The 72,089-nt window shown below is 37.5% G+C and overlaps 3 protein-coding genes across 5 annotated transcripts in view; all 3 read left to right on the top strand.

The window, feature by feature from the left end:
• The window catches only part of LOC112318424 (olfactory receptor 6C1), an 8,983-nt gene extending 8,218 nt beyond the window's left edge, over nt 1–765 (top strand). The window contains exon 2 of the mRNA XM_024575673.3: nt 1–765. This exon is cut by the window's left edge and continues 2,315 nt beyond it. The gene's annotated coding sequence lies outside the window, so the exon portion shown is untranslated.
• A 17,068-nt stretch (nt 766–17,833) lies between these two features.
• LOC112318423 (olfactory receptor 6C1) lies at nt 17,834–23,196 on the top strand. Its single transcript, XM_024575672.4, has 2 exons — nt 17,834–17,922; nt 21,409–23,196. Exon 2 carries the CDS (start codon nt 21,445–21,447, stop codon nt 22,384–22,386), a length of 942 nt encoding a protein of 313 aa, XP_024431440.2. The 5' UTR covers nt 17,834–17,922; nt 21,409–21,444; the 3' UTR covers nt 22,387–23,196.
• LOC112318230 (olfactory receptor 6C1) lies at nt 17,834–56,847 on the top strand. 3 transcript variants are annotated; one of them, XM_053921407.1, is made up of 2 exons: nt 17,834–17,922; nt 54,934–56,847. In XM_053921407.1, the coding sequence occupies exon 2, from the start codon at nt 54,969–54,971 to the stop codon at nt 55,908–55,910; it is 942 nt and encodes a 313-aa protein (XP_053777382.1). In that variant the 5' UTR covers nt 17,834–17,922; nt 54,934–54,968; the 3' UTR covers nt 55,911–56,847. The 3 variants fall into 3 exon arrangements, with proteins under 3 accessions (XP_053777382.1, XP_053777383.1, XP_053777384.1); XM_053921408.1 differs by lacking the exon at nt 17,834–17,922 and adding an exon at nt 51,890–52,138; XM_053921409.1 differs by lacking the exon at nt 17,834–17,922 and adding an exon at nt 52,692–52,769.
• The last annotated feature ends 15,242 nt before the right edge of the window (nt 56,848–72,089 follow it).

Below are 72,089 nucleotides of genomic sequence, written 5' to 3'. Positions count from 1 at the left end.
CTATGAATGACCAGCATTATAACTCAGAGTCCAATTATACTCACTCCAATTATAGCAAGCTCAAATCTAATTGTCAACTGATGACGTCCTATGGTCTGACCAGTAGTCTCTACCAGGTTGCAATAGTAAGCCAGGAAGTGATCTTCAAAAGGAAAATGTACATCTGCAATACATTGCTCCATAAGCACACACTGTGTTATGAAGCCTCCCACTGTGGCAAAACAGAAGAGCCATATAGCATCCCTATTTGTCACTGACACTTTAAATAACATTAGAATTTCTTGATCATTTGACCCAAATGGAGGAACACTAATTCTAAAATCAATCCTAAATTTTATGTGGTAAATCAAACATCAGTAATAATTAAGAAATCTTGGGAAACAAGCCAATATGAGAGGGCTAATCATGGAAATATTTAAGTATAATATAAAGTTTCTATCATTGAAACATGCTTGGGGCATGAAGGCAGAAAGATTAATGTAGTAAAACTATAAGTGATACATTTTGAATATACCTATTTGAATAGTTCTAACTTTTAAAATATTCTTATTGTTTAACATATGCCCAGGACAAAATTAAATGAGCAAGAATGGGGGAAACCCTATACAAGTGAACATAAGTGTGAAATAAATCAACAACCATGGGATGGGAAGAATAAAGAATTGATACAAGTAATTTTTCAAGATAGTATTTTGACAACTGGCCGTCAGTAAGACAGACACTGCAAAATTTTTGAACTTTATTTAGATTTTAATAAAATAATAGAAGTATAACAATTCAGAAACTGTTGTATGTGTCTTTGTAGAATGGAGTAATTGGGAAGCAGATGGTTGGAGCTAGGTTTCTCACTGTGGATGAAAAGAGATACAAATGTAGCATAAGAACAGTAGAAAAATTCTATGCTGATGGACTGGAATAAGAAATGTCAGTGTGAGGCTATCATTTCTCTAAATGTATTTTCTTTCTGTGTCCTATGAAAGTTCCAAAGAATGACACTGGAATAGTGAAGAGCCAACAAAGCATCCACTTCCTGGGCTGTGGGTAACATTTCTTGCTAAAAATAACCTCTGAGAACTAGAGAAATGACCAATAGACATATGAAAAGATGCTGAACACCACTAATCATCAGGGAAATGTAAATTGAAAACCTAATGAGATACCACCTCCCATAGTCAGAATGGCTATTATCAAAAAGTCAAGAAAGAGTGTGTTGTTGAGGATGTAGAGAAAAAGGAACCTTGTGCACTGTTGGTGGGATTGACAATTGGTGCAGCCACCATGGAAAACAGTATGGAGATTCCTCAAAAAACTAAACATAGATATACCATATAACCCTGGAACCTCACTTCTGGGTATTTATCCAAAGAAAACAAAAACACTAATTTGAGAAGATATATGCACCCTCCATGTGGATTGCACCATTATTTACAACAGCCAATAAATATGTAAAAGCAACCTAGGTGTCCATTGATAGATGAATGGATAAAGACCGTGTGTGTGTGTGTAATGGAATATTAGTGAGCCACACAAAAAATGAAATGTTGCCATTTGTAACTACAGATATGAAACTAGAGGGTGCTATGCTAAGTGAAATAAGTACAGAAAGACAAATACTGCATGGTTTTACTAATACATAGAATTTAAAAAACAAAACAAGTGAAAAAACAAAACAATAGAAAAACACATTCACAGAAACAGAGGCCAAAGGGGACGTTTATGAGAGAAGTGGGGGTGGAGGATGAGTGGAAAAGGTGAAGGGGCTTTATACATGTTCCTTGGTGACTCTTCCCCTTCCTTCTCCTGTTACTCCCCTCGCCTCTCCCCTCTGGTTACTGTCAGTTTGTTCTTTATTTCAATTCCTCTGGTTATGTTTTCCTTGCTTGTTTGTTTTGTTGATTAGGTTCCATTTATAGGTGAGATCATATGGTATTTGTCTTTCACTGCCCAGATTATTTCACTTAATACTCTTCAGTTCCATCTATGCTGTTGTAAAGAGTAGGAGTTCCTTCTTTTTTCCTGCTGCATAGTAACTCATTGTGTAAATGTACCACTGTTGTTTGGTGCAGTCATTTACTGATGGGCACTTAGGTTGCTTCCAGCATTTGGCTATTGCAAATTGTGCTGCTATGAATATTGGTGTACATAGGTTCTTTTGATTGGTGCCTTGGGATTCTTAGGGTATAATCCTAGCAGTGTAATTGCTGGGTCAAAAGGCAGTTTCATTTTTCATTTTTTGAGGAAATTCTATACTGTTTTCCATAGTGGTTGCATCAGTCTGCATTCCCACCAATAGTGTAATAGGGTTTCCTTTTCTCTACAACCTTGTCATCACTTGTTGTTCGTTGTTTTTGTTGATGGCCATTCTGACTGGTGTGAAGTGGTATCTCATTGTGGTTTTAATTTGCATCTCTCTGATGGCTAGTGATGCTGAGCATCCTTTCATATGTCTCTGGGCCCTCTGTATGTCCTCTTTGGAGAAGACCCATGGACAAAGCCAAAGGTCAGTGTAGGATAGAGGGTGGGAGGTAGGAGTGGGTCAGGTAAGGTAGAGTGGTAAGGGGAAAATGGGGACAACTATAGTTGAACAACAATAAAAATATTTTTTAAAGATAAAGAGATTGTCTCTTATCTTTAAAAAAAATAGCATAGGATACAATGCATCTCAACTATTACGTCACACATATTTAACTATAAAACTCCAAACATTTTATTCTTTGACAAAGCTAAAGTGGATAAATAGGTTATACTCTCACATATCATACATGTATCTCAGTGCTTCCTAATTTGTGAGAATAAGCTTTTAGACAATATATGTGATGACTTAAGGAAGCAAAGTTGCTGATAGATGGGTAACATGTCCCTTAAAGATGATACCTAGTTTGTGAACACTGTGTACAGCCTTTATAATTAAAAGATGCCATGTTAATTAAAACTAAAGAAAAGGTGAAGGTGCATATATAGTCAATAATATGGTGACAAATTTGCATATTTTCCAGAGAAGTCTAAAACTATCTGGATCCTTTAACCACTCTGATATGATAAATTTTATTTTTGGAGTTTCAACATGTTACGGCAAAATATTATTTGTACATCAATTTCTTCCTGCATTCTCTGTAGAGAGAGAAACCTGGTAGTAGATCTATGTATTTCCTTGCCTTGAAACCTAGTCACTGTTCCACCCCATAATTCCTTGGACATGATTGGGTACAATAGTTAAAAGCAGAAGTCCTACTTGCTTGTGGATAGGAGTGTAAGAGGTATAAATCAGTCTAAAGTAAAAGTAATGTATTAGGAGGCCTAGATAAAGACAGAAAGCAATTAGGGACTATGAAGAAAAAATAAAGGGAGAAAGAGAGTGAAAGAGTGATCAAGGAAGACAGACAGGGAAGTTAGCACCTAGGTTTCTGAGAAAAGACATAATGGAAAGGAAACATTTCTAATAGAATTTTCAAATAAAAGGCAATGCTTCATGAGCTAGAAACTCCCTGTCAGTGCAACTAAGGAAATCAATAAAGACTGCATTGCTCACAAATATACGAATGGTGAAGACAAGATACATAACTAACTCCTTTCTGTGTCATATTTTTAAATGAATATTAAATATACATACCTGAAAGGGTTTTTCAGTTGTTTGGGGGGAAATGAGGTAATTTAAGTGTAGAGTCAATGCCTTATAATCATTAAAATATCAAAAAATTATCACTCATGGGACTCATTGCCAGGATGGAGGTGTAGGTAGACACGCTTCACCTTCTTGCACAGCCATAAGAAGGATCACAACTAATCTTAAAATAAAATACAACCAGAACTGCCAGAAAAATTTAACTGTATGGAAGTCCCACAACCAAGATTTAAAGAAGCAATATTCATCCCAATGGATACAGGGAGCTGGGGTCTGGAGGACACAGTGTGGTAGTGGCAACAAGGCAGTGATAGCAGCAGCTGGCAGAACAGGCAGTCCCACATTCACCTGTGGCAGATGGAAACTGGGAGGATACCTGGGGAGCAAGCCCTTCCAGCTCCAGGCTAGTCCATGCAGCCCAGGTTCCTGTGCTGGGAATATAAAACCTCATAACTTCTGGCTGTAAAAACCAGTGGAGGATGGCATGGTGAAAGAAACTGCCAGTCTCTCAGGAGACTGTTAAAAGGACCCACATGGCCCTAGAATGTACAGAAACCCTCCTACTCAGGGATTCAGCACCAGAGAAGCAGCTAGAAGGGTGCCAGCAGCATACAGGAATTGGGGGAAGTGCCTGGAAATAGGCCAAGACCCCAGCAAATGGCAGTGTTCCCTCTCTGACCCCTGCATCACATACAGTGCTACAAAGCAGGTTGTCACACCCTGCTGAATACTTAAGGCTTGGCCTTTCACACCAAAACAGGTTGTATTGGCATAAAAGGTGGAGTCAAAGCCACTTTACCCAATACACAGGTAGAAGCACAGAGAGGCTGCCAAACTGAAGACACAAGGAAATATGGCCCAAGTGCAAGAACAGATCAAAACTCCAGAAAAAAAGTAAGTGAAATGCAGATAGCCAATCTATCAGACTCAGAGTTCAAAACACTGGTGGTAAGGATGCTTAGAGATTTCACTGAGTATGGCAAATGCATAAGGGAAGAAATGAAGGCTACGCTAAGTGAGATAAAGAAAAATCCGAAGGGAACCAACAGTGAAGAGAAGGAAGCCAGGGTTCAAATCAGCGATTTGGCACATAAGGAAGAAAATAGTCAACCACACCAGAATGAAGAAACAAGAATTCAATGAAACAAGGAGGGAATAAGAAGACTCTGGGACATCTCGAAACGTGCCAATGTCAGAATCATAGGGATGCCAGAAGGAGGAGAAGAAGAGCAAGATACTGAAAAGTTATTTGAAAAAATAATGAAACTTCTTTAATTCTCTATTTCTTTTACTTCTTTATTTCTTTTTCTTGTCTGATCACTGTGGCTAGGACTTCCAATACTATGCCGAATAGAAATGGTGAAAGTGGACATCCTTGTCTTGTTCCTGATCTTAGTGGGAAAGCTTTTAGTGTTTGCCTGTTGAGTATGATGTAGGCCATAGTTTTTTCATATATTGCCTTATTATGTTGAGATATGCTCCCTCTACTCCCACTTTGCTGAGTGTTTTTATCATAAATGAGTGCTGTACCTTATCACATGTTTTTTCCGCATCTACTGATATGATCATGTGGTTTTGTCTTTTCTTTTGTTTATATGATGTATTATATTTATTGATTTGTGAAAATTATGCCACCTTTGCATCCCTGGAATGAATCCCACTTGATCATGGTGTATGATCTTTTTAATGTATTGCTGGGTACAGTTTGCCAATATTTTGTCAAGGATTTAACATCTATGTTCATCAGTGGTATTGCTCTGTAGTTTTTTTCTGTTGTGTCTTTTTCTGTTTTTGTGATTAGGATGATGCTGGCTTCATGAAAAGGATGTGGGAGTATTCCATCTCCTTGGATTTTTTTGAATTTTTTTAGAAGGAAAGGGCTTAGCTCTCCCTTAAATGTTTTGTCAAATTCTCCTATGTCCAGTCCAGGGCTTTTGTATGCCAGAGGTTTGATTACTGCTTGAATTTCACCAGCTGTTTTGGTCTGTTTAGGCTGTCTCCTTCTTCTTCATTCATTTTCGAGAGATTACATTTTTCTAGAAATTTCTCCACTTCACCTAGGTTTTCAAATTTCTTCGCATATAGTTGTTTGTAGTAATTTCTTACACTCCTATGTATTTCTGTAGTATCAGTTGTAATCGCTCCTCTTCCTTCCTTCTGATTTTATTTATTTTGTTCCCCTCTCTCTCTCTCTTTTTTTCTTGTGAAGTCTGTTTAAAGGGTTGTCAATTTTGTATATCTTTTCAAAGAACAAGATCCTGGGTTTTTGATCCTTTGAATTTTTCTTTTAGTCTCTATGTTATTTGATTCTGCTCTGATCTTGATTATTTCCTTCTTTCTACTCACTCTGGGGTTTGTTTGTTGTTTTTCCTCCAGTGCTTGTAAATGTAGGGTTAGGTTGTTTATTTGAAATGTTTCTATCTTTTTAAGGTAGGCTTGTATCGCTATGAACTTCCCTCTCAGGATTGCCTTCACTGTGTCCCATTAGTTTTGGACTGTTGTGTGTTCATTTTCATTTGTTTACAGAAACTTTTTGATTTCTTCTTTGATCTCATTAGTAACCCATTCGTTGTTTAATAGTATGCTATTCAATCTCTGTGACTTTGAGTGTTTCTGAATATGTTCCTTCAGGTTGGTTTGTAGTGTCAGGCCCTTGGGGTATGAAAATATGCCTGATGTGATTTCAATTTTCTTGAATTTGTTGAGGCTTGTTTTGTGTCCTATGATGTGGTGTATCTTTGAAAATGTTTCACATGCAATGGAAAAGAATGTTTATTTTGCTTCTTTGGGATAAAAATTTTTATATATATAATCAGTTAATTCCACTTAACCTTTTAGCATAATGCACCTTTTTCCTTCCTACTGTTCTTTATGATTAGCATTCCTTTCTGTGCTAGAGTGGGAGGCCTCTCTTCAGGTTATCAACACAAATATTGTATTTTATTTACTCTACAGGACCTAGTGGTGACTTCCTCAAAACTACTTTAATTTTGTATTAATCATGACATTTTGTAGACAGCTATATATATATTTATATAAGTATTCATGAAACAGGAAAAAAAACAAGATGGAGGCATAGATAGACACACTGCATCTCCTTGAATAACCAAAAACAGGACAACAACAATTTAAAAACAAAAACCAAAAGAACTGACAGGAAATCCAACCTCACGGAAGTCCAACATCCAAGTAGATAAAGAAGACATTCGTCCAGACAGGTAGGAAGGGTGGAGACGGGCAGACAGGGTTGATGGGACTCGTGGCAACACAGCCAGACCCAGAGACTGGGGTATTCTGGAAGGAATGGGGCAGGCAGTGCGACTGCTAGCAGACCCCACGGCCCCACATTGGCACATAGGTAAACCAGGAGGAATGGCGGGGGAGTGAAGCAGATGGCACAACCCAGGGCTCTGGTGCGGGGAAATAAAGCCTCAAACCTCTGATTGAGGACGCCCGTGGGGGTTGGTTCAGCGGCAAGGGGGACTCCCAGCCTCACAGGGAGATTGTTGGGGAGACCCACCAGGTGCTTGGAGTGTGCACAGGCCCACCCACTCAGCAGCCAGCGCCAGGGGAGCCCAGTTTGATTGTGGGAAGCAGAGGGAGTGGCTGGAACCCTGCAGGGGGTGGAGCAGGTGTCATTGCTCCCTCTCGGCCCCTCCCCCATGTACAGCATCACAGCGCAGAGACCACCGTTACCCCACCCAGGGAACACCTAAGGCTCCGCCCCTTTAAGTAATAGACACGCCAAGACAAAAAAAAAAAAAAATGGCCCAAATGACAGAACACTTCAAAGCTCCAGAAAAAATACAACTAAGCGAGGAAGAGATAGCCAACCTATCGGATGCACAGTTCAAAACACTGGTTATCAAGATGCTCACAGAATTGGTTGAATTTGTTCAAAAACCAGATGAAAAAATGAAGCCTATGCTAAGAGAAACAAAGGAAAATGTACAGAGAACCAATAGGGATGCAAAGGAAACTGGGACTCAAATCAACGGTGTGGACCAGAAGGAAGAAACAAACATCCAACCAGAAAAGAATGAAGAAACAAGAATTCGGAAAAATGAGGAGAGGCTTAGGAACCTCCAGGACATCTTGAAACGTTCCAACATCCGAATTATAGGGGTGCCAGAAGGAGAAGAGGAAGAGCAAAAAATTGAAAACTTACTTGAACAAATAATGAAGGAGAACTTCCCCAGTCTGGCAAAGGAAATACACTTCCAGGAAGTCCAGGAAGCTCAGAGAGTCCCAAAGAAGCTGGACCCAAGGAGGAACACACCAAGGCACATCATAATTACATTACCTAAGATTAAACAGGAGAGAATCTTAGAAGCAGCAAGAGAAAAGGAGACAGTTACCTACAAAGGACGTCCCATAAGACTGTCAGCTGATTTCTCCAAAGAGACCTTACAGGCAAGAAGGGACTGGCAAGAAGTATTCCAAGTCATGAAAGGCAAGGGCCTACATCCAAGATTACTGTATCCAGCAAAGCTATCATTTAGAATGGAAGGGCAGATAAAGTGCTTTTCAGATAAGGTCAAGTTAAAGGAGTTCATCGTCAACAAGCCATTATTATATGAAATGTTAAAGGGACTTACCTAAGAAAAAGAAGATAAAAATAGGAACAGTAAAAATGACAGCAAACTTACAGTTATAAACAACCACACCTAAAACCAAAACAAAAGAAAACTAAGCAAACAACTAGAACAGAAACAGAACCACAGAAATGGAGATCACATGGAGGGTTATCAATAGGGGATTGGGAGGGGGAGAGAAGGGGGAAAGGTACAGAGAATAAATAGCATAAATGATAGGTGGAAAATAGACAGGGGGAGGGTAAGAATAGTGTAGGAAATGTAGAAGCCGAAGAACTTATAAGTATGACCCATGGACATGAACTCTAGGGGGGGAATGTGGGAGGGAGGGGTTGGGCAGGATGGAGTTGAGTGAAGGGGTGGAAAAGGGACAACTGTAATAGCATAATCAATAAATATATAAAAAAAAAAGAAAAGAAAAAAGAAACAGGCGTGCCGAGACAAAAAAAAAAAAAAAAGGCCCAAATGAAAGAACAGATCAAAGCCCCAGAAATAATTCAACTAAGCAGTGAACAGATAGCCAACCTATCAGATGCACAGTTCAAAACACTGGTAATTAGGATGCTCACAGAATTGGTTGAATTTGGTCATAAACTAGATGAAAAAATGAAGGCCATCGATCAGTGGGAAGATGGAGGGCAGATAGGTGGGAGCGGAGTCCACTTCCCCTCAATACCAGTGAAATACCTAGCTGATCTGAGGAACAGAGTGAACAGCCAATGTTATTCCAGCATATATGAAGATTGGAGACTAAGATAGAGGACATTGAAAGATCTGACGTTAAGAAGAGTGCTTAAGGACAATAAGGTCCCCGGGACCACCTGCGTGGGGACCAGGGCGGCTGAAGCCCTGGCCCAGGCACAGGGTCTGCTGCAGAATTTTTGGGAGAGAGCCAGGCTGAGCTGTGTGAGCAGCCAGGTACATGTTTGGACCCGGGGGGCTTGAATAGGAAGAATTTCTCGAAAAGAAAAAGAAAATAAGAGGCACCCAGTGGCTAATTAGAGAACTCTCCACAGCAGCCACGGCCTCTGGCGCCCCTGCCCCCTCAGCCCCTGGACCGTGAACGTGGGTCAAGCAGCCCTGGCGCTCACCTGAAGCCCGGTTGATCGCACCCAGATTAGCAGAGTGGGGGGCCACACCTGAAACCTCGGGTGGGTGTGCACTGGGAGCAGAGGCTAGCTGCACCACCCACAGGCCCAAAGCAGCGGGCCTGCCCGCTGACTCAGGCCCACAGCGGCTGGATAGGCGGACTGGTTCTCTAGGACAAAGGCAGAACACCCAGCAGAGGGGATCTGCAGGGCTAGGGGAGACTGCATGTCCCGGAAAGACTCAACCCAGTAGGGGCCTGAACTACCCCATAGCAGCACTGAGAGCCCCTAGCATCTAAAACAGCAAAGAGCAAGAAGGGGCAGTGTGAGTTGCCCCTAACTGGTGCAACTTAAGGACAGCACAACTAGTGAACTAAAGGCCTAGTGGGCAGCAGAAGGACCCTGAGGAACTGGACTGGAGGCTGAACAAGAGCCAAGAGTGTGGCTCAGGAAGGGAGAAAAGTGAAAACAATCCTTCCAACTACCCCCTCCCGTTTCACAGACAGGAAGACCAGCAGAACTAACCTGACCAGTTTAAAGCCAGCAGAAGACTGTTTTTTGTTTTTCTTTCCTCCTTTCCCCCTGAATTCCTTATTCCTTTCTATACTTCTTTCTTTTTTTTATTCCTTCTTCCTTCCATCCTTTACCTTTTTATTCTTTCTTCCTGCCTTCTTTTATTTATTCTTTTGTCTTAATTTTTGTTAAAATTCCTTCTTATCCTTCCTCCAATCTTTTTCATTCCTTCTTCCTTCCTTCCTTTCCTTTTCTATTCCCCTTTTCCCTCCTTCCCTTCTTTTTATTTTCACTCCCCCCCTTTCTCTTTTTCCCACAGGTGAGACAATAAAACCTGGAGTGCTAAAAGATCAGAGTTAGACTGTGTTACACCCATAAACGTCAGCTCAAGACCAGTGAGCACAGGAGATTAAGGAGACAGCACCACTGAATCCCATTGGCATTCTACCATAAAATTTCATACCATAAACCCAGGGAGTTAGAATAGATCAATTTAAGAAGCAGAGGCTAACAAGAAGAGTCTCACGAACAATGGGAAGACAAAGAAACAATCCCCAAATGAAAGGAAAGGAGGAAGCCTCAGAAAGAATGCTAACTGAAAAAGAGGCAAGTCAACTATCAGATACTGAGTTCAAAGCAATGGTCATCAGGAAGCTCACTGAGCTCTCTGAGTGCAAAGAGAACTACCAGAAACTACAGGGAAACTACAATGAACTAACTGCAAACTATATTAACATGAAAAAGGAAATAGAAACTATCAACAAGGGCCAAGAGGAAATGAAGAATAGAATTTCTGAACTGAAGAACACAGTAGAAGGAATGAAAAGCAGACTTGATGAAGCAGAGTATCGGATCAGCAAGCTGGAGGACAAAGTAGAAAAAAACACCCAGAAAGAGCAAGAAAAGGAAAAGAGGTCCAGAAAGAATGAAGAGGGATTAAGGGAAATGCAGGAAGACATGAAACGTAATAATATCCACATATTAGGCATACCAGAAGGAGAAGAAGAGTAAAGGATAGAAAACCTGTTTGAAAAAGTAATGATGGAAAATTTCCCTAATCTGAGGAGAGAAAAAGTCACCCAAATCCAGGAAACACAGCAAGTCCCAAACAAGAGGAACCCAAAGAGGCCTACTGCAAGACACATCATAATTAAAAAGGCAAATTTCCAAGACAAAGAGAGGATCTTAAAGGCAGCAAGGGAGAAACAGGAATTAAAATACAAGGGAGCCCCAATAAGGTTAGCAACTGACTTCTCAATGGAAACGCTCCAAGCCTGAAGAGAATGGCAAAAAATATTCCAAGTAATGAGAACCAGAGGACTGCAACCAAAACTACTTTACCCAGCAAGGCTCTCAATCAAGATAGAAGGCCAAATACAGAGTTTCCCAGACAAAAGAAGTCTAAAAGAATACACTTCCACCAAACTAGCTCTGCAAGAGATGCTAAAGGGACTGCTTTAAGGAAAGGAAGGAAAAGAGAAAGAGAGAGGAACACAGGTAGGAAAAACTGGCAATGAATAACTACCTATCGATAATAACCTTAAACGTAAATGGATTAAATGCTCCAATCAAAAGACATAGAATAGCTGAATGGATACGAAAACATGACCCACACATACGCTGCCTACAAGAGACCCATCTCAGGACAAAAGACCTACACAGATTGAAAGTGAAGGGCTAGAAACAAATTTTCCAAGCAAACTGACAGGAAAAAAAAAGCAGGGGTAGCAATACTCATATCAGACAAAATAGACTTCCAAAGAAGGGCCATAAAGAGAGACCCAGAAAGTCACTTCATAATACTCAAAGGAAGAATCCACCAAGAAGACATAAACATTATAAATATATATGCACCCAACATAGGAGCACCCAAATACATAAAGAAAATCTTGGAGGACTTCAAGAAAGATATTGACAGCAACACAATTATAGTAGGGGACTTTAACACCCCACTGTCAAAAATGGACAGGTCTTCCAAACAAAATATCAACAAGGATATTGTGTCACTTAACAATACCTTAGAGGAAATGGACTTAACTGATATATATAGAGCTTTTCATCCCAAAGAAGCAAAATACACATTCTTTTCAAGTGTCCATGGAACTTTTTCAAAGATAGGCCACATGATAGGACACAAAGCAAGCCTCAAAAAATTCAAGAAAATGGAAATCATATCAAGCATTTTCTCTGACCACAAGGGACTGAAACTAGAAAGCAACCCCAAAGGAAAAAACCCCAAACACTCAAAATCATGGAGACTGAATAGCATGCTATTAAACAATGAATGGGTCAAGAATGAGATTAGGGAAGAAATCAAAAAGTTTCTGGAAACAAATGAAAATGAACTCACAACAACCCAAAACCTAAGGGACACAGCAAAGGCAGTCCTGAGAGGGAAGTTCATAGCAATACAGGCCTACCTTAAGAAGATAGAAACATTTCAACAAACTACCTAACCCTACACCTACAAGAACTTGAGGAACAACAACCAAGACAGCCCAGAGCAAGCAGAAGGAAGGAAATAACCAAGATCAGAGCAGAGTTAAATGACACAGAGACTAAAAGCACAATCCTAAGGATCAATGAATCCAGGAGCTGGTTCTTTGAAAAGATAAACAAAATTGACAAGCCTTTAAGTAGGCTCCTCAAGAAAAAAAGAGAGAGGATCCAAATAAACACAATTAGAAATGAAAGAGGAGAGATTACAACTGATACCACAGAAATACAAAGGATTGTAAGAAATTAGTACAAAGAACTATACTCCAAAAAATTTGAAAACCTAGGTGAAATGGACACATTTCTATAAAAATATAATCTTCCAAAACTGAATGAAGAAGAAGCAGAAAGCCTGAACAGACCAATAACAGCAGACGAAATTCAAGCAGTCATCAAAAACTCCCAACACACAAAAGCCCTGGACCAGATGGTTTCCCAGGAGAATTCTACAAAGCATTTCAGGAAGAGCTAACCCCTATCCTTCACAGACTATTTGAAAAAATCCAAACTGATGGAAGACTCCCAAACTCTTTTTATGAAGCCAGCATCATCCTAATCCCAAAACCAGATAAAGAACACAACGAAGAAAGAAAACTTCAGGCCAATATTGCTGATGAACATAGACGCGAAAATTCTCAACAAAATATTGGCAAACCGCACCCAGCAATACATTAAAAAGATCATCCACCATGACCAAGTGGGATTCATCCCAGGGATGCAAGGATGGTACAATATTCGCAAATCAATAAACATAATACATCACATCAACAACAGCAAAGACAAAAATCACATGATCATATCAATAGATGCGGAAAAAGCATTTGAAAAGTTACAGCACCCATTTCTGATAAAAACACTCAGCAAAGTGGGAATAGAGGGAGCATTCCTCCACATCATAAAGGCCATATATGAGAGACCTACAGCCAACATCATACTCAATGGACAAAAACTTAGAGCTTTCCCACTAAGATCAGGAACAAGACAAGGATGCCCTCTCTCACCACTCCTATTCAACATAGTATTGGAAGTCCTAGCCACAGCAATCAGACAAGAAAAAGAAATAAAAGGTATCCAAATTGGAAAGGAGGAAACGAAACTGTCACTGTTTGCAGATGACATGATAGTGTACATGGAAAATCCCATAGACTCCACCAAAAAACTACTCGACCTAATAAATGAATTTGGCAAAACAGCTGGATACAAAGTCAATACTCAGAAATCAAAGGCATTCCTGTATACCAACAACGAAACTGCAGAAAGAGAAATGAGGAAAAAAATCCCATTTGATATAGCAACAAGAAAAATAAAGTACCTAGGAATAAACCTAACCAAGGAAGTAAAAGACCTGTACTCAGAAAACTACACAACACTGAAGAAAGAAATTAAGGAAGACACAAACAAATGGAAGCATGTACCATGTTCATGGATTAGAAGAATTAACATCATCCAAATGGCCATACTACCCAAAGCAATTTATAGATTCAATGCAATCCCTATTAGAGTACCCATTACATATTTCACAGATGTAGAACAAACATTTCAGAAATTTATATGGAACCATAAATAACCCCAAATAGCTGCAGCAATTTTGAGGAAGAAGAACAAAGCAGGAGGGATCACAATACCTGATATCAAACTGTATTACAAGGCCACAGTAATCAAAACAGCCTGGTACTGGCATAAAAACAGGCACATAGACCAATGGAACAGAACAGAGAGGCCAGAAATAAACCCAAGTCTTTATGGTCAATTAATATTTGACAAAGGAGGCAGGAGCATAAAATGGAGCAAAAACAGCCTCTTCAACAGATGGTGTTGGGAGATCTGGACAGCTACGTGCAAAAAAATGAAACTCGATCACCAACTTATGCCATACACAAAAATAAACTCAAGATGGATAAAAGACTTAAATATAAGTTGTAACACCATAAAAGTCCTAGAGGAAAACATTGGCAGGAAAATCTCAGACATTCCACGCAGCAACATCCTCACAGACATGTCCTCTAAAGCAAGGGACATAAAGGAAAGAATAAACAAATGGGATCTCATCAAAATAAAAAGCTTCTGCATGGCTAAAGAAAACAGCACTAAATTACAAAGAGAACCAACAGTATGGGAAAACATATTTGCCAAGGATACCTCAGACAAGGGTCTGATCTCCAAAATATATAAAGAACTCACAAGACTGCACTCCAGGAAGACAAACAACCCAATTAAAAAATGGGCAAAGGACTTGAACAGACACTTCTCCAAGGAAGACATACAGAGGGCCCAGAGACATATGAAAAGATGCTTGGCATCACTAGCCATCAAAGAGATGCAAATTAAAACCACAATGAGGTACCATCTCACACCAGTCAGAGTGGCCAACTTAAACAAATCCAGAAACAAATGTTGGAGAGGATGCAGAGAAAAGGGAACCCTAGTGCACTGTTGGTGGGAATGCAGACTGGTGAGGCCACTGTGGACAACACTATGGAATTTCCTCAGAAAACTAAAAATGGAACTGCCCTTTGACCCAGCAATTCCACTGCTGGGATTATACCCTAAGAACCCTGAAACAACAATCCAAAAGAACCTGTGCACCCCAATGTTCATAGCAGCACAATTTACAATAGCCACGTACTGGAAGCAACCGAAGTGCCCATCAGCAAAGGAGTGGATCCGAAAACTATGGTATATTTACACAATGGAATTGTACGCAGCAGAGAAAAAGAAGGAGCTTATACCCTTTGCAACAGCATGGATGGAACTGGAGAGCATTATGCTAAGTGAAATAAGCCAGGCGGTGAGGGACAAATACCATATGATCTAACCTTTAACTGGAACATAATAAATAGAAAAAAAAAAAAGGAAACAAAATATAACCAGAGACTTTGAAGTTAAGAACAATCTAACAATGGACACGGGGGAGTAGGGGGGGGACAGTGAGGACAGGGGATTACAGGAACTACATAAAGGACACATGGACAAAATGAAGGGGAAGGGTGGAGGTGGGAGTGGGAGGGGGGTTCAGCTGGGAGCTGGGGTGGGGTGGAGGGATGGGGAGAAAAGGTACACAACTGTAATTGAATAACAATATGAAATTAAAATATTAAAAAAGAAATTAATTTTTAGAAAATGACCATTTACTGTAACGATGGTTTAGCCCAGTCGTTTTCCTTCATCTTCGTGGGTGTGCCTAATTTTTTTCTTCGAACTGCCATGTCTTTTGACTGTTATGTTGCCATCTTCAAGCAGCTTCATTATTACACCATCCAGATCAAAAAACGTTGTTTGATCATGAAAACAGGGATGAAAAATCCTGCACCCTCTTTGTCTTTAGTTCATGGCTAAGAGGATTTCTTTCCATATTCTGACATTCACACTTATCCTCCAGTGAGATTCCTGCGCTTCCAATGTCATTGATATCTTCTCTTTGGACTATTTTCCCATTTTACACCTCTCATGCTCAGATAAATGGTTTTTGGAAAGAATTGGTTCTTACTTTACTTTTGTCACTCTACTCTTCACATTGGCATTAATGATCTGTCCTACACGTGCAGCATTAGCACCATTCTAAGAATCCTGTCTGCTGGTCAGAGGAAATAGTCCATATATTCATGTATGTCAGGCTTTTGACCAAAGGAATAGCATTGTTGGCCATATTCACACTTCCATTGCACCCATGTTGAACTCTTTAATTTATACCCTGAGTAACCAGCACCCAAAACAACCTTTCCCAACTTAGGTCATAAAGTAGTGTATTCTAGAAACAAGTGAAATGAAAGTATGTGTTAGCAAGAATGAATGTCATTGTGAAGATTCAAGAAAGGAAAAATGAAATTGTAACTTCTGCAATGTCCCCCTATATCCCTCTCACAGGCACCTGCAATGTTGACCTCATTTGCTCAAGTTTTGTTTTTAACCTGAAAATGACTTTGTTGTGTTTTTCTTTCATGCTGTCTGGTAGATTCCATGTAATCACTGATTTACATCTGGATAGTAAACCAGTGGCTCTAAAATATAAGTGATTTTATTGATTTTTCTGAATAATGAAAATCTTTTATATTAAAATAGCTAAATAAGTATACACTGTTTGAATCAACTTATTCTTTAATTTTCTCTTCTGGTACTAAGATCACAGTTTCTTTCATGAAAGTATATGAAAAATGAAATTAATCAAATATCTGCAACAACCATTTACCCTATAATATCTGTAGTATCTGTTTAATTATTCCCACTCACCTGATGGACTTGGATGTTTATTTTTTGACTTACAAATAATTTTAATTTCATTATATCATATATTTCTTAGTCATGCTGAAGGCATGTATGTCTTATTTTATAACCTCTCCTTGTTTATCTGTATTATTCTTAAAATATATAAAAAAAGAGTAGGCAGCCATCATTACTCTCATGTCCACTAGGAGTTTGATAGGAATTTCATAAATAATACTATCTATCTCTTCTATATAGAACACTTATTTTGTATCATATGTTGAGCCAGATATATTTTATACCATATATTATTTAATCTTTACAGCTCTCTGTAAGGTTAGACAACATGATGATGATGAGGAGGAGGAGGAGGAGGATGACTTTACAAACTGTAAATTGATGCTCAGAAGAGCTGAATAACTTGTTGGAGGTCTTGAGCTGTAACAGCCAATAAGAGAGCCTGATTTCAAAAACAAAACCCCAAATTCTTAAGAACCTACAAATTGTACATAGCTTTTACTAATGACCTGCACAATTTTACTGTCTTTTTAAACTCAACTTATCTCATTAGGTCGTGATTTATTATTATTAGTCTATCACAGAAGGTAGTAACTCCTAATATTATACTTAGCATATAAATTACACCATGAATCAATCAAAACAAGAAATTCTTCAACTGACATTCCTGGAGAGCCAGACAGAACAGGAAAAGAAAAGGTATAAAATATTAGCAGTATTATAGCACCAAAATTTTTTATTAGAAGCCAGATTAAAAATAATAGAGTTAATAAATGTACTTAGTACAATATGATAGATTACCAGATTTTTTAACTGGCATAGAGTATTACATAGAAATTTATATTGGAAACTAATATATTAGGTTGCTAATCTTTGTCTGAAAAGTAATTTAGAGAAAAACAAACTTCACATTTTGTGTTTCAGTTTGCTTGTTGCAATGTTTTCTCTTTCCCTGGACACTGACCCCCCAGATTCCTTTCAAATTTTAATACTAGTGTGTATTATCCTTTATATTCCTTGGTGTGTTGTGTGTATTCCTGTTCTGACTGAATTAGTCCCCTTGAGCCAGGGTCACAGAGACTGGATAAAGCAGAAGTAGCTTGTGTGAGTAAAGTCTATATAGAAAACACCAGAGAGTTTTGAAACATTTGATATTTTTTTCTCTTTTATGTATTTCTTCCTTTCTCCATCTCTTTGTCAGAGAAATATATTCCCTCTGGATAAAATGGGAAATTTAATATAAAAACATTGGCAATGGAAAGCTAATTTGTTAAATGAGAGAAAATGTTTTCAGAAATGTTGGACTCCTTGGAATACAACAGTGACAGCTGCCAATGTTTTTCATATTCCAGATATTCTGACTGTTAGTGAGCCTTTCTGAAAATCAGAGGTAAGTTGGGCATAAGGAAGACAGTGGGGCAAATTAGGAACACTGTAATAGCACAAACAGTAAAATTTAGTTTATAAACAAACAAATAAATAAAAGTATTAGTCACGAAAAAATTTCCTTTGAGCTCTTAGCAGGAAATATAACCATATTATAATGTGAGATATTACTTTTATTACAAGTCAACTAAAAGCAAATGCCTTGATATTTGACTAGGGAGACAGCTTAAATCTCTAGTTGTCATATCCTGACTAAAAACATCATACACTCAAGTTATATAGTCAATAGTGTACCTAATGATGCCTTTATAAAAATGAACCATCTTTCAATGGAAATCTTGTAACTACATGTCTTCTTTACTGTCTCAGTTCAACTAGAACCAACAATTTCCCAGTATTATAGCTACTTACAAAAACAAAACAAAACCAAAGACCCTCATTTTTGTCTGAAGAACCTATATAGGTTAAAAAAAATAAAAAGAAACAATGTTACTTTTGTAAGTGGTTTGAAACACACAGTGGAATTTTCCCATTCTCCTAAGAATGGCTGTGACCTGAGATCATGAATCTGGGAATGTCTCTGGAGCTGGCCTGCACAGCCCTTTCTGCTTCCACGTAAGTGATGGTGACAATGCCCTCCTCACTGCTCTTGGCTAAAAAATAACCAGACTCCTCCACAAGTATCCTCAATATTTCCTATGCAAAAATCAATATTCCATTCCCTTTGGTTTATAAATAATTTAAAGAAAATAATTTCTATCTACTAAGAAACTAGAGTATGTGATTTAAAAATTAATGTCAATAAGCCAAAACCAAAATATGATTATTAAAGTATAACTTGTCAACAATGTGGTGATTGTGAGGGAGAGGGATGTAAGGGAAATAAATGGTAAGTGAAATAATTTTGAGAAAAATGTCAGTTATAAGGATAGTATAGCTACTTATTATACATGCATATATATATCTTTGATTTTACACACATAAGTGAGAAGGCCTGGCCAGGAAGCTCATTTGGTGAGTGTTGTTCCCATATACCAAGGTTACAGGTTCGATCTCTGGTCCAGGCACATTCAACAAGCAACCAATGTATGCATAAATAAGTAGAACAACAAATCAATATCTCTGTCTCTCTCAAATCAATAAATAAAGGAGACAATGAAAGTCTCCCCAATCTTATCATTGATTCATCACTTACTAGCTCAAGTGTTTTTTATTGTTGTTCAGGTACAGTTGTTTCCATTATCCTCCATCACTCTCTCTCGCCCAACACACCGCCACCTCCAACCCTCTCTGTGTCCTTTGCACATGTTCCTTGATGACCCTTTCCCTTCTTTCCCCTGTTATCTCCCTCCCCATCCCCTCTGGTTATTGTCATTTTGTTCTTTATTTGAATGTCTCTCATTATATTTTCCTTGCTTCTTTGTTTTGTTGATTAGGGAAATTTTAATTAAATTAAATAAGACATATTTGGAGTTAAATTTTATACCTGTATATATTAAAAAGTGCAAAAAGAGCTAAGTGCATTTTGTTTTATTATATCAATTTAGTCATTATTAAATAAAGGCAGGAAATTATTATCACTGTGTCTATGTGTTTCTATTTGACTATGAAGTACTTTATTTAAGAGAACATATTTTAATTTAAGATAGTCTATGGTTATACTTGACTTTTACCAGTTATATGAATACATCAAAGGTACATAACTCTACGAGCCTCAATTCTTTATCTGCGAATAAAAATAGTTTCATGGGTGTGTTGTAAGGGCTAACTGAGAGAATATCTAAAAGTCCTTAGCATTTCACTAAGATAAAAAGTGCTTTTGCTAAATAACAACTACTATAAATATCTTTCACAAAGTTGGGAATTAACACCAACTAAAAGAAAACTAAAGTAAATAAAAGAGCTCTATGCAAAGCATACTAAGTACCACATGATTTGTAGAGCACTTTCATTTACATTATTTAAATTATTGAGCAAAAAATAAAAAGAGAAACAGCTTATGGGCACGGACAACAATGTGGTGACTGTGGGGAGGATGGAGGCTGGTTGCAGGTGAAAGAGGAAGGGAGGGGGTTAAACAGTAATGAAAAAATATAAGTAAGAAAAAGCACCCTTGAAATTTTAACTTCATTTTTAAAAAAAATTAAACATGGGGTAACATTCATTGATAAAATCATATAAATTTCAATTGCTGGTAGGGATGTAAATTGGTACAGCCACTATGGAAAACAGTATGGAAGTTTCTCAAAGCATTACAAATAGAGCTGTCATATGGCTCAACAATCCCTCTTGTTAATATCTATGCAGAAAATTTGAAAACATTTACTCATGAAGGTAAATGCACTCCTATGTTTATTACAGGGTTATTCATTATAGTCACCTTCATTTTGAACACAGAAAGCTGAAGCTTCAAGAAATTAAGTAATTCATCTAAAGTCAGAAATCCATCAAGCAGCCCATTTGTATTTAATACAGATTTCTGTAACTGCTTAATCCATATACTTTCTATAATAATAATTTGCCTTATAAAACCATGAATAATAAACTAAAACACTTTGTATAATTTTTTTTAATTTTTGTATTCAATTACAGTTGTATGCCTTTTCTCCCCATCCCTCCACCCCACTCCAGCTGGACCCACATCCTTCCCACACCTCCACCCTCCCCCTTGATTTTGTCAATGTGTCCTTTATAGTAGTTCCTGTAATCCCCTCTTCCCACTGTCCCCCCCCACCCAGCTATTTTTTATTAATTTATTTTTTTCTTTCTTGTTGAAATTGTAGATGGTAGCTAAGGAATTAAAAGTGTGAGGTTATTAGTTGATATTCATCATAAACCCCTGCAGATATGTGTTACTATTTCTAAAATTATTATTAAATGTGATTGACAATATGCACTTTCACTTTATTTATTTCTACGAACACTAGTATGAATGCTGGGAATTGAATTTGTTCATCATTATTGAAATGATGAAATATCGATTATGCAGACTTCACCAGGAAAGTAGTCACCTAAAATAATTGTAGAAAAACATAAACAGCATCTAGGTAAAATAATACTTCCTAAAACTTGATGGGTCTTCCTGAGGACACTTTGTGTCATTCAAGACAAGAAAGTTACTTTTTAATTAATTAAATTTGTTGGGGGCTCACATTGGGTCATAAGATAATATAGGTTTCAAGTGTACATTTCCCCAATACATGAATCTGTACCTTGCATTGTGTGTCCAATACCCAAAGTCAAACCATCCTCTGTTGCCATATATTTAAGCTCCTTTATTACCCCTTCCAATTCCCTTCCTTCCCTAGTTACCACCATACTGTTTTCTGTATATAAGAGAGAAGAAATCAAAGGACCATTGCTATTATAGGTTCCCTTTAAGTTTCCCCTGATGCTAAAGTAACATACTCTTTCAGCCAAATTCTGGATCCACACTTGGATAGTTCTTAATCCACAACTCATGATGTGTTCCTTGTGTTTTCTCCTATAGATCTTGCAGGAGGAAAACAAAGAAAGCAACTGAAGAATGAGAAACCATACAGAAGTAACAGAATTTATCCTCCTGGGACTGTCAGATGACCCAAAGCTTCAGGTGGTGATCTTTGTCTTTCTGCTCATACCCTACATGCTCAGCATCACTGGAAACCTGACCATCATAACCCTTACCCTGCTGGATTCCCATCTCCAGTCCCCTATGTATTTCTTCCTCAGAAATTTCTCCTTGTTAGAGGTTTCATTCACAACTGTCAGTATACCTAAGTTCTTGGGCACCATTATTTCAGGGGATAAAACCATTTCCTTTAATGATTGCATTGCTCAGTTGTTTTTTTACATTCTCATGGCAGTCACTGAATTTTACCTTCTGGCTGCCATGTCCTATGATCGCTATATTGCCATCTGCAAACCTCTGCATTACATGACCATCATGAATCGAAGAATCTGTATACTCCTTGTGTTCTCTTCCTGGCTAGTTTCATTCTTAATTGTATTCCCTGCACTCATGTTGGTCTTGAATCTCGATTACTGCAGATCAAATATTATTGACCATTTTACCTGTGATTATTTCCCCCTGCTGCAACTTTCTTGTTCAGACACAAAATTTCTAGAGACACTTGGTTTCTCCACTGCTGTATTTACCTTGATGTTCACTTTGGCATTGATATTTCTGTCCTATCTCTATATCATCAGAACGATTTTAAGAATTCCTTCTACTAGTCAGAGGACAAAGGCCTTTTCTACGTGTTCCTCTCACATGATTGTCATCTCCATCTCTTATGGTAGCTGCATTTTTATGTATATTAAACCTTCAGCGAAAGATAGGGTGTCCTTGAGCAAAGGAGTTGCTGTTCTGAACACCTCAGTAGCACCCATGCTGAACCCCTTTATTTACAGCTTAAGGAATGAGCAAGTCAAGAAAGCCTTTGTGAACATGGTGAGGAAGACTCTTTCTCACAAGCAAATTAAATAATGTGGCATAATGAAGTAGAGACACATTGCAGGAAAATTAAAAGTATAAGCATGAAATTTCAGGAGCTTCTTCCAATCACAGTAAACTCCCTGTCAATCTTGTTTATTCTTTTTGTGTTTTCTGTTTGTTTTCTATACTTTATATACATATTTTATATATTTTAATTTAAATTACTTTTTTCTGTTTTTCTCTCATTCTTCTGAACATGTCAACTTTTTTAATTTAATTTTTAATTTATGTATAGTTGGTATAGATCTTATGTTGATAATGTTAAATTCAGGTATACTATAACATAACTTCTTAAACAATAATTATGTTTAAAAGTGAATTTATATGTTGAATGTTGTTTAGGAAAAAAATAACCACCAGGATCCCACCCAGCTCTTTTGGTTCTCAGCAGCTTTCAGGCATCAACAGTATGTTAATTCCCATCAGGGCTCTAAGATCATCCAGGGGTGTCCAAACCTTAGGCATCTCTGTGCCACACTGGAAGAAGAATAGCTGTCCTCGGCCACACATTAAATACATTGCGATGTGTACTCACAAAAAGATCTCATAATGTTTCAAGTAAATTTATGATTTTGTGTTGGGCCACATTCACAGCCATGCTGAGCTGCATGCGACCCACAGTTGCAGGTTGGACACCCTGGCAGACACCAGTGCTTGGACAGCCCCTAAAAAGCCCAACTGTTGTACATGTGTTCTACTCTTCTCCTTTCCTCCAGAGGGAGGGGCTGCTGAGCAGTATTGGCCTCAATGTACTGCTGTAAATAGGTGAACTATAAATTATCCAGAAAATCCATTTATAATGTCATACATTCTTTTCATGAAATCCTTCTAAATTAGGTGACTCTCACTATGGTCTAGAATATACTTATCACCTTTGTAGTCATTGCCTGACCATTTGAAAATTATGTATAATGACAGTTGAGTGCAGTGTTCTATATGAGTCAACTAGGTCAAGTTTGTTAATCACATGATTTAAATCTGTACTTTTACTGTTAGTGTTATTACTGAGCTATTTAAATCTCTTTATACAACTATGGGGTGGTTTCTTTCTCTTTGTAGTTATATCAATTGCCCCTTTATTAAAAATATTAACACTGTGTTTTATAGAGACGCAAATTTGAAACTGTCGTATCTTCTCAGGAAGATGACTTTTCTTATCATAAAGAAAAACAGCAATTCCTCTTTTTATGCAGTACACTTTTTCAGTAACATCTACATTGACTAATATTGATGCAGCTATACACCAGCATTATTTAAAGATATTGCTTATATAACATATTTTATTTATCAGTCATTTCCTTTTGAGTGGATGCTAGCATATTGTGCAGAACATCTGTGACTCAGTACATATTTTCATTCTTGGTTACCTAGGTTAGGTACTCCCAACAAGGCTATATACATGTGGATACAGGAAGAGAATGTAAATACAGGAGAAATTTGCTTCATAGGAGTCTGAGTCATCTGTTCATAAGCCTTACTTGTGCCTTCTCACCTGCTCAACTTTGTCCTCCTAAGTATATCTCCCTTTGATGATAGATTGTTGCTGTGAATGACCAGCATTGTAACTCAGATTCCAATTACACTCATTTCACTTCAATTATAGCAAGCTCAAATCTAACTGTCAACTGATGACGTCCTATGGTTTGACTTAGAGTCTCTACCAGGTCACAGTAGTAAGTCACGAAGTGATATTCAAAAGGAAAATGTGCATCTGCACTACATTGCTCCATAAGCACACACTGTGCTTAATATCCTCCAGTTGTGGCAAACCAGTAGTGCCATATAGCATCCCTATTTGTCACTGACACTTTAAATAACATTAGAATTTCTTGATCATTTGACCCAAATGGAAGAACACTAATTCTAAAATCAATCCTAAATTTTATCTGGAAAATGAAACATGCAATAATATTTAAGAAATCTTGGGAAACAAGCAATATGAGAGGACTGATCATGGAAATATTTAAGTATAACATAAAGTTTCTATCATCGAAACATGCACTGGGGCATGAAGGCAGAAAGATTAATGTAGTAAAAATATAAGTGATACATTAAGAATATACCTATTTGAATAGTTCTAACTTTTAAAATATTATTGTTTCACATATGCCCAAGACAAAATTAAATGAGCAAGAATGGGGCAAACCCTATACAAGTGAACATAACTGTGAAAAAAATCAACAACCATGGGATGGGAAGAATAAAGAATTGATACAAGTAATTTTTCAAGATAGTATTTTGACAACTGGCCATCAGTGAGACAGACACTGCAAAATTTTGAACTTTATTTAGATTTAAAAAAAACAATAGAAGTATAACAATTCAGAAACTGTTGTATGTGTGTTTGTAGAATGGAGTAATTGGGAAGCAGATTGTTGGAGCTAGGTTTCTCAATGTGGAGGAAAAGAGATACAAATGTGGCATAAGAAAAGTAGAAAAATTCTATGCTGGTGGACTGGAATAGGACATGTCAGTATGAGGCTATTATTTCTGTAAATGTATTTTCTTTCTGTGTCCTATGAAAGTTCCAAAGAATGACAACAGAATAGTGAAGAGCCAACAAAGCATCCACTTCCTGGGCTCTAGGTGACATTTCTTGCTAAATGAGAACTAGAGAAATGACCAATAGACATATGAAAAGATGCTGAACACCACTGATCATCAGGAAAATGTAAATTGAAACCTAATGAGATACCACCTCATAGAGTCAGAATGGCTATTATCAAAAAGTCAACAAAGAGTGTGTTGGTGAGGATGTAGAGAAAAGGAACCTGTGCACTGTTGGTGGGATTAACAATTGGTGCAGCCACCATGGAAAACAGTATGGAGATTCCTCAAAAAACTAAACATAGATGTACCATATATCTCACAGGAACCTCAATTCTGGGTATTTATCCAAAGAAAACAAAAACAGTAATTTGAGAAGATACATGGAAACTCTATGTTGATTGCAGCATTATTTACAATAGCCAATAAACATGTAAAAGCAATCTCAGTATCCATGGATGAATGGATAAAGAACATATATGTTTATGTGTGTGTTTGTGTGTATATACATATATGTAATGGACTATCACTGAACCACACAAAAAACGAAACGTTCCCATTTGAAACAACAGATATGGAACTAGAGGGTCCTATGCTAAGTGAAATAAGTCATAGAAAGACAAATACTGCTTGGTTTTACTAATATGTAGAATTTAATTAAAAAAAGTGAACAAACAAAGCAAAACTAAAACACACTCACACAAACACAGACCAAAGGGGATGTTTATGAGAGTGGTGGGGGTGGAGGATGACTGGAAAAGGTGAAGGGGCATAGAGTCAATAATATGGTGACAAGTTTGCATATTTTTCAGAGAAGTCTAAAACTATCTGGATCCTTTAACCACTCTGATATGATAAATTTATTTTTCAATTTTCAACATGTTGTGGCAAAATATTGTTTGTACCTGAATTTCTTCCTGCATTCTCTGAAGAGAGTTAAACCTGGTAGTAGATCCCTGTACTTCATTGCTTTGAAACCTAGTCTCTGTTCAACCCCATAACTCCTTGGACATGATTGGTTCAATAGTTAAAAGCAGAAGTGCTACTTTCTAGTGGATATAAGTGTAAGAGGTATAAATCAGTCTAAAGTAATAGTAAGTTATTAGAAGGCCTAGATAAAGATAGAAAGCTATTAGGGACTAGGAATAAAAAATAAAGGGAGAAAGAGAGTGAAAGAGTGATCAAGGAAGACAGACAGGGAAGTCAGCACCTAGGTTTCTGAGAAAAGACATAATGGAAAAGAAACATATCTAATAGAATTTTCAAATAAAAAGCAATGCTTCATGAGCTAGAAATTCACTGCCATTTCAACTAAGGAAATCAATAAAGACTGCATTGCTCACAGATACATGCGTGATGAAGACAAGATACATAACTAAATTCTTTCTGTCACATTCTTTATGTGAATAATAAAAATACATACCTCAGAGGGTTGTTTGTTTGTTAAAGAGAAAATTTAAGTGGAGTCTGTGCCTGGTAATCAAGAAAATATCAAAAGTTAACACTACATGGGACTCCTGGCCAGGATGGAGGTGTAGGTAGACACGCTTCACCTTCTTGCACAGCCATAAGAAGGATCACAACTAATCTTAAAATAAAATACAACCAGAACTGCCAGAAAATTTAACTCCATGGAAGTCCCACAACCAAGATTTTAAGAAGCAATATTCATCCTGATGGATACAGGGAGGTTGGGTGAGGAGGACACAGTGTGGTAGTGGTAACAGCAGCTGGCAGAACAGGCAGTCCCACATTCACCTGTGGCAGATAGAAACCTGGAGTATATCTGGGGAGCAAGCCATTCATCCCCAGGCTAGTACATGCAGCCCAGGTTCCAGTGCTGGAAAAATAAAACTTCATAACTTGTGGTTGTAAAAATCAGTGGAGGATGGCATGGTGGAAGAAACTGCCAGTCACTCAGGAGAGTCTGTTTAAAGGACCCACATGGCCCTAGAATATACACAAACACACCTACTCTGGGATTCAGCACCAGAGCAGCAGCTAGAAGGGTGCCAGTAGCATACATGAATTGGGGGAAGTGCCTGGAAATAGGGCAAGAGCCCAGCAAATGGCAATGTTCTCTCTCAGACCCCTCCCTCACATACAGTCCTACAAAGCAGGTTGTCACACCCTGCTGAATATGTAAGGCTCTTTCCTTTACACTATAACAGGTTGTATTGGCATAAAAGGTGGAGTCAAAGCAGCTCTACCCAATACACAGAAAGAAACACAGGGAGGCTGCCAAATTGAAGACACAAAGAAATATGGACCAAAAGAAAGAACAGATCAAAACTCTAGAAGAAGAACTAAGAGAAACAGAGATAGCCAACCTATCAGATGCAGAGTTCAAAACAATGGTGATAAGGATGCTTAGAAATTTCACTGAGTATGGCAAAGGTATGAGGGAAGAAATGAAGGCTACACTAAGTAAAAAATAGAAAAATCCAAAGGGAACCAACAGTGAAGAGAAGGAAGCCAAGGTTCAAATCAGCCACTTGGAGTATAAGGAAGAAATAGTCAACCAGACCAGAATGAAGAAACAATTATTCAAAGAAACAAGGAGAGAATAAGAAGACTCTGGACATCTCTAAATGTGCCAACATCAGAATCACAGGGATGCCAGGAGAAGAAGAAGAGGAGCAACATATTGAAAAGTTATTTCAAAAAATAATGAAACTTCTTTTATTTGGCAAAGGAAATACACATACAAGTCCAGGAGGCACAGAGAGTCCTAAATAAGTTTGACCCAAAGAAGGCAACATCAAGATACATCATAATTAGAATACCAAAGGTTAAAAATAGAGAATCTTAAAAGCAGCAAGAGAAAAGAAGAGGATTACCTACAAAGGAGTACCCATGAGACTAACAGCAGATTTCTCAAAGGAAACTTGGCAGGCAAGAAGGGTCTGGCAAGAAGTATTCAAAGTGATGAAAAGCAAGGACCTATAACCAAGATTGCTCTTGCCAGCAAAGCTATCATTCAGAATGGAAGACAGGTAAAGTGCTTCCCAGGCAAGGTTAAGATGAAGGAGTTCATCATCACCAAACCCTTATTATATGCAATGTTAAAGAGACTTATTTTAGAGATCAGAAGGCTAATACCAAAAACTCAGACAGAATTCACTCTTCTACAGAACTTGCATTTTATTTTTTAGTTTTTATTTTTGTTTTTTGTTATTATTATTTTATACTTATTATTTATCTTTTTTGTTTGATTTCATTGTTTGACTGGTTTTCTTTGTTCTTCTCCCTTTCATATTGCATTTTAAATCTCTTCCTTCACTTCACTAGTATTCCAATAACACACTACTCTTGGTCTTTTACTTTTTATTCTTTTTATTCACAGCATATATGTCTGTCATATTAGGGTTGTCCTAATTCCTACACAGTACCCTTCACAGGTCTTGCTGTATTTTACTATCTTCCTGAGCTTTATTACTGTTATGGTTTACTTTATTTTCTCACACACTACACCAATTTTGTAGGTGTTACTCTCACTAAATCTCACTGTCTAACTTCGCATAAGCATTCTGTTTCTAAAGTCAGCTCACATTCTTTTCCTCTCTAATAAGAGTCTTATCTCTTTTTCACCTTTTATAAAAAGTGCTAGTTGGGTGAAATATCACAGTTATTGGTGTACTTTTCCAAAGGATATCATCTCTGTTTTATACTTGTTGGTACTTTACATCTCATAAAATACTCTCCCACTTCTTAATCCATTTGGCCTTCACCAGCCCCTGATCACACACAAGGTGAGGTGGGAGTTGTGCATACCACTAAACACACTGGAGGACAGAACCTACCAACAAAGGACCCACCAACAGGTAAAACCCAAGTACAACAAGAGAGCCTGCACAAAGGGAAGAAAGGGAATATGTTCCTTGATGACCCTTCCCCTTTTTCCTCCATTATCCCATCTTACCTCCCCTCAGGTTACTGTCAGTTTGTTCTTTATTTCAATGAGTCTGCTTACATTTTGCTTGCTTCCTTGTTTTGTTGATTGGGGCCACTTATGAGTGAGATTATATGGTATTTGTCTTTCACCACCTGGCTTATTTCACTTAGCATAATGTTCTCCAGCTCCATCCATGCTGTTAGAAAAGGTAGCAGCTCCTTCTTTCTTTCTACTGCACAGAATTCCATTGTTAAATGTATCATAGCTTTTTGTCCCACTCATTCCATGATGTGCACTTAGGTTGCTTCTAGCCCTTAGCCCTTGTAAATTGTGCTGCTATAGACATTGGGGTGCATAGGTTCTTTTGAAATGGTGTTTCAGGAATCTTAGGGTATAATCCCAGCAGTGGAGTTGCTGGGTAAGAGGCAGTTCCATTTTTAGTTTTCTGAAAAGATTCCATACTCTTTTCCACAGTAGTTGCAACAGTCTGCATTCCCACAAACATTGTACTTGGGTTCCCTTTTATCCACATCCTCTCCAACACTTGTTTGTTGACCTATTTATGATGGCCATTCTGACTGGTGTGAAGTGGTATCTCGTTGTGGTTCTAATCTGCATCTCTCTGATGGCTAGTGATGCTGAGCATCCTTTCATATGTCTCTGGGCCCTCTGTATGTCCTCCTTGGAGAAGGGTCTGTTCAGGTCCTTTGCCATTTTTTAATTGGATTGTTTGTCTTCCTGGAGAGGAGTTGTGTGAGTTCTTTATATATTATGGAGTTTAGACCCTCGTCTGGGGCATCATTTGCAAATATATTTCCCCATATGGTGGGTTCCCTTTTCACTTTGTTTATGTTTTCTTTAGCTGTGCAGAAGGTTTTTATTTTGATGAAGACCAATTTCTTTATTCTCTCCTTTATGTCCCTTGCTCTAGAAGACAAATCAGTGACAGTATAGCTGTGTGGAATATCTGAGATTTTCCTGCCTATGTTCTCCTCTAGAACTTTTAGGGTATCATGACTTATGTCTTTTTCCATCCTGAGTTTATTTTTGTGTATGGTGTAAGTTGGTGGTCAAGTTTCACTTTTTGCATGTAGCTGTCCAGATATCCAAACACTGTTTGCTGAAGAGGCTACCTTTACTGCATTTTATGTTCCTGTACCCTTTGTTGAATATTAATTGACCATAGAGACAGGGGTTTATTTCTGGGCTCTCTGTTCCATTCCATTGATCTATGTGTCTGTTTTTATGCCAGTATCAGACTGATTTGATCTCACCTTCTTTATTCTTGTTTCTCAAATTTGCTGAGGCTGTTCCCAGTTGTTTATGGTTCCATATAAGTGTTTGAAATGTTTGTTCTATGTGTGTGAAATATGTGATTGGTATTTTGATAGGGATTTCGTTGAATCTCTAAATTGCTTTGGGTCCACTCCTTTCTTTTTTTTCAAGTGAACTCAAATTTCAAATTAAAATAAATGATATATGGCATCTACAGCCTCTTGGGGGAATTATTGTTTTTTGGGTTTCACAAGGAATAGTGATTGCATTATATTTCATGGTAGTGATTTTAAATTGCACATTTTGGGAAGTTGAGAAGAGTTAAAAGAGGATATCTGATCTGGATATCTAGTTGATAAGAAGTGGGCTATGTAGGTATCATGTTATGTTTGCTTAGATAATTTGGAAATACATTTCCCAGGATTATTCCCTTCATGGTTCTGGGAATAATAGGAAAAATAAAAGCAGGCTTAAGAGAAATTATCAAAAGATGATGAAGTACTGCAAAGTATCATAAAAGTACTAAATCACTGTTACTCCTGGGACTGAACACTGCTGAATATAAAATTCTTCTTCAGTAAAGTGTATTTCAAGTGAAAAAATATTGCTTTGGATAGTATGGGCATTTTGATGATGTTAATTCTTCCAATCCATGGATGTGGTATATGCTTCATTTATTTGTGTCTTCCTTAATTTCTTTCTTCAGTGTTGTGTAGTTTTCTGAGTACACGTCTATTATATCCTTGGTTAGATTTATTCTTAGATAATTTATTTTTTGTTGTTGCCGGAGCAAATGGGATTTCCCCCCCTGATTTCTGTTTCTCATATTTCATTGTTGGTGTACAAAAATACACTCCATTTCTGAATATTTTCTTTGTATCCAGCTCTTTTGCCAAATTCACTTATTATGTGAAGTAGCTTTTTGGTGGAGTTTTAGGGTTTTCTGCATACACTATCATGTCATCTGGAAACAGTGACAGTTTCACTTCCTCCTTTCCAATTTGGATTCCTTTTATTTCTCTTTCTTGTCTGATTGCTGTGGCTAGGACTTCCAATACTGTGTTGAATAGAAATGGTGAAAGTGGACATCCTTTTCTTGTTCCTGATCTTAGTGGTATAGTTTTTAGTCTTTGCCTGCTGAGTATGATATAGGCCTTAGGTTTTTCATATATTGCCTTTATTATGTTGAGATATGCTCCCTCTACTCCCACTTTGCTAAGCGTTTTTATCAGAAATGAGTTCTGTACCTTACCACATGTTTTTTCTGAATCCACTGATATGATCATGCGGTTTTGTCTTTTCTTTTATTTATAGATGTATTATACCTACTGATTTGTGGAAACTATACCACCTTTGCATCCCTGTGTTGAATCCCACCTGATCGTGGTGTATGATCTTTTTAATGTATTGCAGGGTACAGTTTGCCAATGTTTTGTTGAGGACTTTGGCATCTATGTTCATCAGTGATATTGGTCTATAGTTTTTGTCTGTTCTGTCTCATCTGGTTTTGGGATTAGGATGATGCTGGCTTCATAAAAAGAATGTGGCAGTCCTCCGTCTTCTTGGATTTTTTGGAATTTTTTTTTAGAGGGATAGGGGTTAGCTCTCCCTTAAATGTTTTGTCAAATTCTCCTATGTCCAGTCCAGGGCTTTTGTATGCCAGAGGTTTGACTACTCCTTGAATTTCACCAGCTGTTTTGGTCTATTCAGGATGTCTGCTTCTTTCTCATTCATTTTCGAGAGATTACATTTTTCTAGAAATTTGTCCATTCACCTAGGTTTTCAAATTTCTTGGCACATAGTTGTTTGTAGTAATTTCTTACACTCCTGTGTATTTCTGGAGTATCAGTTGTAATCTCTCCTCTCCCACTACTGATTTTATTTATTTTGATCCTCTCTCTCTCTCTGTCTCTCTCTCTCTTTTCTTGTGGAGTGTGTTAAAGGCTTGTCGATTTTGTATATCTTTTCAAAGAACAAGATCCTGGATTTATTGATCCTTTGAATTTTTCTTTTAGTCTCTATGTTATTTAATTCTGCTCTGATGTTGATTATTTCCTTCCTTCTACTCTGGGCTTGATTTGTTGTTTTTCCTCCAGTGCTTGTAAATGTAGGTTTAGGTTGTTTATTTGAAATGTTTCTATCTTTTTAAGGTAGGCTTGTATCGCTATGAACTTCCCTCTCAGGATTGCCTTCACTGTGTCCCATTAGTTTTGGACTGCTGAGTGTTCATTTTCATTTGTTTACAGATACTTTTTGATTTCTTCCTTGATCTTATTATTAACCCATTTGTTGTTTAATAGTATGCTATTCAATCCCTATGAATTTAAGTGTTTCTGAGTGTTTTCCTTGAGATTGGCTTGTAGTGCCAGGCTCTCAGGGTATGAGAAAATGCCTGATGTGCTTTCAATTTTCTTAAATTTCTTGAGGCTTGTTTTGTGTCCTATGATGTGGTCTATCTTTTAAAATGTTTCACGTGCTTGGAAAAGAATGTTTATTTTGCTTCTTTGGGATAAAATGTTCTCTATATATATCAGTTAAGTCTATTTAACCATTTAGGATAATGCTCCTTGTCCTTCCTACTGTTCTTTATGATTAGCATTCCTTTCTGTGCTAGAGTGAGAGTCCTGTCTTCAGGTTATCAACACAAATATTATATTTTATATTCTCTATAGGACATAGTGGTGACTTCTTCAAAACTTCTTTAATTATGTATTAATTATTAGATTTTATAAACAGACATAGGTGCATACGTATATGTGTGTGTGTGTACATATATGTATGTATATAAAAATTAGTGAAAGTTTGGCAGTTCCTCAAAAAGATAAATATAAAGTTTCCATATGACTCAACAAATCTATTTCTAAGACGTCAAAACATATGTTCACACAAACAGTTCCACATAAATGTTCACATGAGCATTATGCATAATAGCCAAAAGTAGAAACAACCCAAATATCCTTCAAGTGATGAATGGAGAAAGAAAATGTGGCATATCAATGCAATGGAGCTTTATTTGGCCCTAAAAAGGAAGGAAGTACTGATACACACTACAGCATGGATGAACCTTGTGAACATTATGTTAGTGAAGAAAGTCACACCCAGGGTACCAAGATGGCGGCGTAGGTAGACACACTGCGCCTCTTCACACAACCAGAACTGACAGAAAATCAAACGGCAGGGAATTCCGACACCAAGAAGATAAGGGAGAGGCATTCATCCAGACCCGTAGGAGGGGTGGAGACGGGCGCTGGGAAGGAGAGGACTCGCGTGGCCGTGGTGGGACCAGGACTGGCGGAGTGTGGGACGAAGGGCGCAGGCAGTCTGACCACTAGCAGACCCTGTGGCCCCACATTGGCGCACAGATAAACCAAGAGGGCCCGACTCAGAGTGGTGGAGAACAGGGCAGGCAGAGCGGCAGATAGTACCCTGGGGCTCCATACTCGCACACAGATAAACCTGGACAAATGGAGGGGAGCAAGGCAGACCGCGTAACCCAGGGCTCCAGCGCAAGGAAATAAAGCCTCGGACCTCTGATTTAAAGAGCCCGTGGGGGTTGGGGCAGCAGCAGGAGAGACTCCCAGCCTCACAGGAGAGGTCATTGGAGAGACCCACAGGGGCCTAGAGCATGCACAGACCCACCCACTCGGGAACCAGCACCAGAGGGGCCCAATTTGACTGTGGGTAGCAGAGTAAAAGACTGAGATCCAGTGGAGAGTGGAGCGGGCGCCATTGCTCCCTCTCGGCCCCTCCCCCAAGTACAGCATCACAGCACAGAGCCCAGCGTTACCCCACCCAGGTGAAAACCTAAGGCTCCGCCCCTTGAAGTAACAGAGGGCGCCAAGAGAAAAAAAAAATGGCCCAAATGACAGAACAATTGAAAGCTCCAGAAAAAAATACAACTAAGTGAGGAAGAGATAGCCAACCTATCGGATACACAGTTCAAAACACTGGTTATTAAGACGCTCACAGAATTGGTTGAATCTGTTCGAAAACCAGATGAAAAAATGAAGCCTATGCTAAGAGAAACAAAGGAAAATGTACAGGGAACCAATAGTGATGCAAAGGAAACTGGGACTCAAATCAACGGTGTGGACCAGAAGGAAGAAACAAACATCCAACCAGAAAAGAATGAAGAAAGAATTCAGAAAAATGAGGAGGGGCTTAGGAACCTCCAGGACATCTTGAAACATTCCAACATCCGAATTATAGGGGTGCCAGAAAGAGAAAAGGAAAAACAAAAAATTGAAAAGTTATTTGAACAAATAATGAAGGAGAACTTCCCTCATCTGGCAAAGGAGATAGACTTCAGGGAAGTCCAGGAAACTCAGAGAGTCCCAAAGAAGCTGGACCCAAGGAGGAACACACCAAGGCACATCATCATTACATTACCCAAGATTACACAGAAGGAGAGAATCCTAGAAGCAGCAAGAGATAAGGACACAGTTACCTACAAAGGGGTTCCCATAAGACTGTCAGCTGATTTCTCCAAAGAGACCTTACAGGCAAGAAGGGACTGGCAAGAAGTATTCCAAGTCATGAAAGGCAAGGGCCTACATCCAAGATTAATGTATCCAGCAAAGGTATCATTTAGAATGAAAGGGCAGATAAAGTGCTTCTCAGATAAGGTCAACATAAAGGAGTTCATCATCACCAACCCATTGTTATATGAAATGTTAAAGGGACTTACCTAAGAAAAAGAAGATAAAAATATGAACAGTAAAAATGACAGCAAACTCAAAGTTATTAACAACCACACCTAAAACCAAAACAAAAGAAAACTAAGCAAACAACTAGAAAAGAAACAGAACCACAGAAATGGAGATCACATGGAGGGTTATCAATAGGGGATGGGGAGGGGGAGAGAGGGGGGAAAGGTACAGAGAATAAATAGCATAAATGATAGGTGGAAAATAGACAGGGGGAGGGTAAGAATAGTGTAGGAAATGTAGATGCCAAAGAACTGATAAGTATGGCCCATAGACACGAACTATAGGGGTGGAATGTGGGAGGGAGGGGGTGAGAAGGATGGAGTTGAGTGAAGGGGCGGAAATGGGACAATTGTAATAGCATAACCAATAAATATATATAAAAAAGAAAGTCACACCCAAAAGTCCACATAAGAATTCAGAATAGTCAGTCCATAGAGACAACTGCTGAGTGTTCATTTTCATTTGTTTACAGATACTTTTTGATTTCTTCCTTGATCTTATTATTAACCCATTCATTGTTTAATAGTATGCTATTCAATCCCTATGAATTTGAGTGTTTCTGAGTGTTTTCCTTGAGGTTGGTTTGTAGTGTCAGGCCCTTGGGGTATGAGAAAATGCCTGGTGTGCTTTTAATTTTCTTGAATTTCTTGAGGCTTGTTTTGTGTTCTATCATGTGGTCTATCTTTGAAAATATTTCACGGGCACTGGAAAAGAATGTTTATTTTGCTTCTTTGGGATAAAATGTTCTCTATATGTATCAGTTAAGTCCATTTAATCTTTTAGGATAATGTTCCTTTTCCTTTCTACTGTTCTTTATGATTAGCATTCCTTTCTGTGCTAGAGTGAGAGTCCTCTCTTAAGTTATCAACACAAATATTATATTTTCTTTACTCTATAGGAAATAGTGGTGACTTCCTCAAAACTTCTTTAATTATGTATTAATATGAGATTATATATATATGTAATACATATATATATTCGTAAACAGTTTGGCAGTTCCTCATAAATTTAAGTATAAAGTTAGCATATGACTTAACAATTTTATTTCTAGGACTTCAAAATATATGTTCACACAAACAGTTCTACATAAATGTTCACAGAAGCATTATGCATAATAGCCAAAAAGTGGAAACCACCCAAATATCCTTCGAGTGATGAAAGGAGAGAGAAAATGTGGATTATCAATGCAATGGAACATTATGCTTTAAGTGTGCAGCTATATCCTCAGAGAATGAATAAATTCTTCCCCTGGGGTCCAGTGAAGTCATCTGTCTATATATAAAAGTGACATTCTAGTTATTTATTTATGTTATCATAAAACTAAGTGATCTATTCAATTATTGAGGTTATGGATTGCACCTTCTTTCTTGCATTAACTCAGCATACTGTCTGGCACCCAGCAGAGTGTATCCACTACTTATAAGGGTAATTAAGTACAATTTATTATCAGATTAATAAAGTAATACATATTTGGTATGGTATTATATTACTACCATGCCTACCAACATTAAGAAAACCCCTGAACATTACCTAAAACCCAGTTCACATTAAAATTTCCTCATTGTACATATTGTGTACGTGTTTACCTGTGCATATGTGTGTATAGACTGGTGTTTGTCCTTTAGAATATCCCACATTCTGAATTTGATTTATTGCTTTCTCTCTATGTAAATCCTACTGCATCTCATCTTTTTTTTTATGTCTAATTTTTATTCTGAAATGTAAAGCTCTTCTGAATTAAAGCACAGTTGACATACAATGTTGTATTAGTTTCAGGTGCATAACATAATGAGATTTACATTCATGCACCTTACAAAGTGATCACCACAAAAAGTCCACTATCCATCTGTCAAGATACGAAGTTATTGTGATATCAACAGTCCTTACGTTGTCCTTTACATCCCCATGACTATTTACATTGTACCTCCTAATCCCCTTAGCCTTTTTGTCCATACCCCACCACCCAACCCTCTGACAATTATCAATTTTTATGTATCTATGGGTTAGTTTGTTCTGTTTGTTCAGTTTAGTTTTTTCGATTCCACCCCTAAGTAAAATGATAGTATTTGTCTTTCTCTGACTTAATTTTACTTAACATAATACCATCTGGGTCCATCTGTGTTGTTCCAAATGGCAGGATCCATTTCTTTCATGGCTGAGTGACACCCCAGTGTGTTGTGTGCACACACTCACCCACCTCTATCCGTTCATCCAGTGAGGAATGCCCGGGCTGCTTCAATGACTTGGCTAGTGTAAATAATGCTATCCCAGCTTCTCCTTTTTTTTTCATTTCCATTTACATATCTTTTCCATTTATTTATTTCCAGTCTCTTTGTGTCTTTCAATCTGGAGTCTCATGTAGGCAGTATATGTAGGGGCCTTGTTTTTTTGTTTTTGTTTTTTAACCATTGAGGCATCCTGTTTTTGCAATGGAGCACTTAGTCAACTTCAATCAAAGTAATTATTGATAGGTATGTGCTTATTGCCATTTTAATTGTTTTCATACTATATTTATATGTGGTTGGTCTACTATCTTTACTATATGTTTGCCTTTACCAGTACATATTTTTGCATCGTATTTCTATTTTTTTTCCTTTTCCTCTTAAAGAATTCCCTTTAACATTTCTTGTGTTGCTGGTTTCATGGTGATGAACTCTGTTGCTTGTCTGATAAAATCTTGATCTCTCCTTCTATTCTGAATGATACCCTTGCTGGGTAGAGTATTCTTGGTTGTAGGTTTTTTCCTTTCATCATATTGAATATATCATGCCACTCCCTTCTGGCCTCCAAAGTTTCTGTTGAAAAGTCCACTGAGAGTCTTATGGGAATACCCTTGTATGTAACTAGTTGTTTTTCTCTTGCTGCTTTTAAGATTCTCTCTTTATCTTTAATTTTCATCAATGTAATTATAATGTGTCTTGGTGTGGGTCTCTTTTGGTTCATCTTGTTTGGGACTCTCTGTGCTTCCTGGACTTGGATATCTGTTTCCTTTGCTGAATTACTATTGCATCACATCTTAAAGCACACACTAGTGATGCCAAGGTTATAATTGGCTTTATGTAGTAGTTTCTGCTCATTTTCCCTATCTAAATAGTTACCTTTTTTTTTTTTAACAACTAGGGAACCAAGATGGCGACATAGGTGGACACACTGTGCCTCCTCGCACAACCAGAACGGACGGAGAATTGAACAACAAGGACGTCTGGCACCAAGGAAATAAAAAAATAAACATTCATCCAGACCGGTAGGAGGGGCAGAGATGGGCACCAGGGTGGAGAGGACTCACGTGGCTGTGGCGGGAACGAGACTGGCGGAGTGTGGGACGAACAGCGCAGGCAGTCCGAGCACTAGCCGACCCTGCGGCCCTACATTCGCACACAGATAAACCAAGAGGGCCGGACTCAGAGTGGCTGAGAACAGGGCAGGCAGAGCAGCGGATAGCACCCCGCGGCCCCACATTCGCACATAGATAAACCAGACGAACTTCGGGAAGCGAAGCAGACCACGCAACCCAGGGCTCCAGCTTGGGGAAATAAAGCCTCAAACCTCTGATTGAAAACGCCCGTGGGGGTTGGGGCAGCAGCAGGAGAGATTCCCAGCCTCACAGGAGAGGTCGTTGGAGAGACCCACAGGGGCCTAGAGCGTGCACAGGCCCACCCACTCGGGAACCAGCACTAGAGGGGCCCAGGTTGATTGTGGGTAGCGGAATGAAAGACTGAAATCTGGTGGAGAGGGGAGTGGGCGCCATTGCTCCCTCTCGGCCCCTCCCCCAAGTACAGCATCACAACACAGAGACCAGTGTTACCCCACCCAGGTGAAAACCTAAGGCTCCGCCCCTTGAAGTAACAGACAAGCCAAGACAAAAAAAAAAAAAAAAAAGGACCAAATGACAGAACAATTGAAAGCTCCAGAAAAAAATACAACTAAGTGAGGAAGAGATAGCCAACCTATCGGATGCACAGTTCAAAACACTGGTTATCAAGATGCTCACAGAATTGGTTGAATCTGTTCGAAAACCAGATGAAAAAAATGAAGCCTATGCGAAGAGAAACAAAGGAAAATGTACAGGGAACCAATAGTGAGGGGAAGGAAACTGGGACTCAAATCAACGGTGTGGACCAGAAGGAAGAAAGAAACATCCAACCAGAAAAGAATGAAGAAACAAGAACTCGGAAAAATGAGGAGAGGCTTAGGAACCTCCAGGACATCTTGAAACGTTCCAACATCCGAATTATAGGGGTGCCAGAAGGAGAAGAGGAAGAACAAAAAATTGAAAACTTATTTGAACAAATAATGAAGGAGAACTTCCCTCATCTGGCAAAGGAAATAGTCTTCTGGGAAGTCCAGGAAGCTCAGAGAGTCCCAAAGAAGTTGGACCCAAGGAAGAACACACCAAGGCACATCATAATTACATTACCCAAAATTAAACGCAAGGACCTACATCCAAGATTACTGTATCCAGCAAAGCTATCACTTAGAATGGAAGGGAAGATAAAGTGCTTCTCTGATAAGGCCAACTTAAAGAAGTTCATCATCACCAAGCCCTTATTATATGAAACGTTAAAGGGAGTTACCTAAGAAAAAGAAGATCAAAAATAGGAACAGTAAAAATGACAGCAAACTCACAGTTATTAATGACCACACCTAAAATAAAAACAAGAGCAAACTAGGCAAACAACTAGAACAGGAACAGAACCATAGAGATGGAGATCACATGGAGGGTTTTCAATAGGGGAGTGGGAGGGGGAGGAGGGGGAAAGGTACAGAGAATAAGTAGCATAGATGATAGGTGGAAAATAGACAGGGGGAGGGTAAGAATAGTGTAGGAAATGTAGAAGCCAAAGAACTTATAAGTATGACCCATGGACATGAACTATAGGGGGGGAATGTGGGAGGGAGGGGGTGGGCAGGATGGAGTGGAGTGGGGGGGTATGGGTCAACTGTTATAGCATAATCAATAAATATATTTAAAGAAAAAAGACACTAAAGGAACAGAAGCCCTGAAAAAAAAAAGTTAACATTTTTTATGAATGTTGTCATTTGTTTTTTCCTCAAGTGTTTTGCTATTTCATTAGGTGTTGAAAAATACTTATTTTCCAATTTAATCCCATTTCAGGTGTAGAACATAATGAGATTTCACATTTATATCCCCTACAAAGTGATCACCACAAAACCTCCACTACCCATCTGTCACTGTCCAAAGTTATTGTCATGTTAGTGATCTTGCCAAGCTGTACTTTATATCAGCTGTGACTGACTTATATTATGTTTGTCCCTCTTAATCCCCTTAATTCTTTTGCCCATATCCTCACTGCCCAACCTTCTGGCAATTATCAGTTTTTCTGTATGTATGAGTTTGTTTTATTTGTTCATTTCTTTAGTTTTTTTTAGATTCTTCACATAAGCAAAATGATGTAGCATTTGTCTTTCTTGACTTATTTCACTGAGCATAATGCCCTTTAGATCTACTCATGTTGTCACGAATGGAACGATTTCATTTTTTTCCTGTAGGTGAGTAATATCCTAGTGTAGATGTGTGTGTGCATGTATTCACTTCTCTGTCCATTCATCTACTGGTAAACACCTAGGTTGCTTCAATAACTTGAATATTGTAAATAATGCTGCAATGAGCATATGACCCAAAAATTCCACATTTGGGAGGTTATCTGAAGAAAAGGAAACAATAATTCCACCAACAATTTAAAAAATACTAGTTATATACACAGGCTTTCCAAAAATTAAATAGGATGGAAGTCTTTCAAATTAATCTTTAGCCAGCATTACCATGATACCCAAAATAGGCAAAGACATTAAAATAAAATGCAAACACAGAAGATGATCCTGATGAATATATACTAGTATAAAAACTGATCCATAAATAGAAGAAAGCCCAGAAATAAACCTACACATATATAGTCAATTAATTTTTGAGAAAAGTGCCAAGAAAATTCCCTCAGTAGATAGCACTGGGAATATATAATGGGGAAAGAATAATATCTTCAATAAATAGCTTTGGGAAAACTAATAGCCACATGCAAAAGTTAACTCAAAATAGCTTCCTTAACTCTTAATCAGCACATACACACACAAAAAAACCCCTTAAATGTAAGACCTAGAATATGTAAACTCAAACAAGAAAACAGGAAAAAACTTTTTGACATTGGTCTTTGCGATGCTATTTTGCATGTGGCACCGAAGCACAAGCAACAAAAGCAAATATCAGCAAGTCAAACTAATCAAATTAAAAAGCTGCTGCACAAGAAAGAAACAACCAATAAAATGAAAAGATGGCCTACAAAATAATAGACAATATCTTTCAAACTTTACATCTCAGAAAGGGTTAATACCCCCCAAAATATAAGGAATTCATACAATTCAATAGCAAAACACACCAAATAATCTGACTAGTTAGGGGAAAAATGACCTAACTAGGCATTTTCTAAAGAATATATTAAAATGCTATCTGGAATGGAAGGGTATTTAATATCACTAATCTTTAAAGGAATGAAAAACAAAATGACAGTGAGATGTTACCTCATGCCTGTAAGAATGGCTACTATCAAAAAGCAAGGGATAATTTCCAGTGAGAATGTGGAGAAAAAGGACCCATGAACACTGTTGGTTGAAATGTATATTGGTGCAGCCACTATGGAAAACAGTCTGGAGGTTTCCCAAAAAATTAAAAATAGAACTATCATAGGACTCAGCATTTCCATTTCTGGGTAAAAGGGTCTAACCAGAAAGTATCCAGCTATGTAATATAATACAGATATTTATTGAAGAAGATACAAGATGCAAGAAACATTGTACATAGGACAATGATGCCTCAGTCTCCTTCAAAGAAGGCACCTTGGGACCTCACACAGTTCTCCCAATCACTATCAGCTGCTCCGTCATATTTTCCTGAATGTCATCAACAGTCTGAAAAGTCTTCCCTGTCAAAGGTGATTATTATTATTATTATTTTTTACTTCTAGGAATGGCCAGAGGTCACAGGCTGCCTAATCTGGGCTGTAAGTGGGCTAAGGTAACTGGGTGATTTGATGTTTCACCAAAACCCTTCATGAACAGGTGTGTTGTTATGATGAAGCTGCCAATCACCAGGTGCCTATAGCTGCAGTATTCTGAATCATCCAAATAGTTTCCCTAGAGTAATGTTCAAGTTTAATGCAAAATTTGATGCCAATTTGTTACTCTAACTTGTTTAGTCACTTTGAATGCAGTAGCCACACAGTTCACATGTTCATTCAATGGTGTCTACTGCTCCCACTGACTAGTACAGTGGAGTCATCATTGTTCACATATGCCCATTCTAGTGTACTCTCCTTGGCTGCCAGATTACATTGATGTTGCACAAACCACTCTCATTATATTAACAATGGTTAGATGTTTTCCAGACAGACCTTGTATATCTGAAGAAAATTATATAAAGATCTCAAAGGCTATTTGTACCCCAAGTAATTAATGAGGACTTCATAACATAAAATGCATATTTTGGGGAAGAATTAAAATCATTAAATATATATACATGCGTCTCTGTGTGTCTCTGTGTATATACACAAGTAAATGTAAATCAATAATATTTCCACCTTAGAAAATTTAAGAAAAACTTCAAATTAAGCATAAAGCAACTGGAAGTGAAGCTGTCATAAATACTACAATACCATTAAATGAACTTGAAAACAGAAAAGCAATTAAAAAAATCAACAAAACCAAAGCTATTTTTAAAAAATGATTAATTCTTAAATATCTAAAAGACTACCAAAAGAAAAATGAGAAAAGACAGAGAATACTACCAGAGTGAATGAAGAAGAAGGCATAACTCTGATGCCACAGATAGTAAAAGGAAAATAAGGCAAAATTACAAGCCACACTATGGTCATAAATTTGATAATTAAATGAAATAGGCCAATTCTAAAACCTACAAAATACCATAATTTACAGAATAAAACATAGATATCTCTATATCTATGACAGAATCTATGACAGAATTTGTAGTTGAAATTCTAAAAATAAAATTCTGGTCTCAGTTTCACTAGTAAGTTCTACCAAAGTTTATTTTGTTTTCAAGGAAAAAATTATACTGGATCTGCACAACTCCTCCAGAAATCAGATGAGTAGAGAAAACTTACCAATGTTTTTACATGATTAACAGTATCTAATTTGAAACCAGAAAAACAAAATAAAAGGAAACTGCAGCTTAATATCTCTGAACATAGCTGAAAAATTCTTAACAAAATTTGAATAGTAATTCAAATACAGTAATATATACAAAATATATACATCACATTCAGATTTTGTATTATGTATTTTTACTTGCCAGTAGGTATATAAATATATATTAACCAAAGCCCAATGTTATGTAGCTTTTAATGGAAATAGACATATGCACAGTAATTGCAATAAAATAAGGTAAGCAAAAACTTTTGGAAGAAAGCATCTAATCATGGTTTTGCAGACAAGGAAGATTTCAAAAATTATATGACATTTAGAAGAAACCTTAAGGAGAAGTGTATGTGTGTACAGGTGCATATGGGTGTGTATGTGTGTGAGAGAGAGAATGCCTAAGAATTATAAGAAACTGTGAATATTTGATGAGATCATAGGAAAAGTTTCACAGGACTATTGTTCTAGAAAAGATACCTTCACTCAGGTAATTACTGAAGAGTAATATTAATAACTGTCAAAAATAATTATTTGCTTTGGACATTAATGGAAATGTTCTATACTCTTTGCTGTCCAATAGATGAGCCACTAGCTACATTTGACTATTGAGTACTTGAAATATAATTAATATAAGTACTGAATTTGTATAAAATGGTTTTTAAAAACATTTCTTTTTATACTAAGGAAATTGAAGCAGTAATCAGAAAACTCTCAACAAACAAAAGTCCTGGACCTAATGAGTTCACAGGTGAATTTTACCAAACCTACTGGGAACTAACACCTTTCATTCTCAAACTATATCATAAAATTCAAGAGGAGGGAAGGCTCCCAAACTCATTTTAAAAGGCCAGATGAAGACACTAATTCCAAATCCAGATGAAGACACTACAAAGAAAGAAAATTATAGGCCAGTATCCCTAGTGAACATAGATGTTAAAATCCTCAACATAATGTTAGCAAACTGAATAGAGCAATGCATCAAAAAGATCATATACCTGGCTGGTGTGGCTCAGTAGATTGAGTGCTGGGTTTCTGGTTCAATTCCCAGTCAGGACACACGCCTGGGTTGCAGGCCAGGTTCCCAGTGGGGGACACATGAGAGGCAACCACACATTGATGTTTCTCTCCCTCTCTTTCTCCCTCCTTTTCCTTATAAGTAAATAAGTAAATAAATAAATGAATGAATGAATAAAATCTTTTTAAAAATCGTATACCAAGATCAAGTGAGATTTATTCTGGAAATGCAAAGTTGTTACAATATTCAGAAATTAATAAATGTAATTCACCACATAAACAAAATTAAGCATAAAAACTACATGATCATATCAATAGATGCAGAGGAAGCTTTTGATAAAATCAAGCACCAATTTATGATGAAAATTGTCAGCACAGTGGGAATAGAGGAACATAACTAAACATAATGGAGGCCATATATGACCAACGCACTGCCAGCAAACTAGAAGCTTTCCCACTAAGATAAGGAATAACACAGGGATGTCCACTTTCACCTCTCTTATTCAATATAGTACCAGAAGTCCTAGCCACAGCAATCAGACAAGAAGAAGAATTAAAAAGCATCCAAATTGGAAAGGAAGAAATAAAACTGTCTTTATCTGACGGACATAAAAGTTATACAGAGGAATATAAAGAGGGATACAAAGTCAACATTCAGAACTCGAAGACATTTTTGCACACCAATAAAATACCAAAACAAGAAATTAGGGGAAAAATCCCATTTACAATAGCAACAAGAAAAATAAAATACCTACGAATAAACTTAACCAATGAAGTAAAAGATCTGCACTTCAAAAACTACACAACAACTGAAGAAATAAATTAAAGAAGACTTAAATAAATGGAGGCATATACCACGTTCTTGGATTGAAAAAATCAGCATCATTAAAATATCCATACTGGCTTCTGTGAAGATGGAGGCATAGGTAGACACACTGTGCCTCCTCACACAACCAAAAGAAGGACAACAACAATTTAAAAACAAAAAAACCCCAACCAGAACTGTCAGAAAATCAAACTGTATGGAAATCCAACAACTGAGAAGATGAAGAAACATTCATCCAGACCAGTAGGAGGGGTGGGGACAGGCAGATGGGGTGGAGAGGACTCGCAGCAAGGCGGTGGCTGGCGGACCCAGCAAGGTGGAGGATTGTGGAAAGGGGCAGGCCAGGCTACAGCTAGCAGACCCCACAAGGTGGTGGCTGGCAGACCGTGATGCCCTATATTTACACATAGATAAACCAGGAGGAACAGCGGGGGAGTAAAGCAGACTGCACAACCCAGGCCTCCAGCACTGGGAAATAAAACCTCAAACCCCTGATTGAAAACACCTGTGTGGGTTGGGGCAGCAGCAGGAGAAACTCCTAACCTCACATGAGAGTTCATTGGAGAGACCCACAAGGGCCTAGAGCATGCACAACCCCACCCACTCGGGAATCAGCACCAGAGGGGCCCAATTTGATTGTGGGTAGCGGAGGGAGTAATTGAAATCTGGCAGAGAGTGGACCAAGCACCATTGCTCCCTCTCGGCCCCTCCCCCACGTACAGCGTCACAGAGCAGCCATCAGCATTACCGCCCCCGGGAACACCTAAGGCTCTGCCCCTTTAAGTAACAGACGCGCCAAGATCAAAAAAAAGGCCCAAATGACAGAACACTGCAAAGCTCCAGAAAAAATACAACTAAGCGACGAAGAGATAGCCAATCTATTGGATGCACAATTCGAAACACTGGTTATCAAGACGCTCACAGAATTGGTTGAATCTGTTCGAAAACCAGATGAAAAAATGAAGCCTATGCTAAGAGAAACAAAGGAAAATGTATAGGGAACCAATAGGGATGCGAAGGAAACTGGGACTCAAATCAATGGTGTGGACCAGAAGGAAGAAAGGAACATCCAACCAGAAAAGAATGAAGTAAGAAGAATTCGGAAAAATGAGGAGAGGCTTAGGAACCTCCAGGACATCTTGAAACATTCCAACATTGGAATTATAGGGGTGCCAGAAGGAGAAGAGGAAGAACAAAAAATTGAAAACTTATTTGAACAAATAATGAAGGAGAACTTCCCTCATCTGGCAAAGGAAATAGACTTCCAGGAAGTCCTGGAAGCTCAGAGAGTCCCAAAGAAGCTGGACCCAAGGAGGAACACACCAAGGCACATCATCATTACATTACCTAAGATTAAACAGGAGAGAATCTTAGAAGCAGCAAGAGAAAAGGAGACAATTACCTACAGAGGACTTCTCGTAAGACTGTCAGCTGATTTCTCCAAAGAGACCTTACAGGCAAGAAGGGGCTGGCAAGAAGTATTCCAAGTCATGAAAGGCAAGGGCCTACATCCAAGATTACTGTATCCAGCAAAGCTATCATTTAGAATGGAAGGGCAGATAAAGTGCTTCTCAGATAAGGTCAAGTTAAAGAAGTTCATCAGCACCAAGCCCTTATTATATGAAATGTTAAAGGGAGTTACCTAAGAAAAAGAAGATCAAAAATAGGAACAGTAAAAATGACAGGAAACTCACAGTTATTAATGACCACACCTAAAACAAAAACAAGAGCAAACTAGGCAAATAACTAGAACAGGAACAGAATCATAGAGATGGAGATCACATGGAGGGTTGTCAATAGGGGAGTGGGAGGGGGGGAGGGGGGGAAGGTACAGAGAATAAGTAACATAGATGATAGGTGGAAAATAGACAGGTTGAGGGTAAGAATAGTGTAGGAAACGTAGAAGCCAAAGAACTTATAAGTGTGACCCATGGACATGAACTATATGGGGGGAATGTGGGAGAGAGGGGGTGGGCAGGATGGAGTGGAGTGAAGGGGGGAAATGGAACAACTGTAATAGCATAATCAATAAATATATTTAAAAAAAGAAAATAGACAGGGGGAGGGTAAGAATAGTGTAGGAAATGTAGAAGCCAAAGAACTTATAAGTATGACCCATGGACATGAACTATAGGGAGGGAATGTGGGAGGAAGGGGGTGGGTAGGATAGAGTGGAGTGAAGGGGGGAAATGGAACAAGTGTAATAGCATAATCAATAAATATATTTTTTAATGATTTAAAAAAAAGAAGTTGGAAAAGCTACTGAGATTACTCCTTTACTACACATGCAAAGAAACAGTAAAAAATCTAAAAAAAAAAAACAAACCCACTGGTAATCAGGAAGCTCACAGAATTGGTTGAATTTGGTCACTAATTAGATGAAAAAGTGAAGGCTATGTTAAGAGAAACAAGGGGAAATGTACAGGGAACCAATAGTGATGTGAAGAAAACTGGGACTCAAATCAATGGTGAGGTCCAGAAGGAAGAAAGAAATAGCCAACCAGAAGAGAATGAAGAAACAAGAATTCAAAAAACTGAGGAGAGGCTTAGGAACCTCCAGGACACCTTGAAACATTTCAACATCTGAATTATAAGGGTACCAGAAGGAGAAGAAAAAGAACAAAAAATTGAAAACTTATTTGAACAAATAATGAAGGAGATTCCCTAATCTGGCAAAGGAAATAGACTTCCAGGAAGTCCTGGAAGCTCAGAGAGTCCCAAAGAAGCTGGACCCAAGGAGGAACACACCAAGGCACATCATCATTACATTACTCAAGATTAAACAGAAGGAGAGAATCTTAGAAGCAGCAAGAAAAAAAGACACAGTTACCTACAAAGGAGTTCCCAGAAGACTGTCAGCTGATTTCTCCAAAGAGACCTTACAGGCAAGAAGGGGCTGGCAAGAAGTATTCCAAGTCATGAAAGGCAAGGACCTACATCCAAGATAACTGTATCCAGCAAAGCTATCATTTAGAATGGACGGGCAGATAAAGTGCTTCTCAGATAAGGTCAAGTTAAAGGAGTTCATCATCACCAAGCCCTTATTATTTGAAATGTTAAAGGTATTGATCTAAGAAAAAGAAGATTAAAAAATATGAACAGTAAAAATGACAGCAAACTCACAGTTATTAACTACCACACCTAAAACAAAAACAAAAGCAAACTAGGCAAACAACTAGAACAGGAACAGAACCACAGAAATGGACATCACATGGAGAGTTATCAACAGGGGAGTGGGAGGGGGAGAGAGGGAGCGAACGTACAGAGAATAAGTAGCATAAATGGTAGGCAGAAAATAGACAGGGGGAGGGTAAGAATAGTGTAGGAAATGTAGAATCCAAAGAACATATATGTATGACCTATGGACATAAACTATAGGGGAGAATGTGGGAGGGAGGGGGTGGGCAGGATGGAGTGGAGTGATAGGGGAGGAATGGGACAACTGTATTAGGATAATCAATAAATATATTAAAAAATAAAATAAAACAAAACTTGAGTAAAATAAGAAAAAGTCCATACTGCCGCAAACAATCTATAGATTCAATGCAATCCCTATCAAAACACCAATGACATATGTCACAGATACAGAACAAATATTTCAAAAATTTATATGAAACAATAAATGACCCCAAATAACCTGTGAAATTTTGAGAAAGAAGAACAAAGTAGGTGGGATCAGAATACCTGATATCAAATTATATTACAAGGCCACTGTAATAAAAAGTATCTGGGACTGGCTTAAGAACAGCCACATAGACCAATGGTACAGAATAGACAGCCAAGAAATAAACCCATTCGATACAGTCAGTTAATATTTGACAAAGGGGAAGGAACCTAAAATGGAGTAACAATAGCCTCTTCAATAATGGTTTTGGGAGGTCTGCACAAGTATGTCCAAAAAAGTGAAACTCGACCACCAACTTACACCATACACAAAAATAAAATCAAGATGGATAAAAGACTTAAATGCAAGTCATGACTCCATAAAAGTCCTAGAGAAAAACATAGGTTAGAAAGTTTCAGATATCCCATGCAACTATATTTTCACCAGTACATCCCCTAGGGCAAGGGATATAAAGGAAAGAATAAACAAATGGGACCTCATCAAAATTAAAAAGCTTCTCCATGTGTAAAGAAAACATTAACAGAATGGAAAGGGAACCAACTGCATGGGAGAACATTTTTGCCAATGATACCACAGACAAGGGTCTGATCTCTAAAATATATAAAGAACTCCCATGACTCCAGGAAGACAAACAATCCATTACAAAATGTGCAAAGGACCTGAACAGACACTTCTCCAAGGAAGACATAAAGATGGGCCATAATGTTCAACATCACTAGCTATAAGAAAGATGCAAATTAAAACCACAGTGAAATACCATCTCACACTGCTCAGAATGACCATCATTAATAAATCATGAAACAAGTGCTGGAGAAGTTGCAGAGAAAGGGGAACCCTAGTACACTGTTGGTGGGAATGCAGACTGGTGCAGACACTCTGGAAAACAGTATGAAATTTCCTCAAAAAACTAAAGATGGAAGTGTCTTTTTATGCAGTGATCTACTGCTGGGACAATGCTCTAACAATTGGTTCTTTACTTACCAATTAAAGAACCTATGCACCCTAATTTCATAGTAGCATTATTTATAGTAACCAAGTACTAGCAGCCTATGTTCCCATCAGTAAAGGAGTGGATCAAATACATTTACACAATGGAATACTACCCAGCAGAAACCTAACCCTAACTCCTACACATCATGACAGCATGGATGGAACTGGAGAGCATTATGCTAAGTGAAATAAGCCTTGTGTTGAAAGACAAATACCATATGATCTCACTTATAACTGAAACCTAATCAATAAAACAAACAAATGGGCAAAATATAAGCAGAGACTTGGAAACAAAGAACAAATTGACAGTGATCAGGGGGAGGGAGGAAGGGGATAGCATGGGAAAGAAGTGGAAGGAGGAAGCAGAGGAACACGAATAGAGGACTCATGGGGCTGTTTAGTTCATGGCTAAGAGGATTTCTAACCATCTTCCCACCTCACACTTATCCTCCAGTTTGACTCCTGTGCTTCCAATGTCATTGATATCTTCTCTTTGGATGATTTACCCATTTTACACCTCTCATGCTCAGATACATGGCTTTTGGAAAGAATTGGTTCTTACTTTGCTTTTGTTACTCTGCTCTTCCCAGTGGCATTAATGATCTGTCCTACACGTGCAGCATTAGCACGATTCTGAGAATCCTGTCTGCTGGTCAGAGGAAATAGTCCGCATATTCATGTATGTCAGGCTTTTGACCAAAGGAAGAGCACTGTTGGCCATATTCACAACACTTCAATCGCCCCCATGTTGAACTCTTTAATATATACCCTGAGTAACCAGCAAGTAAAGCAAGCTTTCCCAACTTGGTTCATAAAGTAGTGTTTTCTAGAAACAAATGAAATGGAAGTATGTATTAGCAAGAATGAATGTCACTGTGAAGATTCAAGAAAGAAAAAAATGAAATTATAACTTCTGTAATGTCCCCCTGTATCCCTCTCATAGATACCTGTAGTGTTGACCTCATGTGCTTAAGTTTTCTTTTTTTAGCTAAAAGTGGCTATGTTGTGTTTTACTTTCATGCTGTCTGGTATGTTCCATGTAATCACAGATTTACATCTGGATAGTAAGCCAGTGGCTCTAGATATAAGTGATTTTATTGATTTTTCTGAACAATGAAAATGCTTTATATTATAATAGCTAAATGAATATACACTGATTTAATCACCTTATTCTTAAATTTTCTCTTGTGGTACTAAGATCACAGTTTCTTTCATGAAAGTATATGAAAAATGAAATTAATTAAATATCTACAACAACCATTTTCCCTATAATATCTGTAGTATCTGTTTAATTATTCCCACTCACCTGATGGATTTGGATATTTATTTTTTGACTTACAAATAATTTGAATTTCATTATATCCTATATTTCTTAGTCATGCTGGAGGCATGAATGTCTTATTTCATAAACTCTCCTTGTTTATCTGTATTATTCTTAAAATATGTAAAAAAGACTAGGTAGCCATCATTTCTATTATGCACACTAGGAGTTTGATAGGAATTTCATAAGTAATACTATCTATCTCTTCTATACAGAACACTTATTTTGTATCATATGCTGAGCCAGATATATTTTATACCATATATTATTTAATCTTTACAGCTCTCTGTAATGTTAGACAACATGATGATGATGATGATGATGATGATGATGATGATGATTTTACAAACTGTAAGTTGATGCTCAAAAAAGCTGAATAACTTGTTGGAGGTCTTGAGCCATAACAGCCAATAAGATAGCCTGATTTGAAAAAACAAAACCTAAAATCCTTAAGAACCTACATATTTTACATAGCTTTTACTAATGACCTGCACAAATTTACTGGCTTTTTAAACTCACCTTATCTCATTAGGACGTGATTAATTATTAGTAGTCTATCAAAGAAGGTAGTAACTCCTAATATTATACTTAGTATATAAATTACACCATGAATCAATCAAAACAAGAAATTCTTCAACTGACATTCCTGGAGAGCCAGACAGAACAGGAAAAGAGAAAGCATAAAATATTAGCAGTAGTAGTATAGCACCAAAATTATTTATTGGAGGCCAGATTAAAAATAATAGAGTTAAAAAATGTACTTAGCACAATGTGATAGATTACCAGATTTTTTAACTGGCATAGAGTATTACATAGAAATTTATATTGGAAAGTCAGATATTAGGTTGCTAATCTTTGTCTGAAAAGTAATGTAGAGAAAACCAAACTTCACATTTTGTGTTCGGGATTGCTTGTTGCAATTTTATCTGTTTCCATGGACCTTGACCCCCAAGATTCCATTTCAAATTTCAATACTAGTGTGTATTATCCTTTATATTCCTTAGTGTATTGTGTGTATTCCTGTTCTGACCGAATTAGTCCCCTTGAGTCAGGGTCAGAGAGACTAGATAAAACAGGAAGCAGCTTGTTCGAGTAAAGTCTATATAGAAAAGGCACCAGAGAGTTTTGAAACATTTGATATGTTTTCTCTTTTATGTATTTGTTCCTTTCTCACTCTCTATGTCAGAGAACTATATTCCCTCTGCATAAAATGGGAAATTTAATACAAAAACAATGGCAAAGGCAAGCAAATTTGTTAAATGAGAGGAAATATTTTCAGAAACGTTGGGCTCCTTGGAATACAACAATGACAGCTGCTACTGTTTTTCATATTCCATATATTCTGACTGTTAGTGAGCATTTCTGAAAATAAGAGGTAAGTCGGGCATAAGGAAGACCATGGGGCAAATTCAGAAAACTTAATAGCATAAACAGTAAACTATAGTTTAAAGATAAATAAATGAATGAATAAATGAATAAATAAATAAATAAAAGTATTTTACTCACCAAAAATTTCTTTTGAGCTCATAGAAGGAAATATAAGCATTTGATAATGTGAGGTAATACATTTATTACAAGAAGTCAACTAAAAGTAAATCCCCTGACTATGGAGACAGCTTAAAATCTTGAGTTGTCATATCCTGGCTAACAACGTCATATCCTCAAGTTATACAGTCAATAGTGTACCTAACTCTCCATTTATAAAAATGAACCATCTTTTAATGGAATCTTACAACTACATGTCTTTTTTACTGTCTCAGCTCAACCAGAACCAAAAATTGCCCAGTATTATTGCTACTTACAAAAACAAAACAAAAACAAAAGACACTCATTTTTGTTTGAAGAACCCATATAGGTTTAAAAAAATAAAAAGGAGCAATGTTACTTTTGTAACTATTGGAAACACACAATGGAATTTTCCCATTCTCCTAAGAATGGCTTTGACCTGAGATCATGAATCTGGGAATGTCTCTAGAGCTGGTCTGCACAGCCCTTTCTGCTTCCAGGTAAGTGATGGTGACAATAAATAAAGGTGACAATGAAAGTCTCCGAAATCTTGTCATGGATTCATCACTTACTAGCTCAAATGTTTTTTATTGTTGTTCAGGTACAGTAGTTTCCATTTTCCTCCATCACTCTCCATTACCCAATCCACCCCTACCTCCAACCTTCTATGTGTCCTTTATACATGTTCCCAGATGACCCTTCCCCCTCTTTCCCCTGTAATCACTCTTCCCCTACCCTCTGGTTACTGTCAGTTTGTTCTTTATTTCAATGTCTCTCATATTTTCCTTGCTTCTTTGTTTTGTTGATTAGGCAAATTTGAATTAAATTAAATAAGATATATTTGGAGTTAAATTTTGTAGCTGTATATATTAAAAAGTACAAAAGAGCTAAGTGTATTTTCTTTCATTATATCAATTTAGTCATTCTCTATTAAATAAAGGCAGGAAATTATCACTGTGTCTGACTGTTTCTGTTTGACTACGAAGTTCTTTATTTATGAAAACAGATTTTAACTTCAGATAGTCTATGATTATACTTGACTTTTACCAGTTATATGAATATATCAAAGGTATATACCTCTCTGAGCCTCAATTCTTTATCTGGGAATAAAAATAGTTTCATGGGTGTGTTAAGGGCTAACTGAGAGAATATATAAAAGTTCTTAGCATTTCACTAAGATAAAAAGTGCTTTTCCTAAATAACAACTACTATAAATATCTTTCCCAAAGTTGGATATTAACTCCAACTAAAAGAAAATAAATAAAAAAACTCTATACAAGGCATACTAAGTGCCACATGATTTGTAGAGCACTTTCATTTACATTATTTAAATTACTGAGCCTAAAAAAAAAAGAGAAACAGCTATGGACACGGACAACAATGTGGTGATTGTGGGGAGGATAGAGGTTGGTTGCAGGTGAAAGAGGAAGTAAGGGGGCTAAACAGTAATGGAAAAAATATAATTAAGAAAAGCACCCTTGAAATTTAACTTCATTTAAAAAAAAATTAAACATGGGGTAACATTCATTGATAAAATCATATAAATTTCAATTGCTGGTAGAGACACAAATTGGTACAGCCACTGTGGAAAACAGTATGGAAGTTTCTCAAAGCATTAGAAATAGAGCAATCATAGGGCTCAGCAATCCCTCTTCTTAATATCTACCGAGAAAATTTGAAAACATTTACTCATAAAGGTAAATGCACTCCTATGTTTATTGCAAGATTATTCATTAGAGTCACCTTCATTTTGAATAGAGAAAAGTGAAGCTTCAAGAAATTAAGTAATTCATCTAAAGTCACAAGTCCATTAAGCAGCCCATTCGTATTTTAATCCAGATTTCTCTAACTGCCTAATCCATACACTTTCTATAATAATAATACCACAGAATGCCATAAATAATAAACTAGGTAAACTTTGAATGCATCATTTTCTATTAATTTACTTTTTTTCTTATTAAAATTGTAGATGGCTAGCTAATGAATTAAAAGTGTGAGGTTATTAGGTGATATTCATCATAAACCTCTGCAGATATGTGTTACTATTTCTAAAATTATTATTAAATGTGATTGATGATATCCACTTTCTCTTTATTAGTTTCTATGAATGCTGGGAAATGAATTTGCTCATCATTATGGAAATGATGAAATATAAATTATGCAGACTTCACCAGAAAAGTAGTCACCTAAAATAATTGTAGAAAAACATAAACAGCATCTAGGTAAAATAATCCTTCCTAATACTTGATGTGTCTTCCTGAGAACTCTTTGTGTCATTCAAGCCAAGAAAGTTACTTTTTTATGAATTAAATTTATTGGGGTGGACATTGGGTAATAAGATTATATAGGTTTCAAGTGTACATTTCCCTGATACATGAATCTGTACCTTGCATTGTGTGTCCAACACCCAAAGTGAAACCATCCTCTGTTGCCATATATTTAAGCTCCTTTACTACCCTTTCCCATTCCCTTCCTTCCCTAGTTACCACCATACTGTTTTCTGTATATAAGAGAGAAGAAATCAAAGGACCATTGCTATTATAGGTTCCCTTTAAATTTCCCCTGATGCTAAAGTAACATACTGTTTCAGCCAAATTCTGGTTCCACACAAGAATAGTTCTTCATCCAAAATTCATGACGTGTTCCTTGTGTTTTCTCCTATAGATCTGGCAGGAGGAAAACAAAAAAGCAACTGAAGAATGAGAAACCATACAGAAGTAACAGAATTCATCCTCCTGGGACTGTCAGATGACCCAAAGCTTCAGGTGGTGATCTTTGTCTTTCTGCTCTTCACCTACATGCTCAGCATCACTGGAAACCTGACCATCATAACCCTTACCCTTCTGGATCCCCATCTCCAGTCCCCTATGTATTTCTTCCTCAGAAATTTCTCCATGTTGGAGGTTTCATTCACAACTGTCAGTATACCTAAGTTCTTGGGCACCATTATTTCAGGGGATAAAACCATTTCCTTTAATGATTGCATTGCTCAGTTGTTTTTTTTAATTCTCGTGGGAGTCACTGAATTTTACCTTCTGGCTGCCATGTCCTATGATCGCTATATTGCCATCTGCAAACCTCTGCATTACATGACCATCATGAATCGAAGAATCTGTATACTCCTTGTGTTCTCTTCCTGGCTAGTTTCATTCTTAATCATATTCCCTGCACTCATGTTCCTCTTGAACCTCGATTACTGCAGATCAAATATTATTGACCACTTTACCTGTGATTATTTCCCCCTGCTGCAACTTTCTTGTTCAGACACAAAATTTCTAGAGACACTTGGTTTCTCCATTGCTGTATTTACCCTGATGTTCATGTTGGCGTTGATATTTCTGTCCTATCTCTATATCATCAGAACGATTTTAAGAATTCCTTCTACTAGTCAGAGGACAAAGGCCTTTTCTACATGTTCATCTCACATGATTGTCATCTCCATCTCTTATGGTAGCTGCATTTTTATGTATATTAAACCTTCAGCGAAAGATAGGGTGTCCTTGAGCAAAGGAGTTGCTGTTCTGAACACCTCAGTAGCACCCATGCTGAACCCCTTTATTTACAGCTTAAGGAATGAGCAAGTCAAGAAAGCCTTTGTGAACATGGTGAGGAAGACTCTTTCTCACAAGCAAATTAAATAATGTGGCATAATGAAGTAGAGACACATTGCAGGAAAATTTAAAATATAAGCATGAAATTTCAGGAGCTTCTTCCAATCACAGTAAACTCCCTGTCAATCTTGTTTATTCTTTTTGTGTTTTCTGTTTGTTTTCTATACTTTATATACATATTTTATATATTTTAATTTAAATTACTTTTTTCTGTTTTTCTCTCAGTCTTCTGAACATGTCAACTTTTTTAATTTAATTTTTTATTTATGTATAGTTGGTATAGATCTTATGCTGATAATGTTAAATTCAGGTATACTATAACACAACTTCTTAAACAATAATGATGTTTAAAAGTAAATTTCTATGTTGAGTTTTGTTTAAGAAAAAATAACCACCAGGATCCCACCCACCTCCTTTGGTCCTCAGCAGCTTTCAGGTATCGACAGTAAGTTAATTCCCATGAGGCTCCAAGGTCATCCAGGGGTGTACTAATCTTTGCAACTCTGTGCTACACTGGAAGAAGATAAGCTATCTTGGGCCACACATTAAACACATTGCGAAATGTGTTCACAAAAAGATTTCCTAATGTTTCAAGTAAATTTATGATTTTTTGTTGGGCCTCATTCACAGCCATGCCGGGCTGCATGTGGACCACGGGTTGCAGGTTGGACACCCTGGCAGCCACCAGTGCTTGGACAACCCCTGGAAAACCCAAATGTTGTACACAAGTTCTACTCTTCTCCTTTCCTCCAGAGGGAGGGGCCACTGAGCAGTATTGGCCTCAATGTACTGCTGTAAATAGGTGAAGCATAAACTATTCAGAAAATCCTTTTATAGTATCATACTTTCTTTACATTAAATCCCTCTAAAGTAGTTGAATATCACTTTATGGCCACAATATAGTTGTCACTTTTGTAATCATTCCTTGACCATTTCAAAATTATGTATAATGACAGTTGACTGCAGTGTTTTATGTAAGTCAACTAGGTCCAGTTTATTAATCACATGATTTAAATTTATACTTTTACTGTTTGTGTTATTACTGAGCTATTTAAATCTCCTTGTACAACTATGGGGTGGTTTCTTTCTCTTGTAATTCTATCAGTTGTTTAGTTTTAAAATATATTAACACTGTGTTTTTATACAGACAAAATTTGAAACTATCATGTCTTCTCTGGAACATAACTTCTGTTATCATTATGAAAAACAAAAATTCCTTTTTTTATGCAGTACACTTTTTCCAGTAACATCTACATTGACTAATATTAATGCAGCTATGCACCAGCATTTAAAAAAATATTGCTGACAACACATATTTTATCTATCAGTCATTTGCTTTTGAGTGGATGCTACCATATTGTACAGAACATCTGTGACTCAGTACATATTTTCATTTCTTGGTTACCTATGACAGGTACTCCCAACAAGGCCATACATGTGGACAGAGTAAGAGAATATAAATAGAGGAGAAATTTGTTTCAAAGGAGTCTGAGTTGTCTGCTCATAAGCCTTACTTGTGCCTTCTCAACCTGCTCAATTCTGTTCTCCTAAGTATATCTCCCTTTGATGATAGATTGTTGCTGTGAATGACCAGCATTATAACTCAGAGTCCAAATACACTCACACCAATTATAGCAAGCTCAAATCTAATTGTCAACTGTTGATGACCTATGGTTTCACCTGTAGTCTCTAACAGGTTGCAATAGTAAGCCAGGAAGTGATCTTCCAAAGGAAAATGTTCATCTGCAATACATTGCTCCATAAGCACACACTGTGTTGTGAATCTTCCAATTGTGGCAAACCAGACATGCCACATAGCATCCCTATTTGTTGGTGACAGTTTAAATAACATTAGAATTTCTTGATCATTTGACCCAAATGGAAGAGCACTAATTCTAAAATCTATCCTAAGTTTTATCTGGAAAATCAAACATCAGTAATAATTAAGAAATCTTGGGAAACAAGCCAATATGAGAGGACTAATCATGGAAATATGTAAGTATAATATAATGTTTCTATCATTGAAACATGCATTGGAGCATGAAGGCTGAAAGATTAATGTAGTAAAACTATAAGTGATACATTTTGAATATACCTATTTGAATAGTTCTAACTTTTAAAATATTCTTATTGTTTCACATATGCCCAGGACAAAATTAAATGAGCAAGAATGGGGGAAACCCTATACAAGTGAACATAACTGTGAAATAAATCAACAACCATGGGATGGGAAGAATAAAGAATTTGTACCAATAATTTTTCAAGACAGTATTTTGACAACTGGCCATCAGTAAGATAGACATAACAAAAATTTTGAACTTTGTTAGATTTTTAAAAACAATAGAACTATAACAATTCAGAAACTATTGTATGTGTGTTTTGTAAATGTATTAATTGGTAAGCAGATTGTTGGAGCTAGGTTTCTCACTGTGGATGAAAAGAGATACAAATGTGGCATGAGAACAGTAGAAAAGTTCTATGCTGATGGACTGGAATAGGACATGTCAGTGTGAGGCTATTATTTCTGTAAATGTATTTCCTTTCTGTGTCCTATGAAAGTTCCAAAGAATGACACTGGAATAGTGAGGAGCCAACAAAGCATCCACTTCCTGGGCTGTGGGTAACATTTCTTGCTAAAAATAACCTCTGAGAACTAGAGAAATGACCAATAGACATATGAAAAGATGCCAAACACCACTAATCATCAGGGAAATGTAAATTGAAAACCTAATGAGATACCACCTCACATAGTCAGAATGGTTATTATCAAAAAGTCAAGAAAGAGTGTGTTGATGAGGATGTAGAGAAAAGGGAATCCTTGTGCACTGTTGGTGGGATTGACAATTGGTGCAGCCACCATGGAAAACAGTATGGAGATTCCTCAAAAACCTAAACATAGATCTACCATATAACCCAGAAACCTCACTTTTGGGTATTTATCCCCCCCCCAAAAAAAAACCCCACCAAAAAACCAAAAAGACTAATTTGATAAGATATGCACCCTCTATGTGGATTGCACCATTATTTACAATGGCCAATAAAGATATAAAAGCAATCTAGGAATCCATTGATAGATGAATGGATAAAGACCATGTATGTGTGTGTGTGTGTAATGGACTATCACTGAGCCACACAACAAAATGGAGTGTTTCCATTTGTAACTACAGATATGGAACTAGAGGTTACTATGCTAAGTGAAATAAGTCACAGAAGTACAAATACTGCATGGTTTCACTAATATGTAGAATTTTAAAAGCATAACAAGTGAACAAACAAAACAAAAACAAAACACATTCACAGAAACAGAGACCAAAGGGGATGTTTATGAGAGAGGTGGGGTTGGAGGATGAGTGGAAAAGGTGAAGGGGTATATAGTCAATAATATCGTGACAAGTTTGCATATTTTTCAGAGAAGTCTTAAAATTTCTGGATCATTTAAACACTCTGATTTGATAAATTATATTTTTGGATTTGAACATGTTATGGCAAAATATTATTAGTACCTGAATTTCTTCCTGTATTCTCTGTAGAAAATAAAACCTGGTAGTAGAACTATGTATTTCTTTTTTTTTTTTTTTTTTTTTTTTAATATATATTTTTTTAATATATTTATTGATTATGCTATTACAGTTGTCCCATTTCCCCCCCCACTCCACTCCATCCTGCCCACCCCCCTCCCTCCCACATTCCCCCCCCATAGTTCATGTCCATAGGTCATACTTATAAGTTCTTCGGCTTCTACATTTCCTACACTATTTTTACCCTCCCCCTGTCTATTTTCCACCTATCATCTATGCTACTTATTCTCTGTACCTTTACCCCCCTCTCCCCCTCCCACTCCCTTATTGACAACCCTCATGTTCTAGTTGTTTGCCTAGTTTGCTCTCGTTTTTGTTTTATGTGTGGTCGTTAATAACTGTGAGTTTGCTGTCATTTTTACTGTTCCTATTTTTGATCTTTTTCTTAGGTAACTCCCTTTAACATTTCATATAATAAGGGCTTGGTGATGATGAGCCTCTTCAACTTGACCTTATCTGAGAAGCACTTTATCCTCCCTTCCATTCTAAATGATAGCTTTGCTGGATACAGTAATCTTGGACGTAGGTCCTTGCGTTTAATCTTGGGTAATGTAATTATGATGTGTCTTGTTGTGTTCCTCCTTGGGTCCAGCTTCTTTGGGACTCTCTGAGCTTCCTGGACTTCCCGGAAGTCTATTTCCTTTGCCAGATCGGGGAAGTTCTCCATTATTTGTTCAAATAAGTTTTCAATTTTTTGTTCTTCCTCTTCTCCTTCTGGCACCCCTATAATTCGGATGTTGGAACGTTTCAAGGTGTCCTGGAGGTTCCTAAGCCTCTCCTCATTTTTCCAAGTTCTTGTTTCTTCATTCTTTTCTGGTTGAATGTTTGTTTCTTCCTTCTGGTCCACACCATTGATTTGAGTCCCAGTTTCCTTCTCATCACTATTGGTTCCCTGTACATTTTCCTTTGTTTCTCTTAGCATAGGCTTCATTTTTTCATCTGTTTTTCGAATAGATTCAACCAAGTCTGTGAGCATATTGATAACCAGTGCTTTGAACTGTGCATCTGATAGGTTGGCTATCTCTTCGTCACTTAGTTGTATTTTTTCTGGAGCTTTGAAGTGTTCTGTCATTTGGGCCATTTTTTTTGTTTGTTTGTCTTGGCGCGTCTGTTACTTTAAGGGGCGGAGCCTTAGGTGTTCACCGGGGCGGGGTAACGCTGGTCGCAGCAGCGCTGTGATGCTGTACGTGGGGGCGGGGCCGAGAGGGAGCAATGGCGCCCGCTTCACTCTCCTCCGGATTTCAGTCTTTCACTCCGCTACCCATAATCAAACTGGGCCCCTCTGGTGCTGGTTCCCGAGTAAGTGGGCCTGTGCACACTCTAGGCCCCTGTGGGTCTCTCCAACAACCTCTCCTGTGAGGCTGGGAGTCTCTCCTGCCGCCCCAACCCCCAGGGGCGCTTTCAATCAGAGGTTTGAGGCTTTATTTCCCCGAGCTGGAGCCCTGGGTTGCGCAGCGGTCTGCTTCTCTGCCCGCCGTTCGTCAGGTTTATCTGTGGGCGAATGTGGTGCCGCAATGTGCTATCCGCCACTCTGCCTGCCCCACTCTCCGCCACTCTGAGTCCGGCCCTCTGGGTTTATCTGTGCAAATGTGGGACCGCAGGGTCTACTAGTGCTCGGACTGCCTGCGCCATTTGTCCCACACTCCGCCAGTCTCAGTCCCGCCACAGCCACGAGAGTCCTCTCCACCCCAGTGCCGTCTCCGCCCCTCCTACCAGTCTGGATGAATGATTATTTTCTGTTTCCTTGGTGTTGGTCCCCCTTGCTGTTCGATTCTCTGTCAGTTCTGGTTGTGCGAGGAGGCACAGTGTGTCTACCTACGCCGCCATCTTGGTTCTCCAGAACTATGTATTTCATTGCCTTGAAACCTAGTCACTGTTCAACCTCATAATTCCTTGGACATGATTAGATACAATAGTTAAAAGCAGAAGTCCTACTTGCTTGTGGATATAAATGTAAGATATAAATCAGTTTAAAGTAAAAGTAAGTTATTTGGAGGCCTAGATAAAGATAGAAAGCTATTAGGCACTAGGAATATAAAGTAAAGGGAGAAAGAGAGTAAAAGAGTGATCAAGGAAGACAGGCAGGGAAGTCAGCACCTAGGTTTCTGAGAAAAGACGTAATGGAAAAGAAACATATCTAATAGAATTTTCAAATAAAATGCAATGCTTCATGAGCTAGGAACTCACTACCATTTCATCTATGGAAATCAATACAGACTGCATTGCTCACAAATACACGTGTGGTTAAGACAAGATACATAACTAACTCCTTTCTGTGTCACATTCTTTATGTGGATAATAAAAATACATACCTCAGAGTGTTTTTTGTTTGTTTGGTGGGAAATGAGATAATTTAAGTGTAGACTCAATGCCTGGTAATCAAGAAAATATCAAAAATTATCACTACATGGGACTCATTTCCAGGATGGAGGTGTAGGTAGACACACTTCACCTTCTTGCACAGCCATAAGAAGGATCACAACTAATCTTAAAATAAAATACAACCAGAACTGCCAGAAAAATTTAACTGTATGGAAGTCCCACAACCATGATTTAAAGAGACAATATTCATCCAGATGGTTACAGGGAGCTGGGGTCTGGAGGACACAGTGTGGTAGTGGCAACAAGGCAGTGGTAGCAGCAGCTGGCAGAACAGGCAGTCCCACATTCACCTGTGGCAGATGGAAACTGGGAGGATACCTGGGGAGCAAGCCATTCCAGCGCCAGGCTAGTCCATGCATCCCAGGTTCCAGTGCTGGTAAAATAAAACCTCATAACTTCTGGTTGTAAAAATCAGTGGAGGATGTCATGGTGAAAGAAACTGCCAGTCTCTCAGGAGAATCTGTTTAAAGGACCCATATGGCCCTAGAATGTACACAAACCCACCTACTCTGGGATTCAACACCACAGCAGCAGCTAGAAGGATGCCAGCAGCATCGATGAAGTGGGGGAAGTGCCTGGAAATCGGGCAAGAAACCAGCAAATGGCATTTTTCCCTCTCAGACCCCTCCCTCACATACAGTGCCAGAGAGTGTGTTGTCCCACACTGTTGAATACCTAAGGTCAGTCTGTCCTTTACACCATAACATGTTGTAAGGAGCTTAAAAGTTGGAGTCAAAGCAGCTGTACCCAATATACAGAAAGAAACACAGGGAGGCTGCCTAATTAAAGAGACAAAGAAATATGGCCCAAATGCCAGAACAGATCAAAAGTCTAGAAGAAGAACTAAGAGAAACAGAGATAGCCAACCTATCAGATGCAGAGTTCAAAACACTGGTGATAAGGATGCTTAGAGATTTCACTGAGTATGGCAAATGCATAAGGGAAGAAATGAAGGCTACAGTAAGTGAAATAAAGAAAAATCCAAGGAAATAGTGAAGAGGCGGAAGCTGGGGTTCAAATCAACGAGTTGGAACATAAGGAAGAAATAGTCAACCAGAACTGAATGAAGAAAAAAGAATTCAAAAAACCAAGGGGAGAATAAGAAGAATCTGTTTGATCTCGAAATGTGCCAGCATCAGAAACATTGGGATGCCAGAAGGAGAAGAAGAAGAAGAGCAAGATATTGAAAAGTTATTTGAAAAAATAATGAAACTTCTTTAATTTGGCAAAGGAAATACACATACAAGTTCAGGAGGCACAGAGAGTCCTAAATAAGTTCAACCCAAAGAAGGCAACACCAAGATGCATCATAATTAGAACACCAAGGGTTAAAAATAGAGAATCTTAAAAGCAGCAAGGGAAAAGCAGAGGATTACCTACAAAGGAGTACCCATGAGACTAATAGCACATTTCTCAAAAGAAACTTTGCAGGCAAGAAGGGACTGGCAAGAATTATTCAAAGTGATGAAAAGCAAGGACCTACAGTGGCTTCACCAGTCTGCATTCCCACCAACAATGTACTAGAGTTCCCTTTTCTCTGCATCCTCTCCAACATTTGTTTGTTGATTTATTTATGTTGGCCACTCTCCCCTGTGTGAGTTGGTACCTCATTGTGGTTCTAATTTGCATCTCTCTGATGGCTAGTGATGTTGAGCATCCTTTCATATGTCTTTGGGTGCCATGTATGTCCTCCTTAGCGAAGGGTCTATTCAGGTCCTTTGCCATGTTTTAATTGGAGTGTTTGTCTTCCTGGAGTGCAGTTGTGTGAGTTCTTTATATATTTTGGAGATTAGACCCTTGTCTGGGATATCATTTGCAAATATATTTCCCCATATGGTGGGTTCCCTTTTCATTTTGTTTATGTTTTCTTTAGCTGTGCAGAAGGTTTTTATTTTGATGAAGTCCAATTTGTTTATTCTTTTTTTATGTCCCTTGCTTTAGGGGACATATCAGTGAAAATATAACTGCATGGAATATCTGAGGTTTTCCTGCCTGCATTCTCCTCTAGAACTTTTATGGTATCATGACTTATGTCTTTTTCCATCTTGAGTTTATTTTTGTGTATGGTGTAAGTTGGTGGTCAAGTTTCATTGTTTTTTGCATGCAGCTGTCCAGAACTCCCAACACTATTTGTTGAAGAGGCTATTTTTAATTCATTTTATGTTTCTGCACCATTTGTCAAATATTAATTGACCATAGAGACAAGGGTTTATTTCTGGGCTCTCTATTCCATTCCATTGATCTATGTGTCTGTTTTTATGCCAGTATCAGACTGATTTGATTACTGTGGCCTTGTAATATAGTTTAATATCACATATTGTCATCTGTCTTACTTTGTTCTTCTTTCTCAAAATTGCTGAGGCTATTCCCAGTTGTTATTGTTCCATATAAGTTTTTGAAATGTTTGTTGTATCTGTGTGTAATATGTCATATTTATTTTTATAGGGATTACGTTAAATCTGTAAATTGCTTATGGTCCACTCCTTTCTTTTGGTTTTTGTGAAGTGAAATCAAATTTCAAAGACAAATAAAAGATGTATGGCATTTGCAGCCTCTTTTGTGGAATTAATGTATTTTGGGTTGTATAAGGAATAATGATTGTATTATGTCACATGGAAGTGATTTTAAGTTGCACATTTTGGGAAGTTAAGAATAGTTAAAAGAGGATATCTGGTCTGGATATCTAGTTGATAAGAAGTGGGCTATGTATGTATCATGTTATGTTTGCTTAGATAATTTGGAATACATTTCCCAGGATTATTCCCTTCATGGTTCTGGGAATAATAAGAAAAATAAAAGCAGGCTTAAAGAAGTTATCAAAATTGATGAAGTAATGCAAAGAATCATAAAAGTACTAAATCACTGTTACTCCTGGGACTGAACATTACTGAATATAAAATTCTTATTCAGTAAAATGTGTATTGCAACTGAAAAAAAGTGCTTTGGATAGTATGGACATTTTGATGATGTTAATTCTTCCAATTCATGAATGTGGTATATGCTTCCATTTATTTGTGCCTTCCTTAATTTTGTCCTTCAGGGTTGTGTAGTTTTCTGAGTACAAGTCTATTATATCCTTGGTTAGGCTTAATTTATTCTTAGATAGTTTATTTTTTTTGTTTTTAGCAGAGCAAATGGGATTTTTTCCCCTAATTTCTGTTTCTGATATTTCATTGTGGGTGTACAAAAATACACTGAATTTCTGAATATTGACTTTGTATCCAGCTCTTTTAGGAAATTCACTTATTAGGTCAAGTAATATTTTGGTGGAATTTATAGGGTTTTCCACATGCACTATCATGTCATCTGCAAACAGAGACAGTTTTACTTCCTCCTTTCCAATTTGGATTCCTTTTATTTCTTTTTCTTGTCTGGTCACTCTAGCTAGGACTTCCAATACTATGTTCAATAGAAACGGTGAAAGTGGACACCCTTGTCTTGTTCCTAATCTTAGTGGGAAAGCTTTTAGTCCTTGCCTGTTGAGTATGATGTAGGCCATAGGCTTTTCATATATTGCCTTTATTATGTTGAGACACGCTCCCTCTACTCCCACTTTGCTGAGTGTTTTTATCATAAATGAGTGCTGCAATTTACAATAGCCAAATACTGGAAGCAACCGAAGTGCCCATCAGCAAACGAGTGGATCCAAAAACTATGGTATATTTACACAATGGAATTCTACGCAGCAGAGAGAAAGAAGGAGCTTATACCCTTTGCAACAGCATGGATGAAACTGGAGAGCATTATGCTAAGTGAAATAAGCCAGGAAGTGAGGGACAAATACCATATGATCTCACCTTTAACTGGAACATAAGCAATAGAAGGAAAAAGCAAACAAAATATAACCAGAGACATTGAAGTTAAGAACAATGTAACAATAGCAAGGGCGGGGGTGGGGGGTGGGGGCGGGGACAGTAGGTAGAGGGGATTACAGGAACTACTATAAAGGACACATGAACAAATCCAAGGGGGAGGGTGGAGAGGGGGGAGGGAAGTGGGTTCACCTGGGGTGGGGTGAAGGGATGGGGGAAAAGGCATACAACTGTAATTAAATAACAATAAATAAATTAAAAAAAAAAAAAAAAAAAAAAAAAAAAAAAAAAAAAAAATAAATGAGTGCTGTACCTTATCACATGTTTTTTCTGCATCTACTGATATGATCATGTGGTTTTGTCTTTTCTTTTGTTTATATGATGTATTATATTTGTTGATTTGTGAAAATTATACCACTTTTGCATCCCTGGGATGAACCACACTTGATCATGATGTATGATCTTTTTAATGTATTGCTGGGTACAGTTTGCCAATATTTTTTTGAGTATTTAACATCTATGTTCATCAGTGGTATTGCTGTGTAGTTTTTTTCTGTTGTGTCTTTATCTGGTTTTGTGATTAGGATGATGTTGGCTTCATAAAATGAATGTGGGAGTTTTTCATCTTGAATTTTTTGGAATTTTTTTAGAAGGAAAGGGGTTAGCTCTTCCTTAAATGTTTTGTCAAATTCTCCTATGTCCAGTCCAGGGCTTCTGTATGCCAGAGGTTTGATTACTGCTGCAATTTTGCCAGCTGTTATTGGTCTGTTCAGGCTGTCTGCTTCTTCTTCATTCAGTTTTGAGAGATTACCTTTTTCTAGAAATTTGTCCATTTCACCTAGGTTTGCAATTTTCTTGGCATATAGTTGTTTGTAGTAATTTCTTACATTCCTTTGTATTTCTGGAGTATCAGTTGTAATCTCTCCTCTTCCACTTCTGATTTTATTTATTTCGGTCCTCTCTCTCTCTCTTTTTTTCTTGTGGAGTCTGGCTAAAGGCTTGTCAATTTTGTATATCTTTTCAAAGAACCATCTCCAGGATTTATTGATCCTTTGAATTATTCTTTTAGTCTCTATGTTATTTAATTCTGCTGTGACCTTGATTATTTTCCTCCTTCTACTCATTCTGGGCTTTGTTTCTTGTTTATCCTTCAGTGCTTGTAAATGTAGGGTTAGGTTGTTTATTTGAAATGTTTCTATCTTTTTAAGGTAGGCTTGTTTCGCTATGAACTTCCCTCTCAGGATTGCCTTCACTGTGTCCCATTAGTTTTGGACTGTTGTGTGTTCATTTTCGTTTGTTTACAGAAACTTTTTGATTTCTTCCTTGATCTCATTATTAACTCATTCATTGTTTAATAGTATGCTATTCAATCTCTGTGACTTTGAGTGTTTCTGAGTGTTTTCTTTGTGGTTGGTCCTAGTTTCAGGCCCTTGGGGTATGAGAAAATGCCTGATGTGATTTCAATTTTCCTGAATTTGTTGAGGCTTGTTTTGTGTCCTATGATGTGGCCTACCTTTCAAAATGTTTCACCTGCATTGGAAAAGAATATTTATTTTGCTTCTTTGGGATAAAAGTTTCTATATATATCAGTTAAATCTACTTAACCTTTTAGCATAATGCACCTCTTCCTTCCTACTGTTCTTTATGATTAGCATTCCTTTCTGTGCTAGAGTGAGAGTCCTCTCTTCAGGTTATCAACACAAATATTACATATTATTTTCTCCATAGGACATAGTGTTGACTTCCTGAAAACTACTTTAGTTTTGTATTAATCATGAGATTTTATATACAGATATATATATATTTATATAAATATTCATGAAAATGTTTGGCAGTTCCTCAATAATTTAAATATAAAGTTACCACATGACCCAACAAATCTACTTCTAGTACTTTAAATCATATGTTCACACAAACAGTTTTGCGTAAATGTTCACAGAAGCATTATGCATAATAGCAAAAAAGTGGAAACCACCTTAATATCTTTCAAGTGATGGATGGAGAGAGAAAAAGTGGCATATCAATGCAATGGAACATTATCTGGCCCTAAAAAGGAAGGAAGTACTGATACATACTACAGCATGGGTGAACCTTGTGAACATTATGTTAGTGAACAAAGTCACACCCCAAAGTCCACATAAGAGTCCAGAATAGTCAGTCCATAGAGACAGAAGGTAGGTGAGTAGTCATATAGGGCTAGAGGGAGGGAAGATAGGGATATGGCTCTTTAATGGGTATTCAGTTTCTTTTGGGGGGTATAAAAATGTTCTGGAATTATAGTATAATGGTGAAGATTGCATAATATTATGAATACTGTTATGCACAGTGTAACAAGTTTTGGTCAACAATGAACCACATAAACAGTGGTGTTCCCATAAGATTACAATAGAGTTTAAAAATCCTACTACCTGGTGATACTGTAGCCATTGAACAGAAAGGCACAATACATTACTTACATGTTTGTTATTATGCCGGTATAAACAAACCTAATGTGCTGCCAGTCATATAAAGTACAGCACATACAATTATGTACAGTACATAATACTTCATTGTGATAACTATGTTGCTTCTCATGAATTTACTATACTACACTTTTTATTATTTTAGAATGCATTCTTCTTAATAATAAACCTGTCTGCTGTAAAACAGTATGCCTCATAGTAGTAGCCTCATACACTCATGTTTACTGTGTCCCTGGATTCATCATTTTAACTTGTGCTTGATTTAATCTCATGTTGTTTTGTGCCATAACATGCTGCATAGGGCTTATAGCTCAGGACCAATATGTTATACGATACAGCCTAGGTGTGGAGTAGGCTATTCCATCCAGGTTTGTGTTAGTGTACTCTGTGGCGTTCAAACAGTGATAAAATCACTGAAGGGCACATCTCTCAGATTGCCTTCTAATGAATGGTTAAACAGCACATTACTATATCTATAAACCAATTAATTGTGTATTTTAAAATGTTGGAAATGGTGAATTTTATATTACATGAATTGTATTGGAATTAAAACAAAGAACACTCCCAAAGGGAAATATTTTTCTCACTCATGTCTTCAGAAACCTTCTCTTTATTGTACTTTCCCCCCAGAAAACATGGCAAGATATTGACATAAGAGGAAATGTAGAAAGATATATGTAAAACAATTTTATTAAATTTTTCCTGCCTTGTTCCAGGCTCCTTTTTAGCCATAAATTAGCTGCAATGTACATCTTTTTTGTTAGGCCCAGTCTGCCAGATTCTTCTCCTTTTTGTCTTTTTTTAAGAGGAACCAGCAATCATTTTAACATTTGCAGTTATTTTCCTCACTAAGTGTTGCTGCAGAATAAGATACAGTATCTCAGCTCTTCCCTCAGTTGATAACCCAAAAGAAATAATTTATTTTCATTTTTATTAATAGTAATTAAGAAGAATCTAACAATACCCAGAAGGGAATGGGGAGGGGACAGTGGGGAGAAGGGATTGCAGGAACTACTATGAAGGACACATGGACAAAATCAAGGGGGAGGGTGGAAGCGGGAGGAGGAGGCGAGGTTGGCTGGGGTGGAATGGAGGGATGGGGAGAAAATGCAGATAACTGTTTGAATAACAATGAAAAATTTAAAAAAACATAGTAATAAACAAAACAAAATCACGGGAAGTTCAACAGATTAGGCAGTATAGTACATTTGTTAAGAGGACTATCTGGAGTCATCCTGACTTTGCCACTTATAAGCCCTGCTAATTCTGGAAAAATTCTTAAGCTCTCTGTGCCTCTTTCCCTTCATCTCTGTAACGTGAATGAGTAATAAAACTACTTAGTTCATGGGGGTTGTTCTTGTAACTCAGAACAGTGTCTAGCACACGTAAGCATGGAAAATTATATAGGAAATAAATGTAGTTATAACAATGCTCTCGACTCATTGTGAGTGGTTATTACAGAGGAGAAATTTATGTTGTAATTTATCTCTTCCAAAATGAATGTAGCTCTTACATTTTTCTTCCTCAGGAAGAAAATAGGAGTTTGAAAATAATTTCTGTATGGAAACTATTTTCAATTTCTACTCCATGATCCAATCATTCCCTAAAATAATTGTATACATAGGAACATTAACTGTCATTCAAAAGAGGGCTTTTTTGTTTTGTTTTACCTAGAATATAGTTTCCTATGGTTTCACTCTGGTAAATTCTTGTTATTGCTTTAAGTGTGCAGCTATATCCTCAGAGGATGAATAAATTCTTCCCCTGGGGTGCAGTGAAGTCATCTGTCTATATATAAAAGTGACATTCTAGTTATTTATTTATGTTATCATGAAACTAAGTGATCTATTCAATTATTGAGGTTATGGATTGACCTTCTTTATTGCATTAGCCCAGCGTACTGTCTGGCACCCAGCAGAGTATATCTACTACTTATAAGGAATATTAAGTACAATTTATTATCAGATTAATAAAGTAGTACATATTTGGTATGGTATTATATTAGTACCACACCCAGCACCATTAAGAAAACCCCTGAACATTACGTAAAACCCACTTCACATTAAAATTTCCTTGTTGTACTTATTGTGTACATGTTTACCTATGCATATGTGTGTATAGACTGGTGTTTGTCCTTTAGAATATCCCACATTCTGAATTTGATTTATTGCTTTCTCTCTATGTAAATCCTATTGCATCACATCTTAAAGCACTCACTAGTGACACCATGGTTATAATTGGCTTTATGTAGTAGTTTCTGCTCACTTTCCCTATTTAAATAGTTAAGGTTTTTTATTAATGTTGTCATTTGTGTTTTCCTTAAGTGTTCTGGTATTTCATTAGGTGTTGAAAAATACTTATTTTCCAATTTAATCTTTTATTCTATATATTATTCAGAATTATTCTATTCAAGAAACTTATTTATTTAAATCCTCTAACCTTATTTGTATAAAAAAGCAAAAGTTTGCCTTTCTTGTTATTTGTTTGGCACCTTAATAACTACAAATATTTATGATATATTTTCTTTTTTCATGAATTTATAGACTTCTATGTATTTCAGGTGTGCATCTGGGAATGAAGTCCAATTTTTGGCTTACAAATATACAACTGTTTTGGCACAATTTGCTGAGAGGACTGTTCTGTATCCACTGAATCACCAGAGCAGAGCTTTTGATACAGAAAACAATAAGAAACAATAAAAATGAAAGCCAATTACTTGAGAAGATAAATATATTTAATATCTCTAATTATGGTCATCAGAGAAGGAAATGACGGGCCACAAATTACTGATTTTAAAGTTAGAAATGTGATATTGAGGAGGAAATTTTTACCCTCTACTTTTCTGTGTTCTTCTGGCTGCTCTAAGAATTAAATTGACATGAGACAGATTAACAGGTGAAAATAAAATTTAATTTTATATGTACCCACGGGGGTCCACAAGAATAGGAGGCCTGCTCTGGCCAGGTGGCTAAGTTGGTTGGAACATCAACCCGTAATGGTGGGATCCATCCCCAGTCGGGGCATGTATGGGAGGCAACTGATGTAAGTTTCTCTGTCACATCCATGTTTTTCTCTCTCTCTTCTTCTCTCTCTAAAATCAATAATGAGACACATCCCTAGGTAAGGATTTCAAAAAAGGTTATGAAACCTACAGGTATTCAGGCAATTGAGTTGTTTGTGTGTGTGTGTGTGTGTGTGTGTGTGTGTGTCATGCTGAAAGTTTTTTTAAAATTTTTTATTGTTATTCAATTACAGTTGTGTGCCTTTTCTCCCCAGCCCTCCACCCCACCCCAGCCGAACCCTCCTCCCTCCCCCACCTCCACCCTCCCGGTTGATTTGGTCCATGTGTCCTTTAAAGTAGTTCCTGTAATCCCCTCTCCTCACTGTCCCCTCCCCGCTCCCCCTGCCCATTGTTAGATTGTTCTTAACTTCAATGTCTCTGGTTATATTTTGTTTCCTTTTTTCTTCTATTTATTATGTTCCAGTTAATGGTGAGATCATATGGTATTTGTCCCTCACTGTCTGGAGCAGCACAATTTACAATAGCCAAGTACTGGAAGCAACCTAAGTGCCCATCAGCAAACAAGTGGATCCAAAAACCATGGTATATTTACACAATGGAATTCTACGCAGCAGAGAGAAAGAAGGAGCTTATACCCTTTGCAACAGCATGGATGGAACTGGAGAGCATTATGTTAAGTGAAATAAGGAAATTAAGTTTTATACTTCATTCACTAAGGAGGAAGGGGTTGGAGCCTGGACTTCAAAGCGGGGGAAGACAATTCAGAAGGAGATGAGAAGGAGATGTTTGGTAAACAAACATTTGTTCTAAATTATTCAGGAAGTTAAGGAAGAGGCAAAAAGCCCTTCTTGAGTTTATTGGGCCTTGTCTTCAGCTCAAAATAATTCACCTGCTAACTTGATACATTCTGAGGTGATCTGCTCTGAACCCCATCAATACTATGAACACTTTTA

The sequence above is a fragment of the Desmodus rotundus genome, chromosome 3, assembly GCF_022682495.2.
Source record: "Desmodus rotundus isolate HL8 chromosome 3, HLdesRot8A.1, whole genome shotgun sequence".
NCBI classification, from domain to species: Eukaryota; Metazoa; Chordata; class Mammalia; order Chiroptera; family Phyllostomidae; genus Desmodus; species Desmodus rotundus.
This window is presented reverse-complemented; position numbering and strand designations above follow the sequence as displayed.

What these genes read in the sequence shown, in the direction of transcription:
- LOC112318423 (XM_024575672.4), top strand. Translation starts at nt 21,445, where the DNA reads ATGAGAAACCATACAGAAGTAACAGAATTTATCCTCCTGGGACTGTCA.
- LOC112318230 (XM_053921407.1), top strand. Translation starts at nt 54,969, where the DNA reads ATGAGAAACCATACAGAAGTAACAGAATTCATCCTCCTGGGACTGTCA.